The sequence below is a fragment of the Elephas maximus genome, chromosome X (assembly GCF_024166365.1).
Source record: "Elephas maximus indicus isolate mEleMax1 chromosome X, mEleMax1 primary haplotype, whole genome shotgun sequence".
Taxonomy (NCBI): domain Eukaryota; kingdom Metazoa; phylum Chordata; class Mammalia; order Proboscidea; family Elephantidae; genus Elephas; species Elephas maximus.
In genome coordinates, this window is record NC_064846.1 from 88132295 (window position 1) to 88204383 (window position 72089).

A 72089-nucleotide genomic window follows, 5' to 3' on the forward strand; every position below is an offset into this window, starting at 1 on the left:
GAATGGATTGTAAATGAAATAGTGACAAAAGAAGCCAGATTGGGGCTGGCTGAGAAGTGAGAGAGGTACAGAACTAGAGACAGCCTCTTCGAGCTAGCTCTGAGTTTACTGTCTTTGTATCTCCAGTACTTATCACAGAGCATGTTATATGGGACTCATTCAATATTTAACTATTTAATTAATTAATGTGAATATTCAGTATTTCTACAGCTTTCCTATCATAGCCAATGTTGAGTAGGGAGCACAATGTAGTTCACCTTAAATAGCACATCTTTGTTGTGCTTAATTTTTATAGCCAGAAATACAGAAATAAAAAAGCTTTACAAATGAGTTATGTTAACTACATTATTAGAAATGAAAATAATTATGCTTCTCCAGGGTTTCTACTGACCCCCATCTTCTCTCTACCTTCCCAAACACACATTTTCCTCCCTCTCTTAAAACAGTCATTTTAGAAGAATATGCTTAGTCATTCCCAGTGGTGTCTGCACCTGAAAAGTTTAAAATAGAACGAGTGACACAGGTTGTGACAAGGCTAACCAGGCAGGCAACAAAAGTTGAGAGGGATAAGGTTGGGTCCCATCTTATTCTATGTTTATTTCTCCAAACCTCTCTCTAGTTGTGAATGATTTCATCATATTGCTGAGTAAAATCCAATGGTATTGCATACAAACTATTGGTTTGGGGTAAACTATATCATTTTAGGTGATTTGTTGGTAAATGATTGTCTTGTTCAACTCAGGGTCTGAACTGGGCAGTGGCAGAGGTAGTGGTGGGGACCTTCCTAACCCTACCAGGCTGGGTTCATCCCCAAGCCCTAAACACAATATGAGTTTGTGATAGGTGAGGCAAGAGAAAAACTGTAGAGTACTCTGCACCCATTCAGAAGTGAAAGGTTGGAATTTTAGCTGGAAAAGAAATAACTAGAGTAATCCTTGACTCTTCCAATGACCCCTACCCCTACCCCAATCTTGACTCCTACCTTTTTTTCTTTTTTTTTTTTAGTGGTTTTTAGATGCATCTGGCTAGGTCCTGTCGGAACAATGATCAAGCTCCATGGATTGTCAAGGAACTGGTGAATTTCCTCCCTGGGCAATATTTTTAAGGATGCCCATTCTCTCTTTCTGTTTTGGTTTCTGTTTAATATCGGTAGGTACAATCACAATATCCCCATGCACTTCCTGGCCTGATTCTCCAGAACGCATTTTGGCTCAGGTCTGGGCTTTAATGAAGCCATGTTTAGACAGGTTTGAAATACAATCAAATGTAAGAGTTTAAAACTAAGACCAAGATAAAGAGTTCATTTTCACTGAGAGGACATTAAATTTTGAAAGTATGTAAAAGAGTAGTAAAACCCTCTTTTGAAAGATGGGTATTTTTATCCAGAGTTGTATTTATTGCCAGAAACCATAACTGGATTCTTGGAAACCACTGGATAAAGTGGTAGTTTTAAACTACCTGATTTTATCATATTTTATTTTATTTTTGTTACATGAAGATAGTACACTAAAAAATGTTATTTTACTTTAAAAAATATGAAATCCACTATATATATTTATTTTTAAATACTATTTTATTGTGCTTTCTTTGAAGGTTTACACAGCAGTTTAGGTTCCCATTCAACAACTTCTATACAAATTGTTCAGTGACATTGATTACATTCGTCACAGTTCATGAACTTTCTCAATATTTCTGTTCTGGTTGTTCCATTTGAAAACGTATTTTTACTCTTTCCAAAAACACATTAAAATGATAGTAAGACACGTATGTTGTAGCTGTTGTTAGGTGCCATTGAGTCCTTTTTGACTCATAGCTACACTATGTGACGGGGTAGGATTGCCCCACAGGGTTTTCTTGACTGTAATCTTTACGGAAGCAGATAACCAGGTGTTTCTTCCATGGAGCTGCTGGGTGGGTTTGCACCACTGACCCTTCTTTTTTATTTTTTTTATATTGTGCTTTAGATGAAGGTTTACAAAGCAAACTAGATTCTCATTAAACAATTAATGCACATATTGCTTTGTGACATTGGTTGCCAAACCTACAACGTGTCAGCATTCTCCCCTTCTCAAGCTTGGGTTCCCCATTAGCAGCTTTACTCTCCCCTTCTGCCTTCTTGTCCTTGCCCCTGGGCTTGCCCATTTAGTCTCATTTTGTTTTATGAGCCTGTCTAATCTTTGGCTGAAGGATGAACCTCTGGAGTGACTTCATTACTGAGCTAAAAGAGTGTCCCAGAGCCATACTTTCCAGGTTTCGCCAGTCTCTGTCAAACCAGTAAATCTAGTCATTTTGTGAATTACAATTTTGTTCTACATTTTTCTCCAGCTCTGTCCAGGACCCTCTATTTTGATCCCTATCAGAGCGGTCAATGCTGGTAGCCTAGCACCATATAGTTGTGCCGGACTCAGTCTGTGGTAGATGTGGTCCCTTGGGCTAATCTTTCCCTTGTGTCTTCGGTTTTCTTCATTCTCCCTTGCTCCAGATGGGGTGGGACCAGTGGAGTATCTTAGATGGCTCCTCACAAGCTTCTAAGACCCCAGATGCTACTCACCAAAGTAGAATGTAGAATATTTTCTTTATAAACTATGTTATGCCAATTGAGCTAGATGTCCCCTGAGACCATGGTCCCCACAGCCCTCATCCCAGTAGTTCAGTCCCTTAGGGAGTTTGGATGTGTCTATGAAGCTTCCATGTCCTTGCCTTGGTCAAGTTGTGCTGAATTTTCCAATATTGTGAACTGTCTTACCCTTCACCAAAGCAACCACTTAATTATCGTCAATTTAGTGTTTTTCCCTCTCCACCCCTCCCCTTCCTCATAATCATCAAAGATTCTTTCTTCCTGTATGTAAAACTTTTCATGAGTTTTTGTGATAGTGATCTCATACAGTATTTGACCTTTCGTGATTGACTTATTTCACACAACATAATGTTCTCCAGAACCCTGGTGGCATAGTGGTTAAGTGCTAGGGCTGCTAACCAAAAGGCATGCAGTTCAAATCCACCAGGCACTCCTTGGAAACTCTATGGGGCAGTTCTACCCTGTCCTATAGGGTCGCTATGAGTTGGACCCGAGGGCAAAGGATTTTTTTGTTTGTTTGTTTTTAATGCTCTCCAGATTCATCCATGTTGTGAGATATTTCACAGGTTCATCATTGTTCTTTATTGTTGTGTAGTATTCCATTGTGTGTATGTACAATTGTTTGCCTGTTCATCTGTTAAGCACTTACTTCGTTTACATTATTTTACTATTGTGAATAATGCTGCAAAGATCATGGGTGTGCATATGTCTATTGAATGGAATTGCTGGATCATATGGTATTTCTATTTCTAGCTTTTTAAGGAAGTGACATGTTGTTTTCCAAAATGGTTGTACAGTTTTGCTTCCCCACCAGCAGTGCATAAGAGTTTCAATCTCCCCACAGCCTCTCAAACACGCTAATTTCTGTTTTTTTTTTTTTTTTTGATTCGTGCCAGTGATGTCTTTACCTGGTTTTGATTTGCATTTCTCTAATGTCTGCTAGCTGCCTGAATGTCTACTTTGGTGAAGTGTTTGCTCATATCATTTGCCCATTTTATAATTGGATTATTTGTCTTTCTGTTGTAGAGATCTTGGATTTTCCTGTAGATTTTAGAGATTAGACCATTGTCAGATCTGTCAGAGTTAATTTTTTTTCCGAGTCTGTAGGTTCTCTTTTTACTCTTTTGATGAAGTCTTTTGGTGAAGCATAAGTGTTTAATTTTTAGAAGATCCCAGTATCGATATTCTGATGTTTATTGTTAGTTATGGTTTGTATCCTATTTACGCTGTGTTATTGGGGTCTCTAGCATTGACCCTATTTTTTCTTCTATGATCTTTATAGTTTTTGGTTTATATTCAGGTCTTTGATCTATTTTGAATTAGTTTGTGTGTATGGTGTGGAATATGGGTCCTGTTTCATTTTTTTGGAGATGGCTATCCAGTTTTGCCAGCACCATTTGTTAAAAAGACTCTTTTCCCTATTTAATGGACTTTAGGCCTTTGTAGAAGATCAGGTGACCTTAGATGGATGGATTTACGTCTGGGTTCTCGATTCTATTCCATTGATGAATGTGTCTGTTGTTGTACCAGTACCATACTGTTTTGACTATCATAGCTGTAGAGTAGGTTCTGAGAACAGGTAGTGCAAGTGTTCCTACTTAATTCTTCTTTTCCAACAGTGCTTTACTTATCTGGGGCCTCTTTCCTTCCCATATAAAGTTAGTTTTTCCCCTCTTGTTAAAGAAGTCTGTTGGTATTTTAATTGGGATTTGAATCAGTATTCCTAGATTGCTTTGGGTAGAATTGACATTTTCACAATGTTGAGTCTACCTATTCGTGACATGGCATGTATTTCCATTTATGTAGATCTCTTTTGATTTCTTGCAGTAGTGTTTTATAGTTTTCTTTGTATAGGTATTTTACATCTGTGGTTAGATTTATTCCTAAGTATTTTGTTCTTTTTTAGGGACTATTATAAATGGCATCACTTTCCTGATTTCCTTTTTTTTTATTAACTTTATTTAAGCTTCAAGTGAATGTTTACAAATGCAATCAGTCTGTCACATATAAGTTTACATACATCTTACTCCGTACTCCCACCTGCTCTTCCCCTATTGAGTCAGCCCTTTCAGTCTCTCCTTTCGTGACAATTTTGCCAGCTTCCCTCTCTCTCTATCCTCCCATCCCCCCTCCAGACAAGAGCTGCCAACACACTCTCAAGTGTCCACCTGATATAATTAGCTCACTCTTCATCAGCATCTCTCTCCCACTCGCTGACCAGTCCCTTTCATGCCTGATGAGTTGTCTTCAGGGATGGTTCCTGTCCTGTGCCGACAGAAGGTCTGGGGAGCATGGCCGCCGGGATTCCTCTAGTCTCAGTCAGACCATTAAGTATGGTCTTTTTATGAGAATTTGGGGTCTGCATCCCACTGATCTCCTGGTCTCTCAGGAGTTCTCTGTTGTGCTCCCTGTCAGGGCAGTCATCGATTGTGGCCGGGCACCAACTAGTTCTTCTGGTCTCAGGATGATGTAGGTCTCTGGTTCCTGTGGCCCTTTCTGTATCTTGGGCTCCTAGTTGTCGTGTGACCTTGGTGTTCTTCATTTTCCTTTGCTCCAGGTGGGTTGAGACCAATTGATGAATCTTAGATGGCCGCTTGTTATCATTTAAGACCCCAGAAGCCACATTTCAAAGTAGGATGCAGAATGTTTTCATAATAGAATTATTTTGCCAATTGACTTAGAAGTCCCCTCAAACCATGTTCCCCAGACCCCCGCCCCTGCTCCGCTGACCTTTGAAGCATTCATTTTATCCCGGAAACTTCTTTGCTTTTGGTCCAGTCCAATTGAGCTGACCTTCCATGTATTGAGTGTTGTCTTTCCCTTCACCCAAAGCAGTTCTTATCTACTGATTAATCAATAAAAAAAACCCTCTCCCTCCCTCCCTCCCTCCCTCCCTCCCTCCCTCCCTCCCCCCTTCGTAACCACAAAAGTATGTGTTCTTCTCAGTTTTTACTATTTCTCAAGATCTTATAATAGTGGTCTTATACAATATTTGTCCTTTTGCCTCTGACTAATTTTGCTCAGCATAATGCCTTCCAGGTTCCTCAATGTTATGAAATGTTTCACGATTTGTCACTGTTCTTTATCGATGCGAAGTATTCCATTGTGTGAATATACCACAATTTATTTACCCATTCATCCGTTGATGGACACCTTGGTTGCTTCCAGCTTTTTGCTATTGTAAACAGAGCTGCAATAAACATGGGTGTGCATATATCTGTTTGTGTGAAGGCTCTTGTATCTCTAAGGTATATTCCGAGGAGTGGGATTTCTGGGTTGGATGGTAGTTCTATTTCTAACTGTTTAAGATAACGCCAGATAGATTTCCAAAGTGGTTGTACCATGTGACATTCCCACCAGCAGTGTATAAGAGTTCCAATCTCTCCGCAGCCTCTCCAACATTTATTATTTTGTGTTTTTTGGATTAATGCCAGCCTTGTTGGTGTGAGATGGAATCTCATCGTAGTTTTAATTTGCATTTCTCTAATGGCTAATGATCGAGAGCATTTTCTCATGTATCTGTTGGCTGCCTGAATATCTTCTTTAGTGAAATGTGTGATCATATCCTTTGCCCACTTCTTGATTGGGTTGTTTGTCTTTTTGTGGTTGAGTTTTGACAGAATCATGTAGATTTTAGAGATCAGGCACTGGTCTGAGATGTCATAGCTGAAAATTCTTTCCCAGTGTGTAGGTGGTCTTTTTACTCTTTTGGTGAAGTCTTTAGATGAACATAGATGTTTGATTTTTAGGAGCTCCCAGTTATCGGGTTTCTCTTCATCATTTTTGGTAATGTTTTGTATTCTGTTTATGCCTTGTATTAGGGCTCCTAGGGTTGTCCCTATTTTTTCTTCCATGATCTTTATCGTTTTAGTCTTTATGTTTAGGTCTTTGATCCACTTGGAGTTAGTTTTTGTGCATGGTGTGAGGTATGGGTCCTGTTTCATTCTTTCGCAAATGGATATCCAGTTACAGCACCATTTGTTAAAAAGACGATCTTTTCCCCAATTAACTGACACTGGTCCTTTGTCAAATATCAGCTGCTCATACGTGGATGGATTTATATCTGGGTTCTCAATTCTGTTCCATTGGTCTACGTGCCTGTTGTTGTACCAGTACCAGGCTGTTTTGACTACTGTAGCTGTATAATAGGTTCTGAAATCAGGTAGAGTGAGGCCTCCCACTTTCTTCTTCTTTTTCAGTAATACTTTGCTTATCCAGGGCTTCTTTCCCTTCCATATGAAATTGGTGATTTGTTTCTCTACCCCCTTAAAATATGACATTGGAATTTGGATCGGAAGTGCGTTATATGTATATATGGCTTTTGGTAGAATAGACATTTTTACTATGTTAAGTCTTCCTATCCATGAGCAAGGTATGTTTTTCCACTTAAGTATGTCCTTTTGAATTTCTTGTAGTAGAGCTTTGTAGTTTTCTTTGTATAGGTCTTTTACATCCTTGGTAAGATTTATTCCTAAGTATTTTATCTTCTTGGGGGCTACTGTGAATGGTATTGATTTGGTTATTTCCTCTTCGGTGTTCTTTTTGTTGATGTAGAGGAATCCAAGTGATTTTTGTATGTTTATTTTATAACCTGAGACTCTGCCAAACTCTTCTATTAGTTTCAGTAGTTTTCTGGAGGATTCCTTGGGGTTTTCTGTGTATAAGATCATGTCATCTGCAAATAGTGATAACTTTACTTCCTCCTTGCCAATCTGGATACCCTTTATTTCTTTGTCTAGCCTAATTGCCCTGGCTAGGACTTCAAGTACGATGTAGAATAAGAGCGGTGATAAAGGGCATCCTTGTCTGGTTCCCGTTCTCAAGGGAAATGCTTTCAGGTTCTCTCCATTTAGAGTGATATTGGCTGTCGGCTTTGCATAGATGCCCTTTATTATGTTGAGGAATTTTCCTTCAATTCCTATTTTGGTAAGAGTTTTTATCATAAATGGGTGTTGGACTTTGTCAAATGCCTTTTCTGCATCAATTGATAAGATCATGTGGTTTTTATCTTTTGTTTTATTTATATGGTGGATTACATTAATGGTTTTTCTAATATTAAACCAGCCTTCCATACCTGGTATAAATCCCACTTGGTCGTGGTGAATTATTTTTTTTTTGATGTGTTGTTGGATTCTATTGGCTAGAATTTTGTTGAGGATTTTTGCATCTATGTTCATGAGGGATATAGGTCTATAATTTTCTTTTTTTGTAATGTCTTTACCTGGTTTTGGTATCAGGGAGATGGTGGCTTCATAGAATGAGTTGGGTAGTATTCCGTCATTTTCTATGCTTTGAAATACCTTCAGTAGTAGTGGTGTTAACTCTTCTCTGAAAGTTTGGTAGAACTCTGCAGTGAAGCCGTCCGGGCCAGGGCTTTTTTTTGTTGGAAGTTTTTTGATTACCGTTTCAATCTCTTTTTTTGTTACGGGTCTATTTAGTTGTTCTACTTCTGAATGTGTTAGTTTAGGTAGGTAGTGTTTTTCCAAGAATTCATCCATTTCTTCTAGGTTTTCAAATTTGTTAGAGTACAATTTTTCGTAGTAATCTGAAATGATTCTTTTAATTTCATTTGGTTCTGTTGTGATGTGGTCCTTCTCGTTTCTTATTCGGGTTATTTGTTTCCTTTCCTGTATTTCTTTAGTCAATCTAGCCAATGGTTTATCAATTTTGTTAATTTTTTCAAAGAACCAGCTTTTGGCTTTGTTAATTCTTTCAATTGTTTTTCTGTTCTCTAACTCTTTTAGTTCAGCTCTAATTTTTATTTTTTGTTTTCTTCTGGTGCCTGATGGATTCTTTTGTTGCTCACTTTCTATTTGTTCAAGTTGTAGGGACAGTTTTCTGATTTTGGCTCTTTCTTCTTTTTGTATGTGTGCATTTATCGATATAAATTGGCCTCTGAGCACTGCTTTTGCTGTGTCCCAGAGGTTTTGATAGGAAGTATTTTCATTCTCGTTGCTTTCTAAGAATTTCCTTATTCCCTCCTTGATGTCTTCTATAACACAGTCTTTTTTCAGGAGGGTATTGTTCAGTTTCCAAGTATTTGATTTCTTTTCCCTAGTTTTTCTGTTGTTGATTTCTAGTTTTATTGCCTTGTGGTCTGAGAAGATGCTTTGTAATATTTCGATGTTTTGGACTCTGCAAAGGTTTGTTTTATCACCTAATATGTGGTGTATTCTAGAGAATGTTCCATGTGCGCTAGAAAAAAAAGTATACTTTGCAGCAGTTAGGTGGAGAGTTCTGTATAAGTCAATGAGGTCAAGTTGGTTGATTGTTGTAATTAGGTCTTCTGTGTCTCTGTTGAGCTTCTTGCTGGATGTCATGTCCTTCTCCGAAAGTGGTGTGTTGAAGTCTCCTGCTATAATTGTGGAGGTGTCTATCTCACTTTTCAATTCTGTTAAAATTTGATTTATGTATCTTGCAGCCCTGTCATTAGGTGCATAAATATTTAATATGGTTATGTCTTCCTGATCAATTGTCCCTTTTATCATTATATAGTGTCCTTCTTTATCCTTTGTGGTGGATTTAAGTCTAAAGTCTATTTTGTCAGAAATTAATATTGCTACTCCTCTTCTTTTTTGCTTATTGTTTGCTTGATATATTTTTTTCCATCCTTTGAGTTTTAGTTTGTTTGTGTCTCTAAGTCTAAGGTGTGTCTCTTGTAGGCAGCATATAGATGGATCGTGTTTCTTTATCCAGTTCGTGACTCTCTGTCTCTTTATTGGTGCATTTAGTCCGTTTACATTCAGCGTAATTATAGATAAATAAGTTTTTAGTGCTGTCATTTTGATGCCTTTTCATGTGTGTTGTTGGCCATTTCATTTTTCCACATACTTTTTTGTGCTGAGGCGTTTTTCTTAGTAAATTGTGAGATCCTCATTTTCATAGTGTTTGACTTTATGTTAGTTGAGTCGTTACGTTTTTCTTGGCTTTTATCTTGAGTTATGGAGTTGTTATACCTTTTTGTGGTTACCTTATTATTTACCCCTATTTTTCTAAGTAAAAGCCTAACTTGTATCGTTCTATATCTCCTTGTATCACTCTCCATCTGGCAGTTCAATGCCTCCTGTATTTAGTCCCTCTTTTTGATTATTGTGATCTTTTACCTATTGACTTCCATGATTCCCTGTTATGTGTATTATTATTTTTTTTTAATTAATCTTAATTTGTTTGTTTTTGTGATTTCCCTATTTGAGTTGATATCAGGACATTCTGTTTTGTGACCTTGTGTTGTGCTGGTATCTGATATTATTGTTTTTCTGACCAAACAATATCCTTTAGTATTTCTTATAGCTTTGGTTTGGTTTTTGCAAATTCTCTAAACTTGTGTTTATCTGTAAATATCTTAATTTCGCCTTCATATTTCAGAGAGAGTTTTGCTGGATATATGATCCTTGGCTGGCAGTTTTTCTCCTTCAGTGCTCTGTATATGTCGTCCGATTCCCTTCTTGCCTGCATGGTTTCTGCTGAGTAGTCTGAACTTATTCTTATTGATTCTCCCTTGAAGGAAACCTTTCTTTTCTCCCTGGCTGCTTTTAAAATTTTCTGTTTATCTTTGGTTTTGGCGAGTTTGATGATAATATGTCTTGGTGTTTTTCTTTTTGGATCAATCTTAAATGGGGTTCGATGAGCATCTTGGATAGATATCCTTTCGTCTTTCATGATGTCAGGGAAGTTTTGTGTCAGGAGTTCTTCAACTATTTTCTCTGTGTTTTCTGTCCCCCCTCCCTGTTCTGGGACTCCAATCACCTGCAAGTTATCCTTCTTGATAGAGTCCCACATGATTCTTAGGGTTTCTTCATTTTTTTTAATTCTTTTATCTGATTTTTTTTCAGCTATGTTGGTGTTGATTCCCTGGTCCTCCAGATGTCCCAGTCTGCATTCTAATTGCTCGAGTCTGCTCCTCTGACTTCCTATTGCGTTGTCTAATTCTGTAATTTTATTGTTAATCTTTTGGATTTCTACATGCTGTCTCTCTATGGATTCTTGCAACTTATTAATTTTTCCACTATGTTCTTGAATAATCTTTTTGAGTTCTTCAAAAGTTTTATCGGTGTGTTCCTTGGCTTTTTCTGCAGTTTGCCTTATTTCGTTTGTGATGTCTTGAAGCATTCTGTAAATTAGTTTTTTATATTCTGTATCTGATAATTCCAGGATTGTACCTTCATTTGGGAAAGATTTTGATTCTTTTTTTGGGGGGGTTGGAGAAGCTGTCATGGTCTGCTTCTTTATGTGGTTTGATATGGACTGCTGTCTCCGAGCCATCACTGGGAGACTAGTTTTTCCAGAAAATCCGCTAAAAAAAAATGCAGTCAGATCCCTATCAGAGTTCTCCCTCTGGCTCAGGCTATTCGGATGTTAATGAAGCCACCTGACTGATACGCTGGCTCCAGGCTCTGAAAACAATCGCTGCCTCCCCGTATTTGTTCGTTCTCCATCTCTAAATCTGTGTTTGTTGTTCAGGGTTTGTAGATTGTTATGTATGTGATCGATTCACTTGTTTTTCGGAGTCTTTGTTGCAAGAGTGATCCGCGGTAGCGTCCACCTAGTCCGCCATCTTGGCCCCGCCTCCCTGATTTCGTTTTTATTGTTCTCTTTATTGGGGTATAGGAATCCAACTGATTTTTGTATGCTTATCTTATATCTTGCTAATCTGCTGAATCTTTCTATTAGTTCCAGTAGTTTTTCTGTGGAGACTTTTGGTTTCTCTGTGTATAGTATCATATCATCTTCAAATAAGGATAGTTTTACTTCTTCCTTACCAATTTGAATATCCTTTATTTATTTATTTATTTTTTTTTGCCTTATTACTCTAGCTAGGACTTCCAGCACAATGTTAAACAGAAGTTATGATAAAGGGCATCCTTGTCTTGTTCCTGTTCTGAGGGGGAATGTTTTCAAACTCTCTTCCTTGAGAATTAATGTTGGCTGTTGATTTTATATAGAAGTCCTTTATTCTGATGAGAAATTTTCCTTGTATACCTATACTATTTAGAGTTTTTATTAGGAATTGGTGTCGGACTTCATAAAATGCCTTTTCTGCATCAGTTGAGACGATAATATGGTTCTTTTATTTACATATCAGATTGCGTTGATTGATTTTCTAATGTTGAACCATCCTTGCATACCTGGTGTGAGTCCTACTTGGTCATGGTGTATTTTTTTTTTTTGTATACAATGCTGAAATATATTGGCTAGAATTTTGTTGACAATTTCTGCACCTATATTTATGAGAGTTATTGGTCTATAATTTTTTGTGTGTGTGATGTCTTTACCTGGTTTTGGTATCAGGGTTATGTGGGCTTCATAGAATGAATTCAGAAATATCCCTTCCTTTTCTATGGTCTAAAATAGTTTGAGTAGTTTTGGTGGAAGATCTTTGAATGTTTGGTTGAATTCTCCAGTGAAGTTATCTGGGCCAGGACACTTTTTTCTTGGGAGTTTTTTTAATTATTATTACCTTTTCAAACTCTTCTCTTGTTATGTGTCTGTTCAAATTTTCTACCACAGTTTGTGTTAGTTTATGAAGGCAGCATGTCTCTAGAAATTTGTCCATTTCTTCTGGGTTTTCAAATTTGTTGGAGTATAGTTTTCCAGAGCACTCTGTTATACATTTTATATCAGTTTGGTCGGTTGTAATGTCCCTCATTTCATTTCTTAGTTGGGTTATTTGCGTCCTCTCCTGTTTTTCTTTTGTCAGTTTGGCCAGTGGTTTATTGATATTGTTGATCCTTTCAAAGAACCAACTTTTGGTTTTGTTGATTCTTTCTGTTGTTTTTCTCTTCTCTATTTCATTTATTTCTGCTCTGATCTTTATTATTTCCTTTCTTCTGGTGGCTGTGGCCTTCTTTTGCTATTCTCTCTCTATTTGTTTGTGTTGTGTAGCTAATGTTTTGATTTTGTTCTTCTCTTCTTTTTTAATATATTCATCTATTGACCTCTGAGCACTGCCTTTGCTCTGTTCCAAAGGTTTTGGTATGATGTGTTGTCATTCTTGTTTGATTTTAAGCATTTTTTGATTCCATTTTTTATTTCCTCTACTACCCAGTGGTTTTTCAGCAAAGCATTATTCAGTTTCTACATACCTGATTTTTTTGCTTGCTCTTCCTGTTATTAATTTCTATTTTTATGGCATTGTTATCAGAGAATATGCTTTGTATTATCCCAACGTTTTAGATTTTGTTGAGGGTTGCTTTGTAGCCTATGATGTGGTCTATTCTGGAAAATGTCCCATGTGCATTGGAAGAAAAAATGTATAATTTGCTGCTATTGGTTGGAGTGTTCTATGTATGTCTATGAGGTCAAGTTGTTTGACTGTGGCTTTTAGGTCTTCCATATCTTTGTTGAGTTTCTTTCTAAATGTTCTGTCGTTTACCGAGAGTGGTGTGTTGAAGTTTCCTATTATTGTGAAACTGTCATTTTCTCTTTTCAGTGTTGTTAGAGTTTGTTTTATGTATTTCAGAGCCCTGTCATTGGGTGTGCAAATATTTATTATGGTTATTTCCTCATGGTGGATTGTCTCTTTGATCATTATATAATGTCCTTCTTTGTCTCCTATGGTGGATTTTGCCTTAAAGTCTATTTTATCTGAGATTAGTATTGCCTCTCCAGCTTTTTTTTTTTTTGGTTGCCTTTTGCTTGATTTGTTTTTCCTATCTTTTAATTTTTAATGTATGTCTTTGTTTCTAAGGTGTGTCCCTTGTAGAGAGCACATTGATGGGTCCTTTTTTTTTAATCTATTCTGTCACTCTCTGTCAATTTAAGGGTGCATTTAAACCATTTACATTTAGTATGAGTTTATTCCTGTCCAGCTTTTTATTTATTATTTTTGGTGCTGATGTTTTCTTTGTTCTTCTTACTCTCTTGTGCTGAATTCCTTTTGTGTGTGTGTTGGGGGGAGGTCTTTTGATTGTGCAGATTTTGTGTTTACTGAGACTTTATATTTTTCTACTTTATTTTGATGTGTAGGTTTGTTAACTTTCTTTGTGCTTACCTTGAAATTAACCCTTGTCATCCTAAATTTAAAGTAGCCTTTTATTACTTGATATTACCTTGACTTCCTCTCCATTTGAAAGATCTATGCCTATATTGTTTATTCCCTCTTTTACTGTTCTGATGTTGTTGTCATTTACAGATTGGCATCTCTGGTTCCCTTTTGGAAATCTTTTCTTGTTGTTTTATCCTTGATAGTTCATTTCCTATGTTGATATTTGACTGATGCTGTCCTGTGTCCTAAGTTCAGACTGCTGTCTGACATTGTTGCTTCTCTAACTGAAGGACTCCCTTTAATAATTCTTGTAAGTTTCATTTGGTTTTTAAATAGTTCTTTAATTTCTGTTCATCTGTAAATGTCCTAATTTTGCCATCATATTTGAGTGAGAGATTCGCAGGGTATATTATTCTTCAGTGGCAGTATTTTTCTGTCAAGTTTTTATATATGTCATCCTGTTGCCTTCTTGCCTACATGATTTCTGCTGAGTAAGCAGAGCTTAGTCTCATTATTTCCCACTTGTATGTAATGTTTTGTTTTTCTTTAGCTACTCTCAGGATTCTTTGTCTTTGGTTTTAACAAGTGTGATTATATGTCTTGGTGACTTTCTTTTGAGATCTATCTTACATGGGGTTCATTGAGCCTCTTGGATGGTCAACTTTTCAGCTTTCATATTAGAGAAGTTTTCTGTCAGCAAATTTTCAATGATAGTCTCTGTGTTTTCTGTTTTCTCTCCCTATTCTGGAACTCCAATCAAATGCAAATTTTTGCTTTTGATTGTATTCCACATCATTTTCAGGGTTTCTTCATTTTTCTTTGTTCATTTCTCTGATTTTTCCTCCAACAAAGTGGTGCCCAAGGATTTGTCTTCAATTTCACTGATCCTGTCTTTCATTGCTTCAAATATGCTCCTAAAATCTTCTATTGCACTTCCCCTTTCTGAAATCTTGTTTATCTTTTGGATTCTAATAGCTGTTTTTGCATGATTTCTAGTTGTTTGTTTATTTTGACATTTTGTTCCTGTATTATTTTCCGGAATTCTTCCATTTCTTTGTGTTTTCCCTGATTTTGTCTGGATTTTCCAAGATTTTGTCTATTTTTTTTTCAGATTTTTGTCTGTTTTCCTTCATCTCTTGGAGATCCCTGAATATTAGAGTTCTGAATCCCCTATCAGGTATTTCCATTGCCTATTCTTCTTCCAGAAGGTTATCTGGTGTTTTATATCAATCGCTTTCTAGAGCCATCTGGTCCTGTTTTTTCACATGTTTTGATATTGTCTGCTGCTTTGGAGACCTTCAGGGATTATTTTCCCCATTTTTTGATTGTAGACTTGTTTGCTTCTTACTGCTTTTTTTAATTTGGTTATGTCTGGGCAGGCGGTCTTGGTGGGCTGTGCTGTCTGTGGGTACAATACTGCTCACCACCTTGTCTAGGTGGGCAGGACTGGGCGATCAGCTATAGTACAGCAGAGCAGGTCCAGTCATGGAGGATCAGGATGGGTCATTTGTGACATGTACTGGGACCAAAGGAGCAGGTCCAGGGGACAGTGCAGGGTGGGGTCTGGTGATCCTTGCCTGTGCAGCTTGGTGATCCAGTGCTCAGTGCACAATGAAGATAAGATGTAATTTGTGAAGCTACATGGGTGAAAGAAAGAAAAGAGCAAAACAGAAGCAAAAAGAAGAAGAAAGAAAAAAGTAAATAAAAAGGTGACACAGTAGGATTTGGAGAGTGGGAGTGGGGCAGATCCAGTGAGGCCACGTGCTGGTGGCTCTCTAGCTAAGTGGTGCAGCTTGGCCTGAGAATGGGTTTGGGTGGCACATTGGGCTAGGTGGGTAGGAGAAAGGAAAGGAAAGAAGTGATAGAGAGAAGAAACAACAAAAAGCAAAAGAAAACAAAACGAAACAACAACAACAGAAATAAATATGGTGCTGGGGAAACTGGCCTTTGAGGGCAGGGAGGAATTGGAGTTGTGGTGAGCTGGTGTCTCTCTCACTAGGCAGTGTGGCACAGCCCACCAGGAAGTGGTGGAGGCAGGTCAGGGCCTAGATGGGAGGGAGAAGGAAAAAGGAGAAAAGGAAAGATGAAGAAAAATAAAAAAATATAATGCTGAGGAAGTCAGCCTCTGGGCGCAGGGCAGACCAGGCTGTATGCCATAGGTTCTCTAGCCAGTGGTGTGGCACAGCCCTTGGGGTGGCGCACATTGGACTAAGTGGGTGGAATAAAGGAAAGGAGAGAGAGAAGAAACAACAAAAAAGAAAAAGACAAAAGCAAAAACAAACAAACCAAAAAAAAAAAAGTAAAATAGTGCTGTGGGGGCCTGCTGGTGGGGGAGGCATAGACCCTGGGGAGCCTTGTGTCCATGGCTTTCTAGCTGAGCAGTGTGGCATAGACCATCAAGAAGGGGCAGGGTCAACACACAGGGCTAGTCAGACAGAAGAAAGGAAAGAAAGGAAGAGAGAAAGAAAGACGACACAAACAAAAAAAGCCAAAAAAACAGTAACAACAAAAAATGGTGCTGAAGGAGCCAGCCAGTTGTGGTGGGGTGGACTCAGGTGTCAGTGAGCTGGAGTCTCTCCAACTGAACCTGTTGGATAGCAGCAGAGGCCACGTAAAGGGAAGAAGGGTGGTGGTGGGGCAGAAGCTTGTATCCTTGGTTTCCAGGTGCTGTGTCTCCTGTTGGGAGCTCCGTGAAGTTGCCTTTCTGTACTCCCTGTCCACCGTTTTTGGTGACTGAAGTCCAATATGGAGAATCCATGCCACGTTAGCTAATTGGGGACCTCCACTCTGTAGCTCTCCTTGTTCTCTGCTCTCTGTCAGTTTCTTATTCCATTGGGTGCTCGATAGAGTTCTTTATCCCTTCATTTGATCCCTAGGGTTCCAAGGTTGATGTTTGTATCTGTTTTACTTAATTTTATGGGCTTTTGCTGTAGAAGGACAGTATGGTGCTTCTGTCTATAGTGCCATGTTGGCTCTGCCCCCTGTTACGTTTTATTTATCCCATCTATTCACTTGACTAATTTACTGGCAATGGCAATAGTCAGATCAACTAACTATTTTAATTTGGATCCCTGAGTTAAAAGAACTATTTATCTTCTATAAGAAACTCTCTGATAGCTTTTGCAGACAGGTTAAAGGGGACATTGTGGCTATTCATGAATCCTATTTACTTGAGAGGGAAAATATAGTGATATGGATATTTTCAAAATAAGGAAGTGAACATAACACCCATATACACACAAATCGTCAGATGTATTTCATCTTAGATGGTTTTGATGTAAGGCATTTAGGTCAACACCATGAATCTGAATTAATATTGTGAGTGATAAACCACAAGCCATCAATTGATGTAACATTCCAGATAGTGTAATGCTGGATAAAGAGTTCAGCTTATTTACACTCATTTGCTATTCATCCTTTCAATATACGTTTTGAGTTTCTATGATGTTGCAGGCTGTGGGCTAGGCATTGTGGACACAAAAATGGACAAATCTTATGTTCAAATAAGGGAGACATACAATAGGCAAATAAATAGGATGCTTAAAATTATGATAAGGAGCTGTTGTTGTTAGGTGCCCTTGAGTCAGTTCTGACTCATAGTGACACTATGCACAACAGAATCAAACACTCCCCAGTCCTGTGCCATCCTCACAATTGTTGCTGTACTTCAGCCCATTATTGCAGCCACTGTGTCAATCCATCTCATTGAGGGTCTCCCTCTTTTTGCTGACCCTCTATTTTACCAAGCATGGTGCCCGTATCCAGGGACTGATCCCTCCTGATAACATACCCAAAGTACGTGAGACATAGTCTCACTATCCTTGCTTGTAATGAGCATTATGGCTGTACTTCTTCCAAGACAGATTTTTTCATTCTTTTGGCAGTCCATAGTATATTCAATATTCTTCACCAACATCACAATTCAAAGGTGTCAATTCTTTGGTCTTCCTTATTCATTGTCTAACTTTCACATGCATATGAGGCAAATAAAAATACCATGGCTTGGGTCAAGCATACCGTCGTCCCAAGGTGATATCTTTGCTTTTCAACACTCTAAAGAGGGGTTTTGCAGCCTATTTTCCCCATGCAATGTGTCTTTTGATTTCTTGACTGCTGCCTCCATGGGTGTTGGTTGTGGATCAAAGTAAAATGAAATTCTTGACAACTTCAATCTTTTCTCCTTTTATCATGATGTTGCTTATTGGTCCAGTTGTGAGGATTTTTGTTTGCTTTATGTTGAGGTGTAATCCACACTGAAGGCTGTGGTCTTTGATCTTCATCAGCAAGTGCCTCAAGTCCTCTTCACTTTCAGCAAGCAAGTTTGTGTCATCTGCATAATGTAGGTTGCTAATGAGTCTTCCTCCAATCCTGATGCACTATTCTTCATATGGTTCAGCTTCTTGGATTACTTGCTCGGCATACAAATTAAATAGTTATGGTGAAAAGATACAACCCTGACACACAAGTTTCCTGACTTTAAACCATGCAGTTATTCCCTTGTTCTGTTCGAATGGCTGCCTATTGATCCATACACAGATTCCTCATGAGCACAATTAAGTGTCCCGGAATTCCCATTCTCCGTAATGTTATCCATAATTTGTTATGATCACATGCAAGTTCAAGTTGAAACTGAAGAAAATTAGAAAAATCCAAGAGAGCCAAAGTACAACCTTGAGTATATCCCACCTGAATTTAGAGATCATCTCAAGAATAGATTTGATGCATTGAACACTAATGACCGAAGACCAGACGAGTTGTTGAATGACATCAAGGACATCATACATGAAGAAAGCAAGAGATCATTAAAAAGACAGGAGAGAAATAAAAGACTTAAATGGATGTCAGAAAAGACTCTGAAACTTGCTCTTAAACGTTGAGTAGCTAAAGCAAAAGGAAAAAATAATGAAGTAAAAGAGGTGAACAAAAGATTTCAAAGGGTGGCTTGAGAAGACAAAGTATTATGATGTCTTGTGCAAAGACCTGGAGATAAAAAACCAAAAATGAAGAATATACTCAGCATTTTCTCAAGCTGAAAGAACTGAAGAAAAAAAAAGTTTCAAGTTGCAATTATGATAAGGAGTTATCAGGGGAAAAATTAATGTAATATATTAGAAGTGAACTGGTGTGTATAGGGTTGGAGAGTTCTTTAGCAAGAGTGGTCAATCCTGAAAACTGAAGAAAAAGACAGGACAACTGTTGGAAAATGGAACAAAAACTAAAGAGGACTTTCTAAAACCATTTTAATTCTTTGGACTAATTAAGTTTTAGGGCAAACCTATGTTTTGCACCTGAGCTGACTCATCAACGAGAGGTCGGAAAAGGGTGTTTTGCTTCCTCTGTGGGAATAGGGTGAAGAAATTATAGGTTAGACACTGACCAAGGCAGTCACTCCCTCTATCCTCTTCTTTGGTTCCCCATTTTTCTGGAGCCAAGTCTTGTCCATACACTCCCTGGGCACTACCACCATAACTTTCTAGAGGCTGCTGCTACTTTTGCTATAGGAATAAGCAGCGTTCGATAATTTGGATAGACCCATGGAGGAAGAAAGAGTGATGCTCCACTGGAATGATGTGGCGGTTTTATATAATAGAAGGACTATACAAAGGCTTGCTGGAGTTTGTGGTTTGGATGGAATCTTTCGTACCTCTGGGATCTTTGAAATGGCAAATAATACAAGTTGTTACCATGTATTCGTTTTCCATTTCTTCTATAAAAAAATAATTTTTAGCTGAGCACCTGGCCACCCAGAATAATGTCTGCATTTTCTAGCCTCTCTTACAGCTTGATGAGGTCACATAGTTGATTTCTAGCCAGTAAATTCAAGCAGGAAGAACGTGTGCAGTTTGCTGTCATCCCTTTAATGCTTCCCTTTCCTCATTTTCCCGACACTACTAGCTGTAATGAAAAGGTGATGAGATACCTTATTCAGATTAAGGAAAAACCTAAGAGGTGTTGTAGTTACATGTTGTGAGTCTGGATCCCCAAATACCTTGCAAAGAAAAGCCACCACACTGGCTCACACTTTCACATAAAAGAGAAGTATGTTTATATCTAGTTTAAGCTATAGCTCTATTAGCCACAGCTGAATCCACAGTCTAATACACCTTGTCAGAATAGGTTCAAAAGAAAAAAATGAGGAATGCCTAAAGGAAAGTTTTTGAGAAATACTAGCCACCCAATTATGAGCAATGTTCATAGAGTTTGCATAACTACTTTAGAAAGCTGAATAAGTCTTACCAGTCTTTCTACAAGTTGTAGTTATTCTACTTCATTTAGACCAGTGTGAAAAATCTCTCCATTATGGTCCAGAATTAAACTTGAAGAGTATATGGCCAAAGTTTGATTCAGCTGTGCTCCTGAAGCTCCTAATAAAAGAAGATATTGGGGTCATGGGGACAGGCCTTAATACAACCCTCCCCATGGAGCAGTTTCTCCATTATTCTTTAAAGAGATCCAAGAAGGAAAAGGTAAGGCCTTGAATAAGGGCTATGCCTATAGATTAATCAGCAAATGTGCAGTAAGGAGCTGGATGGAGTAAACTCAGCAAACAGAAGAGATATGGTCTTAGCAACACCAAATAAATGGTTAAAGCTGAGGAAGTTCTGCTAAAGAAATGGTGTATGAACTTTAAAAAAGTTATTTACAGCACTTCCCTCCCCTCTCCATACACATTCTACTTATAACTATGGAATTAGGAAAGTAAAACAACCACAGTTACTTGAGAGTTTATTTCCCTCTTCCGACAACAACAAAAATATGGTAGTGAAGGCAGTGAAGTTACTTCTGGGCTGGATTCTGGAGGGCACAATATGTGACTTGAGGACATTTGAAGCGTGGGGCAGGTCCTATTTTTATACTCCTTTTTTTTTTCTTCAGGCATGCCAAATCGTCAAAAGTTCTTCTGAAGGAAAACCTTTACCACTTCCTTGGAAAATCTTTCTGCAAGGGCCACAATGTGGAATTCCTAACAAATTGGTTATCACAAAAGATACCTGGGTCTCCTGAAAGCACCAGTGATACACGGTGAGGTGAGGAAGAAATTGTTAAAATGGAGAAAGAAGACCAAGATGAGGCATGTACCAGAGAGAGTTTTCCTGACTTTACTTTTTTGTTATAGTTTAAAAAGTTCTGTTTTGGGAAGAAAAACAGGAGTACAGTGGGGGATGGTGTTTTTCTTGCAAGAAAAAAGCAGATTGTGAGGTCTTAAAAACCCTTCAGAGTAAAAAGAAAACTTTCTCTCTGCTACCCTCATCACCTTTTCTGCCCACAGAATATGCTCTAGCAAATACAGGGCTTTAAGTCATTCAAATAAACTTGGTCCAGACGTGGGGGTGGGGAATAGTCTGTGGATAGCAAAGAATCAATAAGGCGGTTCATTTTTCCCTTTGAGAATAGATGTACCTCTCCGGGGAGAGAAAAGATGAGTAGAGCCTCAAGGGACTTTCAACTATGTGTATGAGAACACTGAAAAGGAGCCTCAAGCCTGTCAGTTTGCTGAAAGGCATACTAGATACACATTGACTTCTGGAGGCAGAAACATTCTGTGTAATTACAGAGACAATCTTTATTAATAAAATGCATGTTATAAACTATAGCCGTAAATAAATTTCAAGTGCAATATTTTCACAGTATCTTACGGAAATAAAAATAAAAAGGTGACATGAAAATTAAGTTGCACAAGAGTTCCACTGATGCACTTCTTCAAACCAAGGTAGCATAGATTGTTGTTACTGGGGCAGATAGGTCCTCTTCATGGAATCACTGGTTAATAGAATTAGCTGCTTAACTGACTATGAAAAAATTTAAACTATTTGAATATACTAATAATAACAATCATGACAATAATAACAACATGGAAATAAATCTATATTCAAAATCTCCCTTGTTGGAATAATTTTGTATTTTGGAATCAAAACTCAAACGACTTTATATAAGAAATATGAGATTATTTACGTTAAATTACATATTACGGTAGTTGAGGGTGTTTACTCTTTGCACCCCAATTCCATGGAACCCAGAATGTGATAAGTGGGAGATCCAGAGAGGAGATTCCTCAAGGAAAAGAGAAACTCAGAGAGGAGGCTACTAGTGATTTCCCCGGAAGTCAGGTCTGGAATTGGAAGGGAAAAAGAAAACAGGAAGAGATCTGAGAAACTAATATCCATTCTTGTGGGTATATTCCTTAGAATTTAGCATACCTTTATGGGGAAAAAAAAAGTTTTTTTTTTTTTTTACGGTAAGCAAAATAGGTGGTCATTTACTAGACATAATCTGAAAGGCTCTGCTGCCAAACATACTTTCTTCAAAATATCCTCCCTTTCATTCTGCCTTAATGCCTACAATTCCTTCATTGAACGTCACCACTTTAGGTAAGGCCTAGTCCTCTCTACAGAATTCAGATACCCTTGGGTAAATTAATATTAAGCTAACGTTAGTCATTAGCCCCTTAGTGTGAATGAACTGATCCAATTACTGATTAAATGAACAAGGGACTAAAGCATAACGCAAATCATAATGATGGAGGGAAGGATGGATAAAGTAAATCAGAGCACTGAACACTAACCTAGATGGGCAGGTCTGGGGAGAAGGAGTGGCCCAAGGCAAGCAGCATAAGAGCACTAGATACTTGTCTTCTCCCCAAATGATGTAAATGAGCTGCAAGGACTTCTGGGATGCCTAACAAGTAATGGGATCTACCCTCAACCATTCTTCTAAGGTCAGTAATCTCCTGGAAATAGTTCCTTTCCCCTTTATCCACCAGGCACTCCTTGGAAACCCTATGGAGCAGTTCTAAACTGTCCTATAGGGTCACTATGAGTCAGAATCGACTTGACAGCAACAGGTTTTTTTTTAAAAAAAGAAATATCTAAAGTGAAATCAATATTTTAATAAAATTAAATTACCCTTCTTCCAAGTGGCCCTAGGAAGTGTAATTCATGCTAATCTAGTAAATAGTAAACATATATAATATACATAAGACTCTTCCATTACAAGAACCCACAGTTCCACAAAAGTATTACTTGCAACCGCATTACAACACTAAATTATTCTCAAATACAAATCACTTTAAAGCAAACACTCCAGACATATTTAGTTATTTTATAAAACTCAATATAACACTGATTTGACAAATTAAAACATGTACTTTACAGTGAATAATAAGGAGATACATAGATACACTATTGCTAGCAGCACAGAGTCAACTTTCTTACAGGGCATTTTAATAACTAAGTACAACAAAATCAACATTTATCCAGAGAAAGCTTTAAAAAAAAGTTCCCATTAATCTTAGATATTAGAATTCATTTAAATTTCACATCTTTTCTCCAGAACTTATTAATATCATAATGGCATGCTTAAAACAATCCCTTCCTCTAAATAATATAGAACATTCCTTCTAGATGAGAAGTAGTATGTGTCTTCATTACATAGCACATAGATTTTAACTACATCGATTTCTTAAAAATATGCTAGAGCATTTAGCTAAAACACTTTTCAAATTATTCTAATACTTAAGACCTCATGTTTAATTACTACTCATATTCTGGGTCTGTTTCTTGCATAATAGTACCAAGCAGCTAGCAGGCAAGGCATTGCAATGGGTGCCCATGGCTGCCAAAATTAATTTCCTGCACTTTTCTCAAAAGATAGAAGAATTACCTTCCCCAGCTGCTGGGAGGTAGCTATGTAGACCACAAAATGGTTATGCCTGGGACAAGATTAAACCAGAAAAATCACTGCAGACTCTAGTGTCCATACACCTGGCTGCCCACAAATCCTACTCTGGCTGGTATGGGTAGCTCAGTAGTTACCACCTAGCTTAGAGTAAGAAATACAATGTGCTGTGAATTTTATGAGGTATACCTAACTCTGCTTCATCTTTTCACTCTGGCCCAAGTTTAGTAATTAATTAGTGCACTACATTTTCATAGGCTCAGAAAGTGCAATGATCTGTCGGAAGTACCTCAGTGCCACACAAGAAGCATGGTGGAAATCCTCTCTACTAGGCAGATCCATACATCTCTAGAGATGTTCACTGGAAGTAGTTTAAGGGAGTCAGAGCTGTGATTTTCACCTATATGCTGTCTTTTGGGCCTATAGAAGCCATTTGTGTCACATTGTATGGACTTTGGCAGGCTACCTGCCCTGAATAGATTCAACAGCATCCTGTAGAGTCATAGAGAATTATCATATATGAATCTGAGTATTATTCTTAGTTCAAACAAACCAGAGGCTTGAGTTCAGATTTCATGCTATGAGTGGGTATGACAGATGATGTCTTAATTAGCTATTTGAGTCTTCAAGTCCTGGAGTGTAATTATACATGGCAGATAAAAATGGTCCCATGTTTATAATATTTCATCAACATACAGTAATAAATTGTCCATCCCACTTAGACTATAACCAAAAATATTATATTGGAATATAAGCTGTGGTTACTAAGATAAACAGACAACTAAATTGCCTCTGAATACAGAAGACCTAAAGTCCTTTGTGAAGGACCCCTGGTGGTATGGTGGTTAAGTGCTCTTCTGCAAACCAGAAGGTCAGTAGTTCAGTTCAAACCCACCAGCCACTCTGTAGAAGAAAGATGTAGCAGTCTGCTTCCACAGAGATTTACAGCCTTGGAAACCCTGTAGAACGGTTCTACTTTGTCCTATTGGGTCACTATAAGTTGGAAACGGCTTGACAGCAATGAGTTTGGTTTTGTTTTTTGAATGTCCTTTGTAACAAAACTAAGTCCTTATAATGTTTTTGTTAGTTGCTGTGGAGTCAATTTCCATTCATGGCAGCCCCACGTGTGAAGAGTAGAACTGCTCTACAGGGTTTTCAAGGCTGTGACCTTTCAGAAACACATCACCAGGCCTGTCTTCTGAGGCACCTCGTGTTGGGTTCAAACCACCAGCTGAAGCTAATAGTCTTTCTGTGCCTTAGGTTCACAGATAAAACTGCTAACTCTAGTTGAGAACATATGTCTATAGGATGTCACTGCTATTTTATACTTTAAGTCTTAAAGAATTGATGACAAATTTTCTACACAAATATTTTATATGATAATGGTGTATCAAAAAGCTCCAAATAGGTTCTATTATGAAGTGTAAATTCCCCATATAAGTAAGATAGAAGGTAACTGAAAAGTTATGAACACTTTCTCTGAGTACTTCCTTGTGGTTTGGCTGTTGCAAATGTGTTTTGGTATATTTCCACTTTAGGCCATATTCAGTTTTTTTTAGCATAATTCAGTTGTCATGGCAGAAGTAGTATGGTTGCTCACAAAGAACTTTGCATGGAGTTGGATGCTATCATGCAAATCTTGTCTTGAAAGCCGTCTTCTGAACTCATTAGTGGTGAAGTAGTATATGACTGGATCAAGGCAGGAATTTAGACTAGCAAGACACAAGGCCACAGAATGAAATATCAGAATCACTCTTCTGGCTAGGCAGCTTTTAATTTCGTTGGACTTAACCAAGAAATCTAAAGGAAAACTGAAGTGATAAGGTGCAAAGCAGATTAGAAATACCCCTGCACAGGTTAGAATCATCTTCAGGGCTTTCTTTTTTTCTCCAAGGTCTTGGGCCACAGGGTATTTATTTTGCAATGATAAAACTGTCTTCCAGGTACAATACAGAACGATCAGAAGAGGAGTAATAAACCCAATCAACTCGCCAACAGTCATCATAGCAACAGACTGGGCCAGATTGACATTCCTGGTAGGAAGATCCACGAAGCATTTGGTTCTGTTGCCTGGGGTGTCGACACTGGTTCTTAGAAGAGGGAAGAGTGAACAGGCAAGGCAGATGATCAGCCAGCCAGCAATGCTGATGTAAAGGTCATATTTCTTCTTGCAGTCATGGAAGCGAAAGGGGTACATGAGAAACCAAAATCGCCTCACACTTATGCAGACCAAGAAGTAGATGCTTGCATACATATTAACATACTTCAGGTAGAAACAGAACATGCAGAGTCCAGGCCCAAATGGCCAGTCATGATTTAGGTAGTAAAAGATCCTCAGTGGCAAGGAGAGAATTTGCAGTAAGTCAGCAATGGCTAAGTTTATCATGAATATCACAGCCCGTTTGGTTTCTTTCATATAGCCATAAAATACCCACAAGGCTAATATGTTCCCTATGAGACCTGGCACAAGAATAATAGTGTATGTTACTGCATAGATGAAGTACCGAAAATCTGTATTTTCCTCATCTGGCCCACTGCACGTGTCATTAGCAGGCATGTTTCTTTACAGAAAAACTGTCTTTGCCAGATGGTGTTTCAATGTTTAAATTCACAGCCAGCTGCTGCTCATTCTAAAAGACTAATAGTCAATGGGTTGGAGGGACTATGTGTAAAATAGCCTTCTTTTATCAAATCTGTCTGAACCTCTGCACATGATTTGAAGAACTTTTCAAAGAACTGTCTGCATATTTGCTTTGGATTTGACTACAGTGTCTATATAGAAAGAAGTCCTGAGCTAGTGGTTAAGCGTTCATCTGTTACCCAAAAATGTTGGCAGTTTAAACCCACCAGCTGCTCCACGGGAGAAAGACGTGGCAGTTTGCTCCTGCAAAGATTACAGCCTTGGAGAACCAGTGGGACAGTTTTACTCTGTCCTATAGGATCACTATGAGTCAAAATCAACTCAATGGCAATGTTTTTTTGTTTGTTTTTTTCTTAACTAAGTCTAGTGTACAAGAATAGATGACAAGCTGTTATAACTTTTGCCTTTTGTTTATTATAATGCCTTCTGGTGCATCATGACAGTTGATCTTCTCTCATTTGGATCATCAATGTACCATATAGCAGCTCCACAAATTCCCATATCATGATAGCCATCTTTTTTTACAGGTGTTTTAACAGGTTATTTTTCTTTTTTGGCTCATATAGAAGAAAGGCTTGCTTTAGTGCACAGTGGATCTGCCACTCTTCAGGGATAATTAACCTGAACAGATCAGGTTTCTGTGACTTTTTCAGTTGTGTCCAAAGCTGAAAAGTGGGAAACAAAGGCAGAGCTGGAAGTAAAATAAAACAAGTCAATTATTTTTATTTTCTTTTGTAAAAAGAAAAAGCCCAACACCATCAAAATAAATAAATAAATAAACTGACAGCAGTAAACTCTACCTATCAATGAGTTTCTACACTGACTGTAAATGCAATTATACTGAATGTAAATGGCTTAAATGTACCAGTAAAGAGACAGAGAGTGGCAGACCAGATTAAAAAAACATGAGCCATCTATATGCTGTCTACAACAGACATACCTTAGACACAAAGAAATAAACAAACTAAAACGCAAAGTATGGAAAAAATATATCAAGCAAACAATAACAAAACAAAGCAAAAGAACAGGAGCGGCAATATTAATCTCTGATAAAATAGATTTTAAAGCAAAATCCACCATAAGTGATAAGGAAGGTCATTATATAAGGTCAATATGCCAGGAAGGCATACTCACAATAAATATATATACACTCAATGAAAGGGCTCCAAAATACATAAAACAAACTCTAACAGCATTGAAAAGAGAAATAGTTCCACAACAACAGTAGGAGACTTCAACATACCAGTTTTGGTGAAGGACAGAACATCTAGAAAGAAACTTGATAAAGATACAGAAGATCTAAATGCCACAATCAACCAACTTGACCTCATAGACATAAATAACACTCCCTCCAATAGCCACAAATTATATATTTTTTTCTAATGCACAGGAAACACTCTCCAGAATAGACCACGTTTTAGGCCACAAAATAAGCCTCAACAAAATCCAAAACATTGAAACAATACAAAGCATTTTCTCTGATCACAACGCCATAAAAGTAGAAATCAATAACAGAAATAGCAAGGAAGAAAACTCAAATACAAGAAAACTGAATGAAACATTGCTTAAAAACTACTAGTAAATAGAAGAAATCAAGGATGGAATAAAAGAATTAATATAATCAAACGATAAGGAAAACACATCTTACCAAAATCTTTGGGCCACAGCACAGTGCTTAGAGTCAATTTATAGTAATAAACACACACACAAAAAAAGAAGGACCAAAGTCAAAACATTAACCCTACAACTTGAACAAACAGAAAGAGAGCAGCAAAGAAGCCCACAATCACCCCCAAGAAATGAAAAAATAAATATTAGAGCACAAATAAATGAAATAGACAACAGAAAAACAATAGAAAGAATCAACAAGACCAGAAGTTGGTTCTTTGAAAGGATCCCCCAAATCGACCAACCACTGGCCAAACTGACAAAAGAAAAACAGGAGACAAAGCAAATAACCCAAATAAAAAATGAAATGGGTGATAAAACAACAGAATCGACTGAAATAACAAAAAGATCATGACAGAATAGTAAGAACAATTGTACTCCAATGAATTTGAATACCTAGAGGAAATGGAGAAGCCCTGGTGGAGTAGTGGTTCAGGGCTATGGCTGCTAATCAAAAGGTCAGCAGTTCAAACCCACCAGGCGCTCCTTGGAAACTCTATGGGGCAGTTCTACTCTGCCTATGGGGTCGCTATGAATCAGAATTGACTAGACAGCAACGGGTTTGGTTTTTGGTTTGGAAATGGATAAATTTATAGAAACACATTACTTACCTAAATGAAAACAAACTGAGGTAGAAAAACTAAACAGACCCATGACAAAAGAAGAGATTGAAGAGGCAACAACAAAAAAACAAAAAAACTCCTAACCAAAAAAAAAAGGAAAAGCCCTGGCCCAGAAGGCTTCACTGGAGAATTCTACCAAACTTTCACAGAAGAGCTCATAATACCACTATTCGAACTATTTCAGAGACTAGAAAAGGAAAGCATACTCCCAGACTCATTTTATGAACCCAGCATAACCCTGATACCAAAGCTAGGCAGACACCACAAAAAAGAAAATTACAGACCAATATCCTTCATGAATACAGACACAAAAATTCTCAACAAAATTTTGGCAGATAGAATTCAACAGCATATCAAAAAAAAATAATAATAATACATCATGACCAAGCTGGATTCATACCAGCTATGCAAGGATTGTTCAACATTAGAAAATCGATCAACATAGTCCACCACATAAATAAAACAAAAGAATCACATGATCTTCTCAATTATGTTCACAGATAGGAAGACTCAACATTGTGAAAATATCAATACTACTCAAATTTATCTACAGATACAATGCAAACCTGATCCAAATTCCAACAGCATTCTTTAATGAGATGGCAAAACTGTTCATCAACTTTATACGGAAAAAGAAGAGGCCTCAGATTAGTAAAACATTTGTTATGGATTAGTGTCCCCCAAAACTGTGTTATAAACTTGGCTAGTTTATGATTCTCAATATTGTGTGGCTGCCTATCATTTTGTGATCTGATGTAATTATCTTATGTGTTGTAAATCCTAACCTCTATGAGGTCAGTGACGCAGTTGCTTTAATGATGTAAGACCCAATCTACAGGATTAGGTTGTATCTTGAATCAATCTCTTTTGAGATTATAAAAGGGAAATTCGCACAGAGAGGAGAGGGGCTTCATACCACTAAGAAAGAAGCACTGATATCAGAGTGCATCCTTTGGACCTGGCGTCCTTGTGCTGAAAGCCTCCTAGGCCAGGGAAAGATTGATAACAAGGGCCTTCTCCCAGAGCCCTCAAGAGAAAGGCTTACCATACAGCTGGCCATTGAATTCAGACTTCTAGCCTTCTAGACTGTGGAAAAATAAATTTCTGTTTGCTAGAGCCATCCACTTGTGGTATTTCTGTTATAGCAGCACTAGATAACTAAGACAGAATTATTGAAGAAGTAGAACAAAGTGGGAGGTCTCACACTACCTGATCTCACAATGTACTATACAGCCATAGCACTGTACTGGAACAACAACAGACACACAGACCAATGGAACAGAAATCCACACGCAAATCTACCCATCTATGTGCAGCTGATATTTGACTAAGGGCCAAAGTCCATAAAATTGGTAAAAGACTGTCTCTAACAAATGTTGCTGGCATAATTGGATGTCCATTTGTAAAAAAAAAAAAAAACAGTATCCATGCTTGACACCACATACAAAAACTAACTCAAAATGGATCAAAGACCTAAATACAAAGCTTAAAATGATAAAGATCATGGAAGAAAAAATAGGGGCAATGCTAAGGTCCCTAATACATGGCATAAATACAATACAAACTATAGCTAACAATGCAGAAACACCAGAAGATAAACTTGATAACTGGGAGCTCCTAAAAATTAAACACTCATGCTCATCAAAAGATTAAAAATAGAACCTAAAGACTGGGAAAAAAATGTTTGGCTACAACATATCTGACAAAAATCTAGTCTCTAAAATATAAAAAATATGTCAAACACCTCAACAACAAAAAGGCAAATAATTCAATTAAAAAATGGGCAAAGGATATGAACAGCCCCTTCACCAAAGGAGACATTCAGGCAGCTAGCAGACACAAGAAGAAATGCTTGGATCATTAGCCATTAGAGAAATGCAAATCAAAACTGCAATGAGATACCATCTCATACGAACAATACTGACCCTAATCAAAAAACAAAAACAAAAACAAAACAATAAATGTTGGAGAGGTGACAGGGAGATTGGAACTCTTATGTACTGCTGGAGGGAATATAAAATAACACAACCACTATGGAAAACGATATGGCACCTCCTTAAAAAGCTAGAAATTGAAATACGATATGATCCAGCAATCCCACTACTAGGAATACATTGTAGAGAAATAAGAGCCATCACACAAATAGATCTATGCATACCCATGTTCATTGCAGCATTATTCACAATAGCAAAAAGATGTAAACAACCTAACAACAGATGAATGGTGTCATGGATTGAATTATGTTTCCCCCAAAATGTGTGCATCAGTTTGGCTGGGCCATGATTCCCAGTATTGTGTGATTTTTCTATATGTTTTAAAACCTGCCTCTATGATGTTAATGAGGGAGAATGGGTAGCAGTTGTGTTAGTGAGGCAGGACTCAGTCTATAAGACTGGATTTTCTTGAGGCAATCTCTTAAGACATAAAAGAAGTGAGCAGAGAGACCGGGGGACCTCATACCACCAAGAAAGCAGCACCGGGAACAGAGCACGTCCTTTGGAACCCAGGGTCCCTGCGCCTGAGAAGCTCCTCGACTGGGGGAAGATTGAGGATAAGGACCTTCCTACAGAGCCAACAGAGGAAGAAAGCTTTCCCCTGGAGCCAACGCCCTGAATTTGGACTTTTAGCCTACTTTACTGTGAAAAAATAAATTTCTTTTCGTTAAAGCCATCCACTTGTGATATTTCTGTTATAGCAACACTAGATAACTAAGACAAATGAATAAACAAATTATGATGCATACACATAATGGAATACTACACAAAGATAAAGAACAATGATGAATCCATGAAACATCACACAACATGTATGAACCTGGAGGGTATTATGTTGAGTGAAATAAGTCAATCACGAAAGGACAAATATTGCATGAGACCACTATTATAAAAACCCAAAAGAAGGTTTACACGCAGAAAAAAAATCTTTGATGGTTACGAGGGAGGGGAAGAGTTGGGAAGGGAAATCATTAGCCAGATAGTAGACAAGTTTCAACTTTGGTGAAGGGAAAGACAACACACACTAAAGGGGAAGTCAGCACAACATGTCCAAGGCAGTCATAGAAGCTTTGGAGACACATCCAAACACCCTAAGGGACTGAGCTGCTGGAGCTGAGGGCTGGGAAAACATCTAGGTCAAGTGACATAACATAGTTCATAAAGAAAATGTTCTAGATCCTTCTTTAGTGAACAGAGTCTGGGGTCTTAAAATCTTGTGGGTGGCCATCTAAGACACATCCAGTCCGGAACAAAAGAGAATGAAGAAAACCAAAGACACAAGGAAAATATTAGCCCAGAGAACTAAAAGACCACATCAACCACAGCCTTCACCAGCCTGAGGTCAGAAGAAGTATATGGTACCTGACCGTTCTGACAGGGGCCAAAATAGAGAGTCCTGGACAGAGCAGGAGAAAAATGTAGGACAAAATTCAAATTCACACACACAGAAAAAAGACCAGACTTATGGTCTGACAAAGATTGGAGGAAGGTCTGACAAAGATTGGAGGAATCCCTGAGACTATGGCCCCAGACGCCCTGCTAACTCAGAGCTGAAGCCACTCCCAAAGCCCACTTTTCACACAAAGATTAGACAGGCCTATAAAACAAACAATAACACACGTGAGGAACATTCTTCTTAGTTGAATCAAATATATGGGACTAAATGGGCAACTCCCCACCCAAAAGCAAAACGAGATGGCAGAAAGGGACAGGATAAATGGACAAAGGGACACAGAGAGTGCTGCCACATTGAGGGTATTGCAACCAATGTCACAAAGAAATGTATGTACAAATTTTTGAATGAGAAATCAACTTGCATTATAAACTTTCACCGAAGCAGAATAAATATTTTTTTTTAGAAGAAAAAAACCTGGTGTGGAATGGAAAGTTCTGATGTAAATGATGGTGTTCTGCTGCAGCTTCCACAAGGGACTTTAGAATCACAGGGAAATATAGTTAGACAGAACCTAAGAAGTAATCTAACCCCTTGCTGCTCAAAGTGTGAATCATGAAACAGAAACATCGGTATTACTTAGGAGCTTGTTAGAAATGCAAAAGAATCTCAGACTCCACCTAGGACCTGCTGAATCAGAATCTGCATTTTAACAAGAATCCCCAGTGATTTTTATGCATACTAATGTTTGAGAGGATCTGATCAAGACCATTGTTTCGCAAATCTCACGGATTGTCAGACTCTCCTGGGTAGGTTAAAAAACACAAAAACAGCTTTCTGAGTGTCTCCTCCAAAGATTCTGATTCAGTACCTTTGAGGTAGGATCCCAAACTTGCATTTTTAAAAGTTCTCCAGATTATTCTGATATAGCTAGCCCAGCATTGTCCCTTGAATCATCATTTGGGGGTCACTGACTTCGTCCAAATCCTTCCCAGATGTCGGAAAATAATTGGGCAACAAGCCTTTCTTTAAATACTTTCAGTTACATGGGTCGTTTAGTCACCTCTCAATTATCCAAGTTAACAGAGCATAGCACCAGTACAGAAAGTCAAAATCCCCAGAAAGCTGACTCAGCTGGCTCCATGACCCTTGTTTTGAGGTGAACAATTTTTAGCTTAGAGATTAAAAAACAAAAACAAAAACAAAAACAAAAAAAACCTGTTGCTGTCTAGTCGATTGTGACTCATAGTGAACACATAGGACAGAGTAGAACTGTCCCATAGGGTTTCCAAAGAGCACCCAGTGGATTCAAACTGCCGACCTTTTGGTTAGCAGCAATAGCTCTTAACCACTATGATACCAGGGTTTCCAGCTTAAGGGTTAGATGGATTTAAGGGACTTTAAAGATATGTGGTAAAAACAAAAATCAAATTATAAGTATGAAACATCATGTTTTAGGTCATCAAGTCTATGTAGATTATCAAATACATGTGGTTTGAAGTGTACTTGTTTCAATCCCTGATGGTATTGTTACTGCTATTATTTTGCCTTAACTGCCTGGTAAGTAAAATAGCATGGTTAGTTCAAAGATTTGATGAACAGTTTATTTAAAAGGTTTAATTATTTATATGAACTATGCATTCAGGAGGAAGAGTTTAAATACTTGATATTTTCCAGATAAGAAAAAAAAAAAACATAGAGATGGTGTCATAAAATACATGGAAACACAACTGCAAAGAATAAGATAGATTCTGAAAGAGCTAAAATTAGAGGTTGTTCAGTTCCCAAACTGAAGTACATCTTTGAAATATTTTCACAGGTAGTGATTTTCATTGGGTGATAGACAAAATTAGGTGACCAACCAAAAAGTCAAAAGCCCAAGGTTTTCAGCCTCCTTTTAACCGTCTATATTAAAGTCCTTGCCTGCTAATGCCACTTACTATGCATTAGAAGTTTACAAAATTACATGTCCAATCAAACTCTACTAAACCTTCACCTCTCCTATAATGACCAGTGATTCCAATCTGTGTCACATCTGGGCTGTATCTCTCTTTCCAACCATAAGTGCTCTTCTCTTGAATGTTTCATTATCACCTCAAATTTCAATATACAAATGTGAAGTCACCTTTTATATTTGAAATATAAGTCAGGTCTTTTGTCTGACCATGTCATCTCTTTACAACCCCCTCCCCCACCCAATGACTTCTCATCTGACTCAGGAAAAGTCAAAGTCCTTATAATGAACTAGAAGGTCTAGCTTCCTATTACTCTTCTGACTTCATCTCCTAAGACTCTCCCTCTTGCCTTCTGCTCCAGCCATTTTGCCGTTCTTGTTGTTATGTAAAAGTACCAAGCACATTGCTGCCTCAAAACTTTTGCACTGGCTGTTCTCCGTGCCTGCAATGCTCTATTTCAGTTATTCACTTGGTTTTCTCCCTCAACCCCTTCAGGTCTTTGCCTAAATGTCACCTCATGAGGCTTTATCTGACCTTCCTATTTAAAATTACAGCTCTCCCCAGACACTTCTCATCCCCCTTCAGTGCTTTATTTTATCTATAGTGTGAAAGAGCACTCTAAAACTGAGGTGCTTGGCATAATTAAAATGGCTGACACAGGTCTGGATCAGACTCCATTTTGTTTTAAACCCTTGCTGCAGTTTGTAAACTATGAGCACCCCTTTCAGGTAAACGAGTCTTGTTTTGCCAACAAATATGGTTTTGCTTGCTTAACTATGATTCCAAGAAGTGTGAGCAGATTGTTCCTGAGGAAAAAAAAATGCTTGCCCTCAGGAAGAACGCATTTGAAAATAAATTAACCGATGTGAAAAAAGGTCTGTTTGTGGTTGCAGTTAAGCTAGCCTTCTTATATAAAAATCCTGCATTCCTTTGTGAATGTCAGAGCACTTCGTAATTTTACTCAGTGCTGCCCAACTTGAGTTGTATTCCTCAATAAAACTATAATTTCTCACTATACAGTTAGTGTTATTTACACTTTTGATATTTCTGATGTTAGAAGCGGAATATTGAAGGTGCACTGCCTTCAACAACCCCAGAGGTGTTGAGAATTTGGCCTCAGGTACCAGCTGACCCATTTTTACTCTCCATCTCTACAGACTCTTGGGAGTCATCTTAAGGTAAATAACCTCTCTAACCTTAGCTCAGCTCTTTTGCATTTGTAGCTCTTTGAGTTTTATTATTGAATTTGGTACTTTTGCCTATCTGCTGAAAACAAGGGAAATGCCAACTCTAAAAGTGATTCAGAGCTGCCCTCTGAGACCACTGCTTATTACATGAACAAGTATTTTGGTCCTTGTCTGACTGGCATAGTCTTACCAGAGACAGTTTAGAAAATCAGTGGTCACTCTGGGGTTCTTTTGAGCTTTTGAAATTGATTTTCCTCTGCAGTAAATTGGAAAATAGAGACTCCCATATCATACAATCTCAGTGGGATGCCTGTTTTGATTGGTACCTAGAATTTCTCTAAAAGGCATCAAGATAGTAAAATAGCTTCCCTACAGGTCATCATTTCCAAAATAAGGAATTACAATGCCACAATTCAACTCCTGAACACTCTGCACCGTCACTGGCTCTTACTTCTTTGTACCCTTCTTTTCCTTCTTGTTCTTCTGAAAATACCCTACCTGAACACCCTTTCTTTCCAAAAAGGACCACCAATAACTCTTGCATGAAATGCCCTTTAAATTCACCACAGCACCGCTCAGTGTGGGCTATAATGAATCCAAGAAAGCAGCTGATTGTCCAGTGGAAGTCTGGCTCACTACATGGCCAAGAGCAATGGGTCTAGGTCTTGTTTGTACTTGGATTTTGTTTGAGTTCCTTAATGACAGTTTTTAAATCAGTGGCTACTTTAGGATACTTTTCATTTAGAGAGACTAGTATATTTAAGGTCTAAAATAAGAGACTAGATTTCTAACCAGCAGAATGCATTAGGTTCAGAAAAAATAAAACCAGGTTTCATGTGGTTGTCATGAAGGAATTCCAGAATTTTTAAGCCACAAAAACATGTAGGTACTGTTCAAGCATCTTACATGCCCTTATGGCACTTGCCACTGACAAAAAGACACTCATGAAAGAATAAGCTGGGACATGAGATAAGCTAGAGGACTAGGCTGCCCACCAGCAGCAAGAAAACTGTCATGAGGACTTCTGTCCCAAATGGTGGCTTAGTCAGGCACACCACACCATCCCTCTACAGCAACAACCCGAGAAACCAAGTGAAACAGATACAGTAGACAATCCTGGAACCCTCAACATAAAACGAAAGAATAAAGAACTAGATTGGACTCTGACTAGAAGAAGAAACTAACTGAAAACAGCAAATGAGAAGAGACAGTGCAGAGGGTCCCTGCCAGCCAGCCCAACACTCCTTAACCATATTGAGACAAAGAAAGAAGCAATCCTGGGTGAGGAGCACAGAAGGCAACTTCATAGAATCCCCAACAGGACATAAAGTAACTGTGCAGACATAGCCAGAGTGAAAAAGGTCCTGATTGCTTTCTGAAGCCAGTGGGAAGAGCCCAGACACCCTCTCCCAGTGATCAGAGGAGCATGCTCCCCCTTCCCCCCCTTCTGGTGATTAGCAGCACAAAATCCCCATTCCTGCAGTCCTGACTACCAGGGAATAAGGTATGATCCCCCCACCAACCCTGACCACCAACCTCCCCCCCCACTTTGATCACCACCCCTCCCTACCCAATGACCCCAAAGAGTGACAGCAGGCCATTCCAGCATGGTGCTGGTCACTTGTTCCAGCCCTCTCGCCTGCTGATCTCCCCCCCATCCTGCCCAGTGAGAGGCAGTGGCACCATGACCATGCATACACCTGCCCACCATCCCCCCCATCCAGTGAGGGGCATGCATACATGCCTGCCTGCAGCCCGTGCCCTGCCTGGGGTTCCCTCCCCCCCACCCCCTGCCTGGTAAGAGGCAGCAGCTGTGCAACACATGCTCCCACCCATCAGTCCCTCCACCTTTCCACTGCCCACCACTTGCCACTCCTCCTCCCACCTGGCAAATGGTGATGAGCATGCAGCTTCATGCATGCTGATCCATGACTCACACTACCCCAACTAACCAGCCACACCTGCCACACCTGTTGTCCCATCTACTCAACAAGTTGAACTGCTCCCTGCTGTGCCACTGGACTGATTACAGATGACAGCCTATCCCCACCCTCAGTCATCCCACAAGAGCAGCAAGCAGAGACCCATGCTCACACATCCACCTGCTAACCCACCCACCAGGAGACAGGTGGAAAGCACTCCAGTGCAGCCAGACTAGCGATCAGAGTAGCATCCCCTCTCTGCCTGGATACATCAAAACAAAACATAAAAAATCAGAACACAAAAAGCAAGCATACAATAAATAAATACAATAACACCTTAATGCCTAGGAAACAACAGACAATATGAAATTACCTAAAGAAGCAGGACAAGATGGCTCCAGTAAGTAACCAAAATAAAGAACCAGGAAACCTCCCTGAGGAAGAAATGGTACTGGAACTACCTGAAAAGGAATTTAAAAGGCATATATAGGGCCTTCTGAGAGATCAAGAAATAGATCAAGGAAAACACAGACAAAACTCTAGAAAAATACAGGAAAACAATACAAAAAAAATGACAAAATAAATACACAATTAGAAACCATACAAGAACAGCAACTAGAAATTCAGATTAATTTAACATTAAAATTTCAGGAATAGATTATGCATTGGAAATACAAAGGAGTAGAATTGAATCAATGGAAGACAGAATCAGTGAAATAGAGGACAAATTCTTTGGTATCAATCTGTTAGAGGAAAAATCAGAAAAAAAGAATGAAGAACTCCTAAGAGTTATGATCAGAATTCCTGAACAGGAAGAGACAAAAAAAGAAAGAAAAAAAATTTTGAAGATTCGCTTGCAGAATACTTTCTTAATATCATGAAAGACAAAAAGATATCCATCCAAGAAGCTTGACAAACCCGTAGAGTAGACCCCAAAAGAAAATCACCAGGACATATCATAATCTAACTTTCCAAAATGAAAGACAAATAAAGAATCCTAAGAGTAGCTTAGGAAAAAAATGAAATGTTACATACAAAGGGAAACCAATAAGACTAAGCTCTGATTTCTTGGCAGAAACCATGCAGGCAAGAAGGCAATGGGATTACATATATAAAACCCAGAAAGGAAAAAATTGCCATCCAAGAATTATATATCTATCAAAATTGTCCCTCAAATATGATGGCAAAATTAGGACATTTCCAGATAAACAGAAGTTAAGGGAATTTGTAAAAACCAGATCAACCATACAATAAATACTACAGGGAGTCCTTCAAACAGAGAGCCAATAATGTCGGACAACAATCTGAGATTAAGACACATGGCATCATCACCCAGAAATCAACCCAGATAAAGAATATTCAAACATAAAATAAAGCAACAGGACTGAAAATAAGGAACAGAGAAGTCAATCTGTAAACTGCAACAACTTCAAAACAAAAAAGGGGGGAAAAATGATGTAGTTATAGAAATTCCATATGGAAAGAAGGAAATCATGGTGATATCAAGATAGAACATACTGTTTCAAACTTATGATGATAAAAGTATTTTTCAGGGTAACCATAAAGAAACTAATAAACCTCTTCACTAAAATAAAAATGAAGAAAATCATAAAGCCTCAGTAAACACAAAATCAACAGCAACAAAGGAAATGAAAATAAAATCCATAAACAAAACTCAGCACAGAAAAGTATATAGAACAAAGAAATCATCAGCACCACAAGAAAAAGCACAGGAGAATGACATCGGTAAATTCATACCTATCAATAATTGCACTGAATGTAAATGGATTAAATACACCAGTCAAGAGACAAGAATGGATAAGAAAACATGACTCATCAATATGCTGCTTATAAAGACACACTTTAGAAATAAAGACAAGCATAAACTAAAAATCAAAGGATGGGAAAAAAAGTCAAGCAAACAGCAACCAAAATAGAACAGGAGTGGCAATATTAATCTCTGATGAAATAGAATTTTTGGCAAAAACCAGCATAAGCAACAAGGAAGGGCCTATATAATGATTAAAGAGTCAACACAACAAGGGGACAAAGTCATAATAAATACCTACGCACCCAATAAAAGAGCTCCAAAATACATAAAACAAACTAACAGAATTGAAGAGAAACAGACAACTTCATAATAATAGTAGGAGACATTAACACACTACTTTTGATGAAGGACGGAACAACTAGAAAGGAACTCAACAAAAATACAGATCTGAACAACACAATCAACTAACTTGATCTCATAGTCATATACAGAACAACAGCACGGTACACATTCCTTTCTAGTGTGCATGGATCATTCTCCAGAATAGATCATATAAATTAGGCCACAAAACAAGCCTTAATAAATTAAAAAAAAATCAAAATCATACAAAGCATTTTCTCAGATTACAACACTGTAAAATTAGAAATCAATAACAAGGTGAACAAGGGAAAAAATCAAATATATTGAAACTGAATAACACCTTGCTTAAAAAAATCACTAGGCAATAGAAAAGAAAGAAAAAAAATCCCTGGAATGAAACAAAAATGAAAACACAATGTACCAAAACCTCTGGGACACAGCAAAAGCAGTGCTCAAAGGTCAGTTTATGGCAAAAAACACACACATCAAAAAGGAAGAAAGAGCCAAAATCAACGCCTTAGTCCTACAACTCCAACAAGTAGGAAAAGAGAAGCATAAAAGTCCACAGTCACTAGACTAAAGCAAATAATAAATATTAGAGAAGAAACAAATGAAATAAAGCACAGGAAAAAACAAAAGGATCCACAAGACTAGAATTTGTTTCTTTGAAAAGATTAATAAAATCGACAAACAACTGGTCAAACTGACAAAGGCAAAGAAAGAGAAGATGCAAATAACACAATTAAGAAATGAGATGGGTGATGTTACAACAGAAAAAACTGAAATAAAAAGGATAATAACAAAATACTGTGAAGAACTGTACACCAATAAGCTTTAAAACCCAGAAGAAATGGACAAATTTCTAGAAATACACTACCTACCTAATTAAACTAACACAAACTGAGGTAGAAAATTCGAACAGATCCATAATAAAAGAAGAAATTAAAGAGATCATAAACACACATGCATACACACATACCAAACAAAAATGGCCTGGCCAAGGTGGTTACACTGGAGAAATCTACAAAACACTCAAAGAGTTGACACCAATTCTACTCAAACTACTCCAGAACATAGAAAAGGAAGGAATACTCCCAAATTCATTCTGTGAAGCAAGAATAACCCTGATACCGAAGCCTGGCAAAGATACCTCTAAAAAAGAAAATTGTAGACCAACATTCCTCATGAATATAGGCACAAAATTAAAAAAAAAATCCTAACCAATAAAATCCAATACCATATCACAAAAAAACAATACATCATGACCAAGTGGGATTCATACCAGATATACAAGGATGGTTTAACATTAGAAAATCAATCAACATAATCAACCACATAAAAAATACAAAGGATAATGTCAATTGCAGAAAAGTCATTTGATAAAATCCAACTCCCATTCCAGAAAAAAATCCTCAGCAAAACAGGTACATAATTAACAGAATATACACAAAAACAGCAGCCAACATTATTCTCAAAGGAGAGAGACTGAAAGTATTCCCCTTGAGGATGGGAACCAGACTAAGATGTCATTTATCACCACTCATTGAACAATGTACTGGAAGGCCTATCTAGAGCAATATAAGGCAATAAATGGAAATAAAAGGCATCCAAATTAGTAAGGAAAAAGTAAAATTATCCCTATTTGCAGATGACATGATCCTATACAGAGAATATCCCAGAGATTCTACAAGAAATCTACTGGAACTAATAGAAGAAGTCAGTAAAGTCGCAGGGTACAAGATCAACATACAAAAATCAGTAAGACTCCTCTACACTAACAAAGAGAACTTCGAAAAGGAAATCACAAAAACAATACCATTTATAATAGCCCCCTCAAAAGATGAAATACATAGGAATAAACCTAACCAGGGATTTAAATGATTTATACATACAAAACACTACTGTAAGAAACCAAAAGTTGGAGCTGGGCTCAAGATGGTGGGAAAGGCAGACGCTTCCTACATTTCCTCTTACAACAAAGACCCGAAAAAAAAAGTGAAACAGTATATTTACGACAAGTTAGGAGCCCTGAACATCAAACGCAAAGTTAGAAAACGGACTGAGAAGCAGGGGGAGGGAGAGGCAGTTCAAAAGCAGAGAGGAGTTACCAGACCTGAATCACCGGGATCCCTTCGGCACCATTACTGTGGGGGCTGTGGGGGGCTGGTAGTACCATGTGGCCTCAGTTTCCTCAGGGAGAGGCAGCCAGCTGCACAGCCAACTCATCACACCTCCAGAACCAGAGAAGAATGACGCTCTTGGCAGAAGCTAAGTACTTGTGTATATTTTACCACCCCTCCCCCCACCCCCAAGCTGGCTTCAGAGGCTGTAGACTTCCCTGGGCCTGAAATAGGCCCTATTGAGTGCCTGGACCCATCCTCCCAGCCTTGGAGTAGGAATGAATTCACAATTGGGGGAAAAGATAATTTGCCAGCTCCACTACTAACCTGGGGAGCTTAGGACAAAAGCAGCTCCTGTCCAGGCATAAACAGTCCATGGACTTTGAATACCTTTCCCCCCTGCACAGACATGTGTGGGCCTGTTTCAGGAAAATAGGCCCTTGCTGACAGACTGCAACTATTTCAGCTGTGCGGTGAAGAGGTGGGTGTTTGATATTTGACACCGCTTTGCCTATTAAACAAGGTCCTCACCTACCCACATCAGGGGCCTAAGGACTGGTGGCTCCACTCAGGTCATCCATCCAACAATGACAGGGGTCCAAGGATTACTGGTACCTCCCAGTCCTTACAACCAAAAGCAGCGGGTGCCCATGGTCCACCTGTAGAATCTACCCACCTGTATGCTCTAGAGAACAGAGACATGCTTTCCTCACTGACACTCAGGGGATGGTTCTCATTACTCTGCTTTCTTCAGAGTGTGACCCCTGCTGCAACCAGATACCAGTACCTATACTAATCACCCCTGCCCCTCTAAGACTGTGGGACAGAGCCTGAACCACACATTTCATGATAAGCTACCTGGATACCTGAACTGAATTCATACAAGAAAAGTGAATGGACTCCTAGACTGATATACCTAATAACAGCTCTAGCCATCTGGTGACAGGATGTTAGAGTCTCAAAGACAAAAATAATCAAGCTAGCTCACTCAAGCAACCCATTTGGGCACATCAGAACAAAACAAAGCAATAAGCTAGGATACAGTAAGCAAACATAAAAGAAACTAATGCAATAACGTAGAGATGGCTCTGAGACAACAGTCAATATCAAGTCACATAAAGAAACAGATCATGATCACCTCAACAAGCTCTCAAAACAATCAGTGGACCTTCTGGATGAAGGTGCATTCCTGGAATTACCAGATGCAAAATACAAAAGATTATATATACAGAAGTCTTCAAGACATCAGGAATGAGATTAGGAAGGAGATCAGGCAATACACAGAATGAGCCAAGGACACACAGATAAAGTAGTTGAAGAGATTAAAAAGGTTATTCAAGAATATAATGAAATATTTAATAAGCTGCAAGAATCCATAGACAATAATCAGAAATTCATAAGATTAACAATAAAATTACAGAATTATACAACTCAGTAGAAAGTCAGGGGAGTAGAATTGAGCAAGTGGAAGGCAGAATTAGTGATACCGAAGATAAGCACTTGGCACCGATATATCTGAAGAAAAACCAGATAAAAGAATTTAAAAAACATGAAGGAAGCCTAAGAATCATGTGGGACTCTATCAAGAGAAAAAACCTACAAGTGATTGGAGTACTAGAACAGGAACGGACAGCAGAAAAAAACAGAAAGAATTGTTGAAGATACTTTGGCAGAAAACTTCCCTGATATTGTGAAAGATGAGAAGATATCAATCCAAGATGCTCTTCGAACTCCACACAAGGTAAATTTTAAAAGAAAGTCACAAAGACATACTATAATCAAACTTGCCAAAGCCAAAGATAAACAGAGAATTTTAAGAGAAGCTAGGGATAAATTAAAAGTCACCTACAAAGGAGAGTCAATAAGAATAAGCTCAGGCTATTCAGCAGAAACCATGCAGGCAAGAACACAATGGGATGACTTATAAAGAGCAGTGAAGGAAAAAAATTTCCAGCCAAGAATCATATATCCAGCAACACTGTCTCTCAAATATGCAGGTGAAATTAGGACATTTCTAGATAAACAATAGTTTAGGGAATTTGGAAAAACCAAACCAAAACTGCAGGAAATACTAAAGGGAGTACTTTGGTTAGAAGATCAATAATATCAGGTATCAACCCAAGTCTAGAACACTGGACGGAGCAATCAGAGGTCAACCCAAACAGGGAAATCACAAAAATAAATCAAGATAAAAAAAGCTAGGAGCTCCAGAAAATCAAACACCTATGCTTATCCAAAGTCTTCACCAAAGGAGTGAAAAGATTACATACAGACTGGGAAAAAGTTTTTAGCTATGACATTTCCAATCAGCACCTGATCCCTAAAATCTACATGATACTGCAAAAACTCAACTACAAAAAGGCAAATAACCCAATTAAAAAATGGGCAAAAGATATAAGCAGACACTTCACTAAAGAAGACATTCAGGTACCTAACAGATACATGAGGAAATGCTCACAATCATTAGCCATTAGAGAAATGGTCATGGCCCTCAGATTTTCTGTTGGCCCAGGACAGGAACCATTTCCAAAGTCAATTCTTCAGACAGGGATTGGACTGGACAATGGGTTGGAGAGGGATGGTGGTGAGGAGTGAGCTTCTTGGATCAAGTGGACACTTGAGACTATGTTGGCATCTCCTGCCTGGAGGGGAGATGAGAGGGTAGACGGGGTTAGACGCTGGTGAAATGGACACGAAAAGAGAGAGGGAAGGGAGGGAATGGGCTCTTTTGTTAGGGGGAGAGAAATTGGGAGTATGTAGCAAGGTTTTTTTTTTTTTTTTTTAGCAAGGTGTATATAAGTTTTTGTGTGAGACACTGACTTGATTTGTAAATTTTCACTTAAACCACAATAAAAATTAAAACAAATATACACTCAGAACAGGGAAACAGCCATGTTATTACGTAAAAGAAGACAACATTAAAACAATGAAGAGGGACTAAGAAATGTAGTCATAGATCTTTCATGTGGAGAGGAAGACAAGGTGATATAAAGAAATAAAAGTTAGGTATAAACTTAGAAAAATAGGGGTAAATATTAAGGCAACCACAAAGGAGACTAACTATCCTACTCATCAAAATAAAATTCAAGAAAAAAAATAGAGACTCAGCAGATACAAAATCAAGAACAATGAATAAAAGGAAAAGACAATACATAAAGATAAACTACTCAGCTCAAAAAATTAAGGGGGAAAAAGAAACTGTCAACAGCACACAAAAAAAGACATCAAACTGATAGCACTAAACTAATAAGCACTAAACTAATAAAACTAATACCTACCTATAATTATGCTGAATGTAAATGGACTAAATGCACCAATAGACAGAGTGGCAGAATGGATTTAAAAAAATGTGAACCGTCTACATGCTGCCTACAAGAGACACACCTTAGACTTAGAGACACACCTTAGAGACACAAACAAACTAAAACTCAAAGGATGGGGAAAAAAGTGCATCTAGCAAACAACAAACAAAAAAGAGTAGGAGTGGCAGTATTAATTTCTGACAAAATAGACTTTAAAGTTAAATCCACCACAAAAGACAAGGAGGGACACTATATAATGACTAAAGGGACAATATACCAGGAGGATATAACCATATTAAATATTTATGCACCCAATGACAGGGTTGCAAGATACATAAAACAAACTCTAACAGCACTGAAAAGTGAGATAGACAGCTCCACAATAGTAGATTACAACACACCATTTTTGGTGAAGGGCAGGACATCCAGAAAGAAGCTCAATAAAGACACAGAAGATCTAAATGCCACAATCAACCAACTTGACTTCATAGACATATACAGAACACTCCACCCAACAGCAGCCAAGCATACTTTCTTTTCCAACCCACATGGAACATTCTCTAAGAGACCACATATTAGGCCATAAAGCAAGCCTGAACAGAATCAAAAACATCGAAATATTACAAAGCATCTTCTCTGACCATTAGGACATAAAAGTAGAAATCAACAATAGAAAAAGCAGGGAAAAGAAATCGAACACTTGGAAACTGAACAATACCCTGCTCAAAAAAGACTGGATTATAGAAGACATTAAGGGTGGAATACAGAAATTCATAGAATCAAATGAGAATGAAAACACTTCCTATCAGAACCTTTGGGACACAGTGAAAGCAGTTCTCAGAGGTCAATTTATACGAAAAAATGCACACATACAAAAAGAAGAAAGGGTCAAAATCAAAGAATTATCCCTACAACTTGAACAAATAGAAAGAGAGCAACCAAAGAAACCCTCAGGCACCAGAAGAAAGCAAATAATAAAAACTAGAGCAGAATTAAATGAAATAGAGAACAGAAAAACAATTGGGTGAACACCAAAAGCTGGTTCTTTGAAAAAATTAACAAAATTGATAAACCATTGGCCAAAGTGACAAAAGAAAAACAGGAGAGGAAGCAAATAACCTGAATAAGAAATGAGATGGGCCATATCACAACAGACCCAACTGAAATTAAAAGAATCATATCAGATTACTACAAAAAATTATGCTCTAACAAATTTGAAAACCTAGAAGAAATGGGTGAATTTCTAGAAACACACTACCTACCTAAAGTAACACAAACTGAGGTAGAACAACTAAACAGACCCATAACAAAAGAAGAGATTGGAAAGGTAATCAAAACACTCCCAACAACAACAACAACAAAAAGCCCTGGCCCAGATGGCTTCACTGCAGAGTTCTACCAAACTTTGAGAGAAGAGTTAACACCAGTACTACTGAAGGTATTTCAGAGAATAGAAGAGTATGGAATACTCCCAAACTCATTCTATGAAGCCAGCATATCCCTGATATCAAAACCAGGTAAAGATACCACACAAAAAAAGGAAATTACAAACCTATATCCCTCATGAACTTAGATGCAAAAAACCTCAATAAAATTTTAGCCAATAGAATTCAACAACATATCAAAAAAATAATTCACCATGACCAAGTGGGATTCATATCAGGTATGCAGGGATGGTTCAACATTAGAAAAACAATTAATGTAATCCATCATATAAATAAAACAAAAGATGAGAACTACTTGATTTTATCAACTGCTGCAGAAAAGGCATTTGACGAAGTCCTACACCCATTTATGTTAAAAACTCTCAGCAAAATAGGAATAGAAGGAAATTCCTAAGCATAATAAAGGGCATTTATACAAAGCCAACAACCAACAGCATCCTAAATGGAGACAGTCTGAAAGCACTCCCCTTGAGATCAGGAACCAGACAAGAATGCCCTTTTTCACCACTCTTATTCAACATTGTGCTGGAGGTCCTAGCCAGAGCAATTGGGCTAGAAACGAAGAAGTAAAAGTATCTCTATTTGCAGAAGACATGATCTTATACACAGAAAACCCTAAGGAATCCTCAAGAAAATTACTGAAACTAACAGAAGAGTTCAGCAGAGTATCAGGATACAAGATAAACATACAAAAATCAGTTGGATCCCTCTACACCAACAAAAAGAACATCGAGGAAAAAAATCACAAAATCAATGCCATTTACAGTAGCCCCCAAGAAGACAAAATACTTAGGAATAAATCTTACCAGAGATGTAAAAGGCTTATACAAAGAAAACTACAGTACGCTTCTGCAAGAAACCAAAAGAGACCTACATACGTGGAAAAACATACCTTGCTCATGGATAGAAAGACTTAACATTATAAAAATGTCTATTCTACCAAAAACTGTCTATAGATACAATGCAATTCCAATCCAAATCCGAACGATATTCTTTAATGAGTTGGAGAAACAAATAGCCAATTTCATGTGAAGGGAAAGAGGCCCCAGATAAGTAAAGCACTACTGAAAAAGAAGAATAAAGTGGGAAGCCTCACTCTACCTGATTTTAGAACCTATTATACCGCCACAGTAGTCAAAACAGGCTGGTAATGGTACAATAACAGATACATAGACCAGTGGAACAGGATTGAGAATCCAAACATAAACCCATCCACTTATGAGCAGCTGATATTCGACAAAGGCCCAAAGTCTATTAAATGGGGAAAAGACAGTCTCTGTAACAACTGGTGCTGGCATAACTGGATAACCATGTGCAAAAAAAAAAAAAAAAAGATGAAACAAGACCCATACCTCACACTATGCACAAAAACTAACTCAAAATGGATCAAAGACCTAAATATAAAATAAAAAACGATAAAGATCATGGAAGAAAAAATAGGGACATTGCTTGGAGCCCTAATACATGGCATAAACAGTATACAAAACATTACTAACAATGCAGAAGAGAAACTAGATAACTGGAAGCTCCTAAAAATCAAACACCTGTGCTCATCCAAAGACTTCACCAAAAGAGTAAAACGATTACCTACAGACCAGGGAATAGTTTTTACCTATGACATTTCTGATCAGCATCTGATTTCTAAAATCTACATGATACTGCAAAAACTCAACTACAAAAAGACGAATATCCCAATTAAAAAATGGCCCAAGGATATGAACAGACACTTCACTAAAGATGACATTCAGGTAGCTAACAGATGCATGAGGAAATGCTCACAATTATTAGCCATTAGAAAAATGCAAATCAAAACTACAATGAGATTCTACCTCAATCCCACAAAGCTGGCACTAATCCAAAATACACAAAATAATAAATGTTGGAGAGGTTGTGGAGAGACTGGAACACTTATACACTGCTGGTGGGAATGTAAAATGGTACTACCACTTTGGAAATCAATTTGGAGCTTCCTTAAAAAACTAGGAATAAAATTACCATAGGATTCAGCAATCCCACTCCTTGGAATATATCCTAGAGAATTAAGAGCCTTTACACGAACAGATATATGCACATCCATGTTCACTGCAGCACTGTTTACAATAGCAAAAAGATAGAAGCAACCAATGTGCCCATCAACCAGTGAATGGATAAATTGTGGTATATTCACACAATGGAATACTACGCATTGATACAGAACGATGATGAATCCATGAAACATTTCACAATGTAGAGGAATCTGGAAGGCATTGTTCTGAATGAAATTAGTTGCAAAAGGACAAATATTGTATAAGACCACTATTATTATAACTGGAGAAATAGTTTAAACAGAGAAGAAAATATTCTTTGATGGTTATGAGAGTGGGGAGGGAGAGAAAGGGGTTTTCACTGTTTAGATATTGCATAGGAATTATTTTGGGTGAAGGGAAGGTCAACGCACAATGCAGGCGAGGTCAGCACAACTGGATTAAACCAAAAACGAAGAAGTTTCCTGAATAAACTGAATGCTTCAAAGGCCAGCATAGCAGGGGTGGGGATTTGGGGACCGTGGTTTCAGGGGACACCTAAGTGAATTGGCATAATAAAATCTATTAAGGAAACATTCTGCATCCCACTTTGGAGAGTGGCTTCTGGGGTCTTAAACGCTAGCAAGCAGCCATCTAAGATGCGTCAATTGGTCTCAACCCACCTGGAGCAAAGGAAAATGAAGAACACCAAAGACACAAGGTAATTATGAGTCCAAGAGACAGAAAGGACCACATAAACCAGAGACTGCATCAGCCCGAGACCAGAAGAGCTAGATCGTGTCCGGCTACAACCAATGACTACCCTGACAGGAGCAGGAGAGAAGTGGATGCAGACACCAAATTCTAGTAGAGAAACCAGACTTAATGGTCTAATTGAGACTAGATGGACCCTGGAGGTTAAGGTCCCCAGACCTTCTTTTAACCCAAAGCAGTAGCCGTTCCCAAAGCCAACTCTTCAGACAGATTGGACTGGACTATGGGATAGAAAATGATACTGGTGAGAAGAGGGCTTCTTGGATCAAGCAGACACATGAGACTATGTCGGCATCTCTTGACTGGAAGGGAGATGAGAGAGCAGAGGGGGTCAGAAGCTGGCCGAATGGACACAAAAATAGAGTCGAGGGAAGGAGTGTGCTGTCTTATTAGGGGGAGACCAATTAGGAGTATATAGCAAGGTGTGTATAAATTTTTGTATGAGAGACTGACTTGATTTGCAAACTTTCACTTAAAGCACAATAAAAATAATGAAAAAAAAAAGAAACCAAAAGTTTTTGTTATTTTTAGGTGCCTTCTAGTCAGCTCTGACTGATAGTAACCCTATGTACAACAGAAAGAAACACTGCCCAGTCCTGCATCATCCTCATGATTATTGTTATGCTTGAGCCCATTGTTGCAGCCACTGTGTTAATCCATCCCATTGAGAGTCTTCCTCTTTTTAGCTGGCCCTCCACTTTATCAAGCATGATGTCCTCCTCCAGGGATTGTTCCTTCCTGATAACATGTCCAAAGTGTGCGAGAAAAAGTCTCATTATCCTCATTTTTAAGGAACATTGTGGCTGAACTTCCTCCAAGACAGATTTGTTCATTCTTTTGGCAGTCCATGGTATATTCAATATTGTTGACCAACACCACAACTCAAAGGTGTCAATTCTTTGATCTTCCTTTATTCATTGTCCAGTTTTTGCATGCTAATGAGGCTATTGAAAACACCATGGCTTCAATCAGGCACACCTTAGTCCTCAAAGTGACATCTTTACTTTTTAATACTTTAAAGAGATCTTTTGCAGCATATTTGCCCAATGCAATGCATCCTTTGATTTCTTGACTACTGCTTCCGTGGGTATTGATTGTGGATCCAAGTAAAATGAAATCCTTAAAAACTTCCACCTTTTCTGCATTTTTCATGATGTTGCTTATTTGTCCAGTTGTGAGGATTTTTGTTTTATTTATGTTGAGATGTAATCCATACCGAAGACTGTGGTCTTTGATCTTCATTAGTAAGTGCTTCAAGTCCTCTTCACTTTCAACAAGGAAGGTTTTGTCATCTGCAGAACACAGGTTTTAGTAAGTCTTCCTCCAAATCTGATGCTCCATTCTTCTTCATATAGTCCAGCTTCTCAGATTATTTGCTCAGCATACAGATTGAAAAAATATGGGGAAAGGGTACAACTCTGACACATACCTTTCCTGACTTTAAACCACAAACTATCCTCTTGTTTTGTTTGAACAACTGCCTCTTGATCTATGTACAGGTTCCTCATAAGCATAATTAAGTGTTCTGGAATTCCCATTCTTCTCAGTGTTATCCATAATTTGTTATGATCCACACAGCCGAATGCCTTTGCAACACAGGTAAACATCTTTCTGGTATAGTCTGCTTTCAGCCAAGATTCATCTGATATCAGCAATGCTATCCCTTGCTCTAAGCCCTGTCCTGAATCCAATTTGAATTCCTGGCAGTTCCCTATAGATGTACTGCTGCAACCACTTTTGAAAAATTTTCAGCAAAATTTTACTTGCATGTGATATTAATGATATTGTTTGATAATTTATGCGTTCAATTGGATCACCTTTCTTTGTAGTAGGCATAAATATGGATCTCTTCCAGTCAGTTGGCCAGGTAGCTGTCTTCCAAATTTCTTGGCATAGACGAGTGAACACTTCCAGTGCTGCATCCTTTTGTTGAAACATCAGAATTGGTATTCCGTCAATTCCTGGAGATTTGTTTTTCACCATTGCCTTCAGCGCAGCTTGGACTTCTTCCTTGAGTACCATGGGTTCTTGATCATATGATGACTCCTGAAATGACTGAATGCCCACCAGTTATTTTGGTACAGTGACTCTATGTATTACTTCCATCTTTGGATGCTTCCTGCATCTTTCAGTATTTTGCCTGTAGAATCTTTCAGTATTGCAGATGGAGACTTGAATATTTTCTTCAGTTCTTTCAGCTTGAGAAATGCTGAGCATGTTCTTCCTTTTTGGTTTTCTAACTCCAGTTCTTTGGACATGTTATTATAATACTTTGTCTTCTTGAACTGCCCTTTGATATCTTCCTTTCAGCTCTTTGACTTCATCATTTCTTCCTTTCTCTTTAGCTACTCTGTGTTCAAGACCAAGTTTTAGAGTCTCTTCTGATATCCATTTTGGTCTTTTCTTTCTTTCCTTTCTTTTTAATAATCTCTTGCTTACTTCAGGTACGATATACTTGATGGCATTCCACAATTCGTCTGGGCTTCAGTCATTAGTGTTCAATGAATAAAATCTATTCTTGTGATAGTATCTAAATTCAGGTCGGATAAACTCAAGGTCACTTGTGTGTCATTGACTTGCTCTAATTTACTTCAGGTTCAGCTTGAACTTGCATATGAGCAATTGATGGTCTGTTCCACATTCAGCCCCTGGCCATATTCTGACTGGTGATATTGAGCTTTTCCATCATCTCTTTCCACATATGGTGTTGATTTGATTCCTGTGTATTCCATCTGGCGAGGTCCACATGTATAGTCATCTTTTATGTTATTTGCGATGAAGAAGTCATTCTTCTTGCAGAATTCTGTCATGCAATCTCCAGCCTCATTTCTATCACTAAAGCCATATTTTCCAACTAACAATCCTTCCTCTTTACTTCCAACTTTCACATTTCAATCACTAGTGTCTATGAATCCTGATTGTATGTTTGATCAATTTCAGACTGCAGAAGTTGGTGAAAATATTCAATTTCTTCATCTTTAGCCTTAGTGGTTGGTGCATAAATTTGAATAATAGTCATTTTCACTGATCTTCCTTGTAGAAGTATAGATATTAATCCTATCACTGACAGGCTTGTACTTCAGGACAGATCTTGAAATGTTCTTTTTGATGGTGAAAGCAACATCATTCCTCTTCATTTTGTCATTCCCAGCATAGTAGAGCATGCAATACAATTCAAAATGGCCAATTACCAGTCCATTTCAGTTCACCAATGCCTAGGATATCAATGTTTATACATTCCATTTTGTTTTTGACCTTTTCCAATTTTCCTAGATTCATAGTTCGTACATTCCAGATTCTGATTATTAATGGATGTTTGCAGCTGTTTCTTCTCAATTTTAGTCATGCCACATCAGCAAATGAAAGTCCCAAAAGCTTGACTCTATCCATGTCATTAAAGTCAACTCTGCTTTGAGGATGCAGCTCTTCCCCAGTCATCTTTTGAGTGCCTTCCAACCTGAGGGGCTCATCTTCTAGTACTACATTGGACAATTTTCTGCTGCTGTTCATAAGGTTTTCACTGGCTAATTTTTCTCGGGAGTAGCCAGCCAGGTCCTTTTTCCTAGTTTGTCTTAGTCTGGAAGCTCAGCTGAAACCTGTTCATCACGGGTGACCCTCCTTGTATTTGCATACTGTTGGCATAGCTTCCAGCATCACAGCAACATGCAAGCCCCCACGGTATGACAAACTGACAGGCCCATGGGGGGAAACCAAAAGGGAACCACATAAAAGGAAGGACATAACATGCTTATGAATAAGACGACTTAACATTGTGAAAATGTCAATACTACCCATCTTAGTCATCTAGTGCTGTTACAACAGAAATACCACAAGTGAATTGCTTTAACAAAGATAAATTTATTTTGTCACAGCCCAGTAGGCTAGAAGTCCAAATTCAGGGTGTTGGCTCCAAGGGAAGGCTTTCTCTGTCTGTCAGCCCTGGAGGAAAGTCCTTCTCGTGAATCTTTCCTTGGTCTGGGAGCATCTCAGTGCAGGAACCTCAGGTCCAAAGGACTTGCTCCACTCCCAGCACTGCTTTCTTGGTGGCGTGAGGTCCCCATGTCTCTCTGCTTGCTTTCTCTTTTATATCTCAAAAAGGATTGGCTTAAGACACTATCTAACCTTGTAGATCTCATCAATATAACTGCCACTAATCCATTTAATTACATCATAATGATAAGATTTACAACACATAGGGAAATCACATCAGATGACAAAATGGTAGAAAATCATACAGTACTAGGAATCATGACCTAGCCAAGTTGACAGATATTTTGGGGAGGGACACAATTAAATCCACGACCCTACCCTAAGCAACCTATAAATATATAATGCAATCCTGATCCAGATTCCATCAACGTTCTTTAAAGAGATGGAAAAACTAACCATCAACTTTATATGGAAAGAAAAAGAACCCGGATACATAAAGCACTACTGAAGTAGAACAAAGTGAGGCCTCACAATTCCCGATCTCAGAACCTACTATACAGCCATGGTAGTCAAAACAGCCTTGTACTCTTACAATGACAGATACATAGACCAGTGGAACAGAATTGAGAACCCAGAAGTAAATCCATCCACCTATGGACAGGTGATCCTTGACAAAGTACTGAAATCCATTGAATGGAGAAAAGAGAGTCTCTTTATGAAATGGTGCTGGTAACACTGAATATCCATTTGCTGAAAAATGAAGCAGGATCCATACCTCACACCATACGCAAAACTAACTCAAGATGAATCAAAGACCCAAATATAAAACCTAAAACTGTAAAGATCATGGAAGGAAAAATAGGGGCAAAACTAGGTCCTCTAATTTATGGTATCAATAGACTATCAAACATAACCAAAAATGCACAAGCAGCAGAAGTAAACTCGAGTACTGGGACAGCCTAAAAATTAAATACTTATGTGCATCAAAAGACTTTTCCAAAAGAGTAAAAACAGAACCTACAGATCAGGAAAAAAAAAAAAAAACTTGTCAATGATGTATCTGACAAGGGTCTAATTGCTAAAATTTACAGAAAACTTCAACACCTCAACAACAAAAAGAAAAACAATACAATTAAAAAATGGACCAAGGACATGAACAGACACTTCACCAAAGAAGACATTTAAGTGGCCGGCAAATACATGAAGAGATGCCCATGATCCTTATTCAGAGAGGTACAAATCAAAACAGCAGCAAAATAACACCTCACCCCGGCAATAATGGAAATTATAAAAAAAGACAAAAACAAAAAACAAATGCTGATGAGGGTGTGGGGAAATTGGAACTCTCATACACTGCTTGTGGGATTGTAAAATGGTATGACCACTGTGAAAAAGGGTATGGAGAGTTCTTAAATGTTAGAAATAGAGATATCATACCATGCAACAATTCCACCACTAGGTATGTATCCTAGAGAAATAAGAGCCATGACATGAATAGATGTATGCACACCCGTGTCCATTATTCACAATAGCAAAAAAGATGGAAACAATCTAAGTGCCCATCGATGGGTGAATGGATAAACAAACTGGTATATACACACAATGGAATAATATGCAATGTTAAAGAATAATTACAAATTCTCAAAACATTTCACAACATGGATGAACCTGGAGGACATTATGCTGATTGAAATAAGTCAATAACAGAAGGAAATTTTTTTTTATGAGAACACTATTATAAAAAGTCAAGAAAATGTTTACACCCAGAAAGAAACATTCTTTGATAGTTACCAGGGATGGTAATTATCACTAACTAGATTAGACAGGTATTAATTTGGGTGAAGGGAAAGGGAATACACAGTAAAGGTGAGGTCAGCACAACATGACCAATGAAAAGGAAGGCACTGGGAGGTAGGCAAGAGTAAAAGGCAAGAACAGTAAATACTATTATATACAAAATCCTGCAATAACAGCAATAACGAACAATAATTTATGAGTGGATACATAGGTAGATATGTAAGCTGAACAGGTGTGGGTTGGTGTATGGGAGTACACCCACAAGCATATATAGGTTTGACAGAAGATATTTCTATATAAGTATTTTTATGTGCTGCAAATATATCCATGTATATAGTAGAGCACACAGGGGGCAAAGTTATGAAAACTTCTTATCCGTAATCAAAATCCTTCAGGGACTGAGTTACTGGGCTGGAGGGCTTAGGACCATAGTCTTGGGGGACATCTAGGTCAGTTAGTATAACGTGATCGATAAAGACAATGTCCTACATCCTAGTTTGTTGAGTAATAATTGGGGTCTTAAAAACTTGAGAACAGCCATCTAAGATACAACTCTTGGTCTCTTCTCATCTGGAACAAAGAAGAGTGAAGAAATAAAAAACACAAGGAAACAATTAGTCCAAAGGACTAATGGACCATGTGAACCACAGCCTTCACTAGCCTGAGACAAGAACTAGATGGTGCCTGGCTACCACTACTGACTGCTCTGATTGGGACCACAATAAAAGGTTCTGGTCAGTGGGAGGAAAATGTAGAACAAAATTCAAGTTCATTAAAAGACCTGATTTACTGGTCTGATAGAGACTGATGGAACCCGAGACTATGGGCCTTAGACACCCTTCAAACCTGAAACCTACTCTGCTCCCAGAGATCACTTTTCAGCCAAACAGTAGACAGACCAATAAAGTCAACAATAACACCCATGAGGAATGTGCTTCTCAGAACAATCAACTACACGAGATCAGAAGGGCACATTCTCCCAGAAACAAAGTACAGAGGGCAGGAAGGGGCTGAAAAGATGGGCAAATGGAAATGAGAAACCCAGGGAGGAAGTGGGTAGAGTGCTGTCACATTGAGAGGATTGCAACTAGTGTCACAAAACAAAACATATATATAAATTGTTGAACGGGAAACTAATTCGCTCTGTAAACTTTCACCCAAATCACAATAAAATGTTAAAAAAAGTTTTTTTTTTTTTTAAAGAAAACACTCATGCAATGAGTGAAACAAAACCCTGTGAAACAAAATACTGACCAAACACTTTGCTAGGAATTTCATTAGACTCTGGGAAACCAAAGTGTTAACCTAAGAGATCCTTGAAAAAACAGCCTGGGTTTTCCTCCTACCAGGACACTGGTTTAGGCCCATGTTCAAAAACATAAAGGGAATATACTTGAAGTAATTCAGAAATTCAGAATTTCAGTGATTACTTTGGGAAAATGGATTCCCATTTCCATTGTCTTTTTTTTTGTGTGTGTGAGAACTTTTGTTTAATGCTCAGTTTTAGTCAGAGTCTGAATAAAATCCCTCCATCTGAGACTCTGGCAAGTTAATAAGTTTATTTAGGGCCTGCTTTTCTGTTGAGTTGAATCAATCTCATCCAAGATTTGCTGTACACATTTTAAGAAACTGGGTACCCCATATGTTTGTCTTGTGTGGTGTTGAGGATAAACCTGGGTTTTGAGCTGCCTTCACATATCAGTGAATTTATGTGGTTTTTCTGCCTCATTTTGTGTATGAGTTTCTGTCTTGTCTCAGGAAGCTGTGACTGGCAGTTGCTGGGTTTTTCTTTTTTTTTTCTCATGAGACAGCCTTTTAAGTCTTAGCTTTTTTTCTCTTCCAAGAAAAACTGCTTCTTGCACCTGTCTTATGTAATGGGGGGAAATATCCCAGACTTAAATTTAATTAAAAGAGATTTTTATTTAGCCAAGACAAAGACAAAGACAATCATTGCTATGAGGAATTCGGCCAGTGTGCACCAGTGAGTTGGGCTTTCAGTAGCTACACTGAGAAAGATTTGATACTAATTGGTCTGTTTTAAAAGTGCACTGAAAAAAGGATGGATTTTTTAAATTTTGTTTGGTACAACAAGACCTTAAGAAAAGACAAATTAAAACGTGCAGAAGATAGGGTTATGAAAATGTAATGATTTCCTCCCTCCAGATGGTATTATTAAATTGGATTATAATATTCCTTCAAAGAAGTTACTCTGTTCAGTTTAATGATAAATAAGCACTTATATAAGTTAAATGGAAACCCTGGTGGCGTAGTGGTTAAAAGCTATGGCTGCTAACCAAAAAGCTGATAGTTTGAATCCACCAGGCGCTCCTTAGAAACCCTAACGGGGAAGTTCTACTCTGTCCTATAGGGTCTCTATGAGTAGGAATCGACTCGATAGCAACAGGTTAGGTTCAGGTTATACAAATTAAATAGTCCTAATATACCCAGGAATTAATGAAAATAAATTTGTTCTGACAAAGCGTTTTATGTTTTTGTCAACCTTAAAAGCAAAATCTTTCTGAATAACTTAAGCTAGACATTATATGAAACGTGCTTTATTTAGTGAAAGGCAACAACTTTTATTAATTCCAGAAGAGAAGAAAGAAACCTAAACTGCTTACTAAGAGACTAATAAAAAAAAAATTAGGAGAAAAAGAATTTAGTTATCTTTTGTCCTTCAAAATACCTAGGCCAACTTAAATATATGTAAATGAATCAAGATTAATCAATTCTTTCTTGATAATGAGCCTCTGAGACCCACACTTCTCCACAGAAGGTTTTGAAAAGACCCCTCCCAACCACGTGAAAACTTTAAGACAAAAGAAAATAAGATAAAAAGGTGGACCTTAAACCCTTTGCCATTGAGTTGATTCCTACTCAGCAACCCTCTAAGACAGAGTAGAACTACCCCACGTGAACTTTGATGAGGTCAAAAATGAGAAAAATACTGCCTTAATACCAACAAACGAAAACCAAACCCGTTGCCGTCGAGTCAATTCCAACTCATAGCGACCCTATAGGTCAGAGTAGAACTGCCCCATAGAGTTTCCAAGGAGTGCCCGGCGGATTCTAACTGCTGACCTTTTGGTTAGCAGCCATAGCACTTAACCACTATGCCACCAGGGTTTCTGTCTTAATACAGATACCAGAAATTGGGTGAATCACCAACATAAAAAAAAAAAAACTTTCACAAATCTAAGGTTAGATTGAGAAAATAGAAGAAATGGTTTAAGGATTTGATTGAAAATACAGACTATTTAAACAAACTTTACTTCAACAGTAATTATGTTTTGTAGCATATGAGAGTATATGAGAAAACCTATTGCCATTGAGTCAATTCCTACTTATAGTGACCCTGTAGGACAGAGTAGAACTTACCCATTGGGGTTTCCAAGGAGCAGTTGGTGGATTCGAACTGCTGACCTTTTGGTTAGCATATAGGCTTAAATAATTTCCAAGATTTTTAGGTAACTTACTGTAGTGGTTAAGGTTGTGTGTCAACTTGGCTGGGCCGTGATTCTCAGTGGTTTGGTGGTTATGATGTAGTTTGGTGGCTATGGAATGATGTTATCACTTCCACAGTGAGATCTGATATAATGCAATCACCTCAATGATGAGATCTGCTATGAAAGCCAATCAGGTGAAATTAAGTTTCCTTGGGGGTATGTCCTCCATCCAATATATGTGGACTTTCTGGAAAAGCTCACTGGCTTTTGCTCGCTTTGGATACCACAGCTGGCTCCTCATTTGACCTCCATTTCTTGGGACTTGAGCTAGCAGCTTACCTGACAATCTTGGGATTCATCAGCCTCTAAGGTCTGAGCCAGAGGGCTGCTGCCTAATCTGCTGATCTTGTGTTCAACAGCCCCTGCAGCTATATGAGTCAGGAGAAGCCTCCATCCTGACCTACAGACTTGGAACTTCCCTGCCTCTACAACCACGTGTGTCATTTTCTTGATATAAATCTCTCTCTATATATATTTATATATACACACTTCACTGATTTTGCTTCCCTACTGAACTCAGCCTAAGATACTAATATTAAATTGAATTAAGGAATAATTGAAGTTTATAGGATCTTACCTTTTATTGCCACAGAGAAAGGATATAGATAGATGATAGACAGATAGACAGACAGAATGATAAGGGTGGCTATGGATATGGATATAGATATATATTTGGGTCTAGGAATGAATGTGTTCATTTTTGACACTTAAAGGGCTGTATTCTAAGGGATGTATAACAAGGACAAAAATTTAAAAGGTTTATTAAAAGTAAATTTATTTGATATGGTCAAAGTTCTCATTTACTGTGGCTAAAAGTTTAATGGGTTAATTTATGAGAATTTTTAAGAGCTTTAATGTCAAATAGCATACAAAGCAAACAATTGGGTTTCTTGCTGTTAAGAAAACAAAATTTTCTTTTGGTTGAAGAGTTAATTTTATCCTTTGTGCAATCTGTCTCAAAGGCAAGGGTTTGACAGAATAAATTCCTGAGTCAAAAACCAAGCCACATGTCTTTGTAAAAACCTGAGGTATTTACCTTTAAGATCTTTGGTTAAATAACTCAAGTATTTTTTTCAGCGACCTATGATAAACTCCTGACAACTTTGAAACTTCATTGAAAGCCACAAAAGACTTGATTCTGTTTTATAAAGAGAAAGGTGCTAAAATAGGTTTATTTAATATGTTATGAACCACATGAAATATATTGTCAAATCAGCAGAGGTACCAAATTTTCTTTGAGTTCAAATGTATGTGTCAGTAATGTTTGCCTGTATACAACAAGCACATATTATATCATAATTTCATTATGTCAATTGCTAAGTTAGCTGCAACTTTTTTTTCCTTTAATCTAACATTATCAAACCCAATGGTTTTAACTGGGGAATTCACATCATTTTTAGACATAGGAAACCATTTTTAATTTTTTCCCCTTTTTAATGTAAGAAGCCTTTTAATCTGAGAATCACACCATTTGAATCTCATAAGTTTACCCCTTATGAAATACTCATAAGAAGACCTGTGATCCTCCCTTATGGTGCTTATACACACCCTAGTATTGTACAGCCTGAACTACTAAAATATTACCAATCATTGATCCAATACTCTAAGGAATATCTTTCACAGGTACAGGAGGCCTTTGATAAATGAAAATTAGAACCCTCAAGCCTATCCATTTCCTCAGGATAATACATTTATTAGAAGAAGCATCAACTGAAAGACTCATTAGAACCCCATTGGAAAGGACCATATCTAGCTATCCTTACTAATCTATGTGCTGCCAAATTACAGGGAGTTAAAACCTGGATCCATTTGTCACAACTAAAAAAGGCCAAGACACCCCCTCTGGACTTGTCAACCTTTTGAAGAACTAAAAAATCACCTTAAAATGCCCTAGTGACCGGAAGCAGACAACATCTGAGGTAGATAGCTGATCCCAAGATCATAGAACAAGACTCCATGAATCTTGCTAAATTTTGCGGACTTTGCTTTGTAATTATAGCTGTTCTTATGGGATTAGCTTTACTTCATACTTGCAGTTTTTTCCTTGGTAATTCTATCCAACATGAAGGTCTGTTTAACTTTTATCCTTGTCTTTTCAGTGGCATCTTCTGCCTCATGGGAAGAGAATGCATTTATTAAATTAGCCCAGTCAGTATCTAGCACCAGAAATTTGACCAAATGTTGGATCTGTCATCCCTATGGGTGATCTGGGCATGAAAATTCAGATCCATTAGCATTCTCTATATCAAATTATAGTCTTGTACCCAATGCTAATGTTAATTTCAACATTATCTTTAAGCTAGCCATACATGTTAGGCTGTGGCATCCCTCTGGTTTGTTCGACCAATCTCAGGTAACATGCTTCAACCTAACTCATATCATAGACTGGAGATTGAATCGTTCTAAGATAAAATCATTTCCCAGTTGGAACAGATTGCAGAAGTACTGTCTAAATGATACAACTTTCCCACTCCTCCCTGCTGATTCCCCTAGGTACTTTGTGAATTTGTCCCAAAGTGCAACCAAACTCCCCAACTTCTTAAGAGGAACAGAGACTGATTTAAATAACTTTTTCCCCCTTTGTACTAAGCTCTAGGGCCAAATGAGATTAGGACTATTGTCCCTTTGTAACAATTTCTTTACCAAAATTGGCTTAAGCTGGTTAATGAAACTATTTCTTTCTCGGACAATTATACCAGAAACAATATGACTTGTGCTCCTCCTGCATATGTATTTTTATGTGGATGACCAAACTATAGCACAGTTGAAGATTCAAACCCAAGTGATAGTCTCTATGCTTGGGCATTGCCCTGCTTGGATGGCTGGAGGATGAGAGAGCAATACACACTAGGTCTCTTAGGAGTTTCCTAAATACCCACTTTTATAATTGAAGTGTACATTGGACTAGTGAGTTGAAGATCCTTGTTTGAAATTAGAGATTCTTTGTCCAACCATAAACCAATAGCAGACAAACCCGGGTTAGGTTGGGTGTTCTTTCTAGCTCTCCTACTCAATTATGGCATTCCCCAGTTGGAAAAACCAATTCATAATTTGTCTGCTACCATGGCTCAAATTGCTGATGATATTACAGATGAAACGGAAGCTAAACACAAATCTCTATAATCCCTTTTAAAAGTAGTATTAGACGATATAATAGCTCTTGATTTCCCCCTAGCTCAACAAGGCAGAATCTCTGCCATTGCTAATACCTCCTGCTGTACTTGGATAAATGCCACAGGGGAAGTTGTTGTTGCTGTTAGGTGCCATCAAATATCAGTTCCAACTCATAGTGACCCTATGTACAACACAAGAAAATACTGCTAGGTCCTGTGCCATCCTCACAATCATTGCTATATGTGAGCCCACTGTTGCAGCCCCTGTGTCAGTCCATCACAGTGAGAGTCTTCCTCTTTTTCTATCTTACCAAGCATGACTTCCTTCTCCAGGGCCTGGTCTTTCCTGATAATATGTCCAAAGTACGTGAGTTGAAGTGTTGACATCCTCACTTCCAAGGAGCATTCTGGCTGTACTTCCTCCAAGACAGACTTGCTTGTTCTTCTGGTAGTCCATGGTGTATTTTATATTGTTCACCAACATCATATTTCAAAGGCACCAGTTCTTCAGTTTTCCTTATTAATTGTACAGCTTTTGCATGCATATGAGGGGATTGAAAATATCATGACTCGGGTCAGGCAAACCTTCATCCTCAAAGTGACATCTTTGCATTTCAACACTTTAAAGAGATATTTTGCAGCAGAATAGGAAAAGTAGACAAGGTTTATTATTTCAGCAATGAAGATGATTAGTCCAGTTTGCAATATAGAGCACAACCAGGAACCAGTGCCATTGAGTAACCAACTAAAAATGTCTATAAGAGGAGTCAGGCATAGGAGTATTGAATGTAGCCAAGTAGCTTTCTGGTGAATTTTTCTAACAGGAGAAGTAGAAGGAGATATTAAGAAAATATCCAGAAAGTTACTTGGCTACATTCAACACCTCCTAAGCCTGACTGTCCTTTCATAGACATTTTTAGTTGGTTACTCAGTGGCATTGGTTCCTGGTTGTGTTCTATATTGCAAACTGGATTAATCATCTTCATTGCTGTAATAATTATTAAAAGTTCTGTTAAATGTTGAGTGAAATGCCTGTCTAATGTTTGTAATAAAACCGGAGTCCCTCCTGATATGCAGAGAATTATGTGTCTTGAAGAAACTAAGTCTTTAAAGGAGACCAACTCCACACCTTGAGATAGCCTTTTATGGTGTCAATTGTTCCTTCAAATGTGGCCTTGCTGAGCACATAACCCAACTAAATGATCACAGAAGCATAGTACCTGAGCTATGGCATGGTGAAGATGTGGACAAAGATTCCAATTTATGAAAAAGGCCAATCCAAAGAAAAAGTCCATGCAGAAGAAAGTAATCTCATAATGGTGATCAAAGAATCTTCATAGAGATTCTTGATCAAAAGAGAAAGTGTGAAAGAGCACTCTGAAACTGAGGCACTTGCCATAACTAAAATGACAGACAGAGGTCTGGATTGGACTCCAATTTGTTTTAAACCCCTGCTGTTGCTTGTAAAGTATGAGCACCACTTTCGGGTAAACAAGTCTTGTTTTGCAAACAAACATGGTTTTGCTTGGTTAGCTATGATTCCAGGAAGTATGTGCAGATTGTTCTTGGAAAAAAAAATGCTTGCCCTCAGGAAGAATGTATTTGAAAACAGATTAACTGATTTGAAGGACAGTCTTTTGTGGTTGCTGTCCTGCTAACCTTCTTGTATAAAAATCCTGCGTTCCTTTGTGAATGTTGGAGCACTTTGTAATTTTACTCAGTGCCGCTGCCCAGCTCAAGTTGTATTCTTCAATAAAACTCTATCATTTCTCTCCAAACAGGGTTAGTGATGTTTACACTTTTGACAACAGCAATCATCACTAACATACTCTAACTTTTTTACTTACTCATTTAGTTTTTATCTATTTCGTTTTCCTTATTAGAATGTAAGGTCCATGAGGACAGGGATTCTTTGTGTTTTGTTTGTTATATGTCCATAGCAAATTACAATGTCAGACTCAGAATAAATGCTCAGTATTTGTTGAATAAATTAATTTGAGTAAATAAATATTAACTGACCATGAAGTCAGCATATGTAAAGACAAAGTTATCATCTTTCCCAACTTTAAATTAGATTAGACTCCAGACTTACTTATTACTATTCATTTCATCACTACTTTCCTAGACAGCCTGTCTCAAAGTCTTAGAGACATTGACTCCTTCTCACTTATTCTCCACTTTCAAACAGATTCCTAACTGGGGAGATAGCATACTATGGTGGAAATCACGTATGTTTAAGAGTCAGAAAGTTTCTTTCAAGTAATAGCTTTGTGACTTTGGGTACTGTAAGGAAAAATACAAATTAAAAAGAAGTTTTAATTCTTCCTGTTAAAAATAAGGAAGAGATTCCTCTCCTTCCCTGATCTTTTAGAATGCACTTTACATAATTTGTAATTGTAAATTATTTCTTTGCCACTTTTTAAAAAGTATGTAAATCTAAGAGGTCTTCTCAAAGATCTGGCAGCTACCTTTTTGAAATGTAACTTTAGGTGAATCTCTCTTACCTTCCTGTTTCCCGGAAGGAGATTAGCATAAACTCAGGTAGCCCAGCCCTATCTCTGGGCCAAAAAGGTTAGAAAATTAACAATTATCTTGAAACCCTTAATGAATGTATTGTAATACCTTAGCTCTATAACCCGTTGCCATCGAATCGATTCCAACTCATAAGGACCCCATAGGACAGAGTAGAACTGTCCCATGCAGTTTCCAAGGCTGTAATCTTTATGGAAACAGACTGCCACATCTTTCTCCTGTGGAGTGCCTGGTGGGTTTGAACCACGGACCTTTTGTTTAGCAACCAAGCACTTAGCCATGACACCACTAGGGTTGTTAGCAATATAATGGTTAAGATTCCTTTCTGTCTTTGCAGTCTCTTTAGTGGACTGTCTGTGATGTAACACATTCTAGTTTAATGCTTACTCAATAATAAAACTTTTCTTTCCCTCCTATTTTTGTGGAGAGGTTTGCTGGTTTGAGAGTAGATTTTGTTTTTGGTAACTTTCCACAATAATATACATCACTAGGAACCCCTGGCAGAGTAGTGGTTAAATGCTACAGACACTAATAAAAGGGTCGGCAGTTCGAATCTGTCAGGCGCTCCTTGGAAACCTCTATGGGGCAGTTTTACTCTGTCCTATAGGGTCACTCGCTAATAGTCAGAATCAACTCAACGGCACTGGGTTTGGTTTTTTGGTGTTATACATCACTAAGTTTCTCTGACCCTTAAATTTTATACTGGTAAATTGAGAATAATCATAGTATTTAACTCATGAGCCAGTATGAGAATTAAATGAACTGAAGTACGTAATGCATTTAGCATAGTGCCTAGTACATCCCAAAAAACGCAGTGCCATCGAGTCGATTCCGACTCATAGCGACCCTATAGGACAGAGTAGAACTGCCCCATAGAGTTTCCAAGTACACAGTAAGTGCTTAATAAACATTAGTTATTGTAACTGATATTATTATTTTCTGCAACTGTATTATCTCTCTTATCCATCTCCTCTTTTTAAATTTGCATTGTCTCTGATGTAGTTCAGGCCATTATTACTTAATTTGTTTCCTTATCTTTTATTTCCTCCCATCCCGTTCTGCATAATGCTGTCAGATTATATTTTTCTAAGATGAGTTCTTATCATCTGCTCTTTAAAAAGCATGAATGGCTCCCTATTGCCTAACAAATCACAATTTACATGACAGAGGGAGAGATTTATATCAAGGAAATGGCTTACATGGTTGTAGAAGAAGTTGGAAAGTCCCAAGTCCATGGGTCAGGCATCAGGTTGGAGACTTCTCTTGAGTGATGTAGCTGCAGGAGATGATGAACTTAAGATTGGCAAGTCAGACAGCAGGCTGCTGGCTCATGGGTTGCAAAGGCTGATGAATCCAAGATTGCCAGGCAAAATGGGAGGCTGCTGGCTCAAGTCCAAAGACCCAGAGGTCAGATGATGATGAGCCAGATGCAAGATCCAGAGCACGGCAAAAGCCAGTGAGCTTTGCCAGAAAGCCCATATATATCATCAAGGAAATCCCTTTCAACTAATTGGCTGCTAATAGGAGGACTCATCGTGGAAATGATTACATCACTGCATAACTGCCAAACTACATCATAACTGCCAAACCACTGAGAATCATGACCCAGCCAAGTTAACGCAAAATTTTAACTATTAAAGTCCTCTCCTTGTCAACTTGGCACCTGTATACATCTCCTTAAACCATATATAATATCCAAATAAAGACAATTATAAAGTCATACTGGGGCCTAACATGATATAAGCAAAACAAGTACAACTGAAAATGCACTAGCCCTGTTTGCATATTATGTTTTATAAGTGAAGAAAGCAAAAATATTTGATGCACACATACAACGAATACAAAGCAGAAATACAACAATTACAGTCCTCATTTCTGCAACTGGTCAAGTGGTTTTAGCTGGTATTTAGAACTACCTTCTTCCACCACTCATTCCGTATTCCCTTTAGCTTCAGCATCAGTTGGTCGTGATTTTTTGCCTGACGGGGTGACCCAAACGTTCCTTCCTGAAGGGTCTGGGCCATTATTAGTCATGTCGAAATTGGATTGCTGTAGTTTTCCATTAACTTTAATCACAGGGCATGATAGTACTAAGAAATGCCCTAAGGGATATCCTGCATTCCAGACATACGCTTCTTCACCTTTATTGCATAATAGCAATATGATTTCCTAGTAATCAGGATCAATCACACCAGCCATTATGATAACTCCCTTCTTTGCCTGTTGATCCAGAGGCATAAGAAGCCCAATGTAGCCAGGTGGCATTCTTAACTTCCAGCTCAGTGGAATCAGTGATGTGTCTCCAGGTGGGAAAATTCCTTCCTTTGGAACTAAGACCTCTAGACTTGCAAAGCAGAGGGTTATGGGGACAGGAAGCAAAAATTTTGAGAGTGGGTCACTAGGAGTAATAGTGAGTGATGCCACCCCCATTCCCACCTCTTGATTATTGGACCCATGAATTCTGGCTATGGGAGACACAGCACCATATATTGGATGTTGGTTTATAGCATATACAGTCTCCTGGAGAACATTGCCCCAATGCTGCAAGGTATTGGCACCTAACTGGTGCTATAACTGAGTCATTAGAAGGCCATTCCATCACTCTATCAAGCCAGTTGCTTCAGGATGATGGGGACCATGGTAGGACCCGTGAATTCCATGAGCGTGGGCTTATTGCTGCATTTCATTTTTTGTGAAGTGAGCTCCTTAATCTGAGGTGATCCTGTGTGGATAAGGCATTCTCTAAGTCACGGATGGTGGTTTTGGCAGAAGCTTTGCATGCAGGGAAGGCAGACCCATATCCAGAGTGTCTATTCCAGTAAGAACAAAACGCTACCCTTTCCATGATGGAAGTGGCCCAATGTTATCAACTTGGCATGAGGTTTCTGGTTGATCACTTTGAGAAATGGTGCCATATCAGGGACTCAGTGTTGGGCTCCATTGCTGGCAGACTAGGTACTCAGCAGTGGCTGCAGCCAAGTTGGTCTTGGTGAGTGGAAGTCCATGATATTGAGCCTATGCATAACCTCCATCCTGGCCACCATGGCCACTTTGTTCATGAGCCCATTAGGCAATGACAGGAGTGGCTGGGGAAAGAGGACGGCTGGTTTCCTGGTTTCCTTTATTGTTAAAATCCTCCTTTGCCAAGGTCACCCTTTGGTGGGCATCCATATGAGACAAAAATATCTTCACTTCTTTGACCCATTCAGAGAAGTCTATCCACATACCTCTTCCTCACACCTCTTTTTCTCCAATTTTCTAATAATGTCATTCCAAGTCCCAGACCATCCATCCAAACCATTGTCCACAACCCATGAATCAGTATACAATCACACATCTGGCCATTTGTCCTTCCAAGCAAAGTGAACAAACAGGTGCACTGCTTGAAGTTGTACCCATCGGGAAGGTCTCCCTTCATCACTGACCTTCAGGGAGGTCTCAGAAAGGGGCTGCACTGCTGCCACTGTCCACTTTCGAGTGATTCCTGCAGATCACACAGAACCATCTATAAATCAGGCCCAAGTTTTCTCTTCCTCTGTCAACTGACCATAAGGAACTTCCCATGAGGCCATAGTATAGACTGGGAGATGAAAGGTAATGTGACAGGAGTGGAGACCATGGGCATTTGGACCTGTGCCTTCAGGTCCTCCTTGGGCCCAATCTCATATATACCACTCCTTTTTTAAAAAATAAATAATTTTTATTGTGCTTTAAGTGAAAGTTTACAAATCAAGTCAGTCTGTCACATATAAACTTATATACACCTTACTACATACACCCATTTACTCTCCCCCTAATGAGTCAGCCCGCTCCCTCCTTCCAGTCTCTCATTTCGTGACCATTTTACCAGTTTCTAACCCTCTCTACACTCCCATCTCCCCTCTAGACAGGAGATGCCAACACAGTCTCAAGTGTCCACCTGATACAAGTAGCTCACTCCTTATCAACATCTCTCTCCAACCCATTGTCCAGTCCAATCCATGTCTGATGAGTTGTCTTCAGGAATGGTTCCTGTCCTGGGCCAACAGGTTTGGGAACCATGATGCCGGGATTCTTCTAGTCTCAGTCAGACCATTAAGTCTGGACTGTTTATGAGAATTTGGGGTCTGCATCCCACTGTTCTCCTGCTCCCTCAGGGGTTCTCTGTCGTGCTCCCTGTCAGGGCAGTCGTCGGTTGTGGCAGGGCACCATCTAGTTCTTCTGATCTCAGGATGATTTAAGTCTCTAGTTCATGTGGCCCTTTCTGTTTCTTGGGCTCATAATTATCGTGCGACCTTGGTGTTCTCCTTTGATCCAGGTGGGTTGAGATCAATTGATGCATCTTAGATGGCTGCTTGTTAGCATTTAAGACCCCAGACACCACACTTCAAAGTGGGGTGCAGAATGTTTTCTTAATAGAATTTTTTTTGCCAATTGACTTAGATGTCCCCTGAAGCCATAGTTCCCAAACCCCCGCCCTTGCTCCACTGACCTTCGAAGCATTCAGTTTATTCAGGAAACTTCTTTGCTTTTGGTCCAGTCCAGTTGAGCTGATCTTCCCTGTATTGAGTATTGTCCTTACCTTCACCTAAAGTAGTTCATATCTACTATGTAATCAGTAAATAGCCCTCTCCCACCCTCTTCCATCTTGTAACCACAAAAGAATGTTTTTTCAGTTTAAACTATTTCTCAAGATCTTATAATAGTGGTCTTATACACTATTTGTCCTTTTGCATCTGACTAATTTCACTCAGCATAATGCCTTCCAGGTTCCTCCATATTATGAAATGTTTCACAGATTCATCACTGCTCTTTATTGATGCATAGTATTCCATTGTGTGAATATACCATAATTTATTTATCCATTCATCTGCTGATGGACACCTTGGTTGCTTCCAGCTTTTTGCTATTGTAAACAGCGCTGCAATAAACATGGGTGTGCATATATCTGTTCGTGTAAAGGCTCTTATTTCTCTAGGATATATTCCGAGGAGTGGGATTGCTGGGTTGTATGGTAGTTCTATTTCTAACTGTTTAAGAAAACGCCAGATAGATTCCCAAAGTGGTTATACCATTTGACATTCCTATCAGCAGTGTATAAGAGTTCCAATCTCTCCGCAACCTCTCCAACATCTATTATTTTGTGTTTTTTGGATTAATGCCAGCCTTATTGGAGTGAGATGGAATCTCATCGTAGTTTTAATTTGCATTTCTCTAATGGCTAATGATCGAGAGCATTTTCTCATGTATCTGTTAGCCGCTTGAATATCTTCTTTGGTGAAGTGCGTGTTCATTTCCTTTGCCCAATTTTTAATTGGATTGTTTGTCTTTTTGTGGTTGAGTTTTGACAGAATCATGTAGATTTTAGATATCAGGCGCTGGTCGGAGATGTCATAGCTGAAAATTTTTTCCCAACCTGTAGGTGGTCTTTTTACTCTTTTGGTGAAGTCTTTAGATGAGCATAGGTGTTTGATTTTTAGGAGCTCCCAGTTATCTGGTTTCTCTTCATCATTTTTAGTAATGTTTCGTATTCTGTTTATGCCTTGTATTAGGGCTTCTAGGGTTGTCCCTATTTTTTCTTCCATGATCTTTATCATTTTAACCTTTATGTTTAGGTGTTTGATCCACTTGGAGTTAGTTTTTGTGCATGGTGTGAGGTATGGGTCCTGTTTCATTTTTTTGCAAATGAATATCCAGTTATGCCAGCACCATTTGTTAAAAAGACTATCTTTTCCCCAATTAACTGACACTGGGCCTTTGTCAAATATCAGCTGCTCATATGTGGATGGATTTATATCTGGGTTCTCATTTCTGTTCCATTGGTCTATGTGCCTGTTGTACCAGTACCAGGCTTTTTTGACTACTGTGGCTGTGTAATATGATCTAAAATTGGTATACCACTCCTTTTTAATAATGGAGTACTGCCCTGGGTGTCCGACTTTATGGCATTGTGAGTCAGACAACACTGAGTTCATGATAGGCAGCTCAGACTGCATGATGCCTTGGAAGCACATGGTTAAGCATTCAGTCTCTTCTGAGGCCCAGTAACAAACAAAAAGCTGTTTCTCAAAAGGAGAATAGTTATCTGCAGAGGATGGCTGGGCTTTGCTCCAAAATCCTAGGGTTGTGTGGCGTGATTCACCAACAGGGGCATGGCAAAGGCTCCTGCCAAAGACTGCCATGGACACTTCAAGCACCATTGGATCAGCCAGATAGTATGGCCCAAGTGGCAGAGCAGCTTGCATGGCAGCCTGAACCTGTTGCAGAGCCTTCTTTTGCTCTGGGCCCCAATCAAAACTAGCAGCTTTTCAAGTCACTTGAGAAATAAGCTGGAGTAGCACACTTAAATGAGGAATATGTTGCTTCCAAAATCCAAAGAGGCCTATTAGGCATTGTGCCTCCTTTTTAGTTGTGGGAGGAGCCAGATACAATAATTTATCCTTAACTTTAGAATGAAAATCTGGACATGCCCCACATCACTGGACCCCTAGAAATTTCACCAAAGTAGAAGGCACCAGAAATTTTGTGGGATTAATTTTTAACCTTCCAGCATGCAAATGTTTTACCAACAATCCAAAGTCACTGAAACTTCTTCCCTATTAGGTCTTATTAGCATACTGTTACCTATGTAATGGACCACTGTGATGTCTTGTGGAAGGGAAAGGTGATCAATGTCCCTGGGGCCTAAATTATGAAATACAGCTGGAGAGATGATATATATGCCAGTTATGCAGTCTGGAACTGGGGAAATCACTCCCATTGCGAGATGAACCTGAGCTAAAAATAACCTGACCACCATATACCCCCAATTCTGACTGGTGGGCCACAGTGACATTTCAATCTCCTGGAATTAGAATCAATTCAGAGCCAGTATTCAGTAATCCCTGATAAGTCTGATTATATCCTTTTCACCAGTGAACAGTCATTCTCAAAAAAGGCAATATATGCCTTTAGGAAAGGCTGGGAGAAAGATTAACAGTAAAATTTTTGGAAGTGTAGTGGGGTCTTTCCTCAAGAGGACCTGGCCTTCCCTTCATTCAAGAGCTTATGGGTCTGTAAACTGGCTCAAGTCTGGGAATTCATTGAAGGGGTGTAACTTTCTATTCTATTTCTATTCTGGTAACTTGAGTTAGACTTCTGTTCACTTGGCCTAGAATTATTCCACCTGTACAGACTAAATAAATATTTAGTAGATTTTCCATGCATTTCATTCCTGCGGACACCATGATTAAGTATCAAATGCCATAATTCCAGACGAGTCAGGCTATTCTTTTTTTTTCCAAGTTTTTTTTTGTCCTTTAAGTAAAAGTTTACACATCAAGTCAGTCTCTCATACAAAAAAACATATACACTTTGCTATGTACTTCTGGTGGTGTAGTGGTTAAGTGTTACAGCTGCTAACCAAAGGGTTGGCAGTTCGAATCCACCAGGCTCTCCGTGGAAACTCTATGGGGCAGTTCATTCTGTCCTACAGGGTACTCCTAGTTGCTCTCCCCCAATGAGACAGCACATTCCTCCTCTCCACCCTGTATTCCCTGTGTCCATTCAGCCAGCTACTGTCCCCCTCTGCCTTCACATCTCACCTCCAGACAGAAGCTGCCCACATAGTCTCATGAGTCTACTTCAGCCAAGAAACTCACTCCTCACCAGTATCATTTTCCGCCTTATAGTCCAGTCCAATCCCTGCCTGAAGAGTTGGCTTTGGGAATGGTTCCTGTCTTGGGCTAACAGAAGGTCAGGGGACCATGTCCTCCAGGGTCCTTCTAGTCTCAGTTAGACCATTAAGTCTGGTCTTTTTATGAGAATTTGAAGTCTGCATCCCACTGTTCTCCTGCTCCATCAGGGATTCTGTTAGGCTCCCTGTCAGGACAGTCATTAGTTGTAGCCAGGCACCATCTAGTTCTTCTGGTCTCAGGCTGATGTAGTCTCTGGTTTATGTGGCCTTTTCTGTCCCTCAGGCTCATAATTACCTGTGTCTTTGATGTTCTTCATTCTCCTTTGCTCCAGGTGGATTGAAACCAATTGATGCATCTTAGACCCCAGATGTCAGGCTATTCTGATTACTGCTTTGACTGTGCTTTTCATTAAAAGAACCACTCCCATCTTGTCTTTGTCAATTGAGTACTGCCACTTGGCTCCTACCACCATGGGATCCAATTGACCCCACTGTATTAACACGTCTAAATTCAGTTAGGGCAGCTCCCACTGTCAAATCTGACTTACATAAAATAGCAATCACAGCAGTCTTCAAGAATTCTGGGGCTTCCCTCACAAATTTTTTCCTCACTGTTGTGGTAAAAGGTGTGTCCTCTGGGCACTCCATGTGTGGGACTGGGAGTCTAACTTGATAAATCCACCGTAACATACCAATTTACCTAAGCCTTTGGATACCTTCTTTTACAGTATATCAAGGCATGTCTGGTACTTCAACTTGATTTTTAGTGTAGGCCACCACATAATCCATGCTTCAGTGACCCAACAAAATAAGGTATTTGATCCTTATCTAACTCTGGACCTGAAACACTGAATGAAGAATCTGTGCTTAGCAGGCTTATAGCAGTAAATTCAGACTGTTCCAACTTTATGTTCCTTGCACCATTATCCCACACTCTTAATAGCCATTCCCACACATATTCCCCAGGATTCTGTTTGTACGTATTAGAAAAGTCAAGCAGCTCTTTTGGGGTGTAGCATACCTCTTCCTGGGTCACACTTTGTCCTTCAACTTTTGGGGCTTGTTGGGCATAGGTCTATTTATAGGTCTAGAAGTAAAAATAGGTGGGGGGATGAGTTTTGAGAACATCCAGCAATGTCTGGCAATGCCCTAGGCAATGATG

At 38.5% G+C, this 72089-nt stretch overlaps 1 protein-coding gene across 1 annotated transcript; it reads right to left on the minus strand.

Moving 5' to 3' along the window:
- Window positions 1-21536: 21536 nt before the first annotated feature.
- GPR174 (G protein-coupled receptor 174) lies at window positions 21537-26198 on the minus strand. Its single transcript, XM_049871651.1, has one exon. The coding sequence runs from the start codon at window positions 25792-25794 to the stop codon at window positions 24793-24795; it is 1002 nt and encodes a 333-aa protein (XP_049727608.1). The 5' UTR covers window positions 25795-26198; the 3' UTR covers window positions 21537-24792.
- Between the last annotated feature and the right edge of the window lie 45891 nt (window positions 26199-72089).

Excerpts from the sequence above, each read along its gene's own strand:
- GPR174 (XM_049871651.1), bottom strand. The coding sequence starts at position 25,794 with ATGCCTGCTAATGACACGTGCAGTGGGCCAGATGAGGAAAATACAGAT.